Below are 53,103 nucleotides of genomic sequence, written 5' to 3'. Positions count from 1 at the left end.
CTTTTATTGTATGATCTCTATTCTTATCCTTTAGCTTACATAATACCCTTACTACCTCGAGAACTGATTCTGCAGCAATTTTATTGATTTCTTCTTATTATTTTTTTTTCCATGTTTACTCAATTAGCCAAAACTTAAGATACAGGGCACCCAAACCCGTCATCCAATTCAAAGGATTTACATCCATCATGATCTGATTATATATGATTCTTATAATGGAACTTGTATCCTCTCCAGGATACCCAAGCCAACTACTCTCTACCACACTCTATAGTCCCATCTGGGGCACTATTTTATTGGTCACCATTATTAGTAATAAACCCCTATCCCTCTTGAAAGAATAAGACCACTTTACATAATAATTGACTGCGAAAAAGGTACTACATCTTTCACCTGGCCAAAATCATGTCAAATTAATGACTCTCTTATCATATCATAGCTCTGTAAATCATCAATTCATAGTTCCGACCTTCTCTAGGTAGTAGGGTTGTACTTTACACCTTACTGATACACACAAAGTATACTATTCTCACTAAGCTCTAAGCAAAACGTCTGTTATACTGCAAAAACCATCCAAAATTCCATATCGAAGACCAGATGGTCTCACTCTATAGTTGTCACCCTTACTTTACAACTAATCCGCAACCTCTGGTATGATGGTAACTCTTGATGTAACTCTAGCTCATGCTAGGGTAACCGAGTAACTGACTCTAGTTATCACCCAACTGTGACCTTTCAATATTCTAACTCTAGACCCCTAACCAGGAGTTCCCAACCCCTTTGCAGATATAAAACTCTGTTATGGCATAATTGTACCAAAACAGAGGCCATCCGCAAACACCCTCATTATGGAGCACCACGGGGATGCACATAGCTCTACACAATAATCTCATGTCGGTACTGTAATCTGCTGCTTACAGAGCAGACATCGAGAACATTGTATAGTTACTACGATACGTCCTGACAGACTCGGTCTCCTAATATCTTATCTCTCTTAAATCTACTATTATCATAAACTTACTATGACTGGGTCATCCACTAACGACTGCTAGCAGTGGTATCCTCACCCTTATCTAGTGTAATTATACTATCAAAACTCACCTTTATATACTCATGCCTAGCACCAGATAGGCACAACACTTAGACCCATACTGATAGAAATATAGTGTTTCTTGGAGAATGTATTTCCATGGCAAACCTCAACATGTCTGCTAACTCTATTTCACACTTCTATGTACTTCAAAAAACTGAGGTGCTAAACTGAAGCACTCTTATATTAACCGAGGAATAACGCAGAATCTAGAAACGAAGAATTACAGAAAAAAGACGAAACAGAATCCTATACTCCGTATGTGACAACTCTAGTGCACACTTTTCCATGAATCTAAAGCCTAAGCTCTGATATCACATTTGTCACGACCCAACCTATGGGCCAGACTGGCACTAGGACCTGAGCCAGCCTAAAGCCCCTGAGGCCCGTAGTGTCACACCCTACCCCTCTGTAAGGCATAACATGATCCCGTAGTATACATAATGAATTACCAACTTCGCCTACTGATAACCCATTAAATACACTACAAGGGATTTTCAAAAACTTTTCTTACTTCTTTTACAGTGGTAAGCATTATTTACAGGTGTTAAAAACCTTTTGGAACAGAGGTGAATTAACTAACACATTTAGACTATTAGTAATTTCTGAAAAAAAAATTTTGGCAGAGTGCCCTCCGTAATTTGGATAAAATAGTTCTTAAAAAACCTGTAAAAAGCATTTCAATATTTTTCTCAATCTCAAACTCTAGCATATTTCAACACAACATATTTCTCAACTCAAATCCATAGTAATTTTTCAAAAACTAAGATACAAAAAATATAATACAATTTTTACAAGTCAAAATAACTCATAATTTATTTTACAACTTTAATGTACAATTTTATTTTACAACTGCTCAAAACCAAGAACACTATATACATACAGTGAACATATATTACAATATAAAATGCAGAATATGGTATACTCAATATACCCGATGATTTCTCGCTGAATGTACTAGCAACCTAGTCTGCTGCCCTGTCAGTCTGTCTACCTGCGATAGCAATGAAAAGCTATCGCTGAGTAAAATTTACTCAGTGGTGCACAATAACAATTTGAAATGTGATATATAAATCTTTTATTGACAGTTCACAAATCAAATGATTCACAATTCCATTTCACAATTTACAAAATTCTTCTAACACAAATTTGATCAAGTAATTGAATAATGCCATTTTGCAAATCAATAACACAATTCGATCAAATAACTGAATAATACCGCTTTGCAAATCAATAACATAATTCGATCAAATAACTGAATAATACAATTTTGCCAATCGATAACACAATTTAGGCCATGACACAATTTTTTCACACATGCCGTGTTGTACACCACGACAAGACACACTCACCCCAATAATCGAAATCAATGAGGGAGGAAGCTAGCTGAATAATGAGTACTTATCCACACTCACCTCAGACTGGCAAGTCAAAGAGGGAGGAACATAATCACACTCACCCCAGACTGATAAGTTAAAGAGGGAGGAATATATCAACAGTGTCATGCCAAATGTGAATCAAAACAATTTCAAATCACAATATTTCATACAAACCATAAATCACATTTTATCTCAAAATTTCCATTTGTAAAGTTGGCAATATAATAAGTTCCAAATAATATTCCCAAAACCAAAGCAATCAAAACTTATTCATAACTCATTTCTCTACATAAATTTGCTAGTAAAAGCAGTGAATATAAAAGTATTGTGCACGGACACAATTTAAAACTATAATGTTGAATTAAATTTTTAAGTAGAAAATGAAAAGTCAAACTTATTGTGCACAAACACAATTTAAAATAATAACATAGAAATAATCATAATTTATTTCAATTGAAAAATTCAGAAGAAATACTTATTATGCACAAACCTCTGATAACTGTCTCTTGGCTCTGACTCAGTGTTTTCTTCCCCTTCCCTGAGTCTTTGCTAACTGAGAAACACAATTTGAAGTGTTTCAGTACTCATTTAAACTGTCTCTAACGATAATGCTTGATAATTAATTCACTGAATTCATTTATTCGCTTAGTCAACCTACTATGTCGACCCTTGGTACATTCTAGGTAATTTAGGTTTTAATGTCATTAATATGTCACATTCGATAGTCTTTAAGGGTTGGTACATGTTACCAAGTTCATTTCCATGTATCTTGCATTTTGCTGGATTCTGGGATACTAGTTTGACCTAGCCGGACGACCTAGTTCCCTCGGTTTTCGGGTTTTGGTCAAAACTACAAACTTGTAGATCTATGTCTTATTGCACGCGGGGCAAAATTTCAGGTCATTCCGAGTTATGTAGACCAAGTTATGGTCATTTTACTATTGCTAGTCAAATTGCACAAAAATTGGTCACTTTAGGTCACTTTTGGTCATTTTAGGTTCGGCCAGTTTTTGGACCCAAACTTGTGCAAGCTATTTGACTTGCTTATGGTCATTTCTGGGCTTTTGTGTCTTCACAAGACTTGTAGATATGGGTCTTAACTATTCATGGTTAAAATTTCAGGTCAATTGGACCTATTTTGAGTGAGTTATAGCCTAAACACTACTGCTACCCAAATGGTCAGTTTTCAGGCCTCAATTGCACTTAATCCGGATTTGGTCATTTTTCAAGCTACCTTGCAAGCAGAATTTTGGTAAGCTTCCTTCAAAAAAGTTGGCACATTTTGTGCCTAGTTTCACCTCCAATTGGTCTCATACCAATTGGAGCCACACACTTAAAGTTATAGGCCTAAAATACAAACTGCCTTATTGCAATTCTTGCATACATATCAAACATCACTTTTAACACTCACCAAACTTAACATTCAAACTAATTCTGGTTGTACCATGACCTAAACATAATTCACAACACATTATAGGTCATTTTGGCAGCTTACAATTACATTCAATGTGCACCAACAAGTACAGAATTTGCCCAACTCAATTTACAACAATTTAACTCCATAACCAAGCTCATTCACATGTCCAACCTTCACACCACTATACATACATTCAAACTGCCATAACAACCAACACATTTTAACATCATTATTCCATAAACCAAGCATGAATTCCAGCAATCTTCAAGAGTTAACAAACTGCCACAATGGTATACTTACATTCCATTACTTTCCAAGCTTTAAATCTCATTTTACATTTACATATAGTAAGTATACATTACCCAAACAATTTCCTACACAATATATATTTAATCAATCATTTAATTCACCATTTACAAGCAAAAATAAACTGCCCTTAAAGAGTTTTCATGGCTGCCAAAAATAAACATCGCCATTAGAACATCAAACTCCAAAATTCTTCTCACAATTCAAGTACCCATAATCTCCTTACTAACTTTAATGAAGCACTAACCAAAACTCAAACTTACCACTTTGGAAACTCTTCAAAACCTCTCCAAAACTTGGTCTTCTTGCTGCCTATCTACTGCACATGGTGTGGTGGTCAAGTTTAATGAAGAAACCTTAACCATTGGGAGCTTGGATCATGGACGCATGGAGGTTGGAGCTTGGACGGCCATGAGAGAATTTGGGAGCTTTTTGGCTTGGCCATGGTAAAGTTTGAGGAAGAAGATGGCTGTGCAGAAGTTAGTGGAAGATGACAGGTTTTTAATTGATTTACAAGGTGTTAGTGGTCCACTAATGTAGAAATAACATTAGTTTAATCAAAGATTTTATTTTCCCACATTAAGCTTCCCATTTTTGCTATTTACATTAGGTACCACTAATTTAATTTTTCATGACATTTTCCAAATATAATATCATGTGTTTTCAATGGAAATTTAGGTAAAAAGACAACTCGGGGTGTCAAATGACCACAATGCCCCTGTTCGGGTTGCATTCTCGATTTTTCGGTAACACCAGGTTTTGTCCGTTTTTCGATTTCTCACTTTTCTTTGTACTAATTATTTAATTTTTATTTAATATTTCTAATGATATTTATACTTCAATAGGTGTCTCTTTAAGTCTTAAAAAATATTTTCTAGGGTTCCCCGGGGTCCGTATTAGTCAACGGTCCACGCCGTGACTTCCTGCATGATCACCCATCGCTAGGGTTCTCGGCTCGCTTAACTTAGTTGCATTTCTTTACTATTATTTTTCCTTTATTTTTCTTGTATTTTCTTTTCTTGTATTTCATTATTTAATGTTTCCTCACTCATATCGAAGTGTAGTTCTAGGCATTCTAGCTGTCCGGACAACACTGGTCACCGGAACAGTAGAACGCACTACCGAACTTAGGGGTGTTACAATTCTCCCCCCCTTAAAATAAATTTCGTCCACGAAATTTTTCCCAATAGCCATCTTACAATAGTCATACGTTTATTTTCTCCTTTCTATATGATCGTATAATCTTCTTTTTCTCGAATTTATATATAAGACTTTTAACAATCTAATACAACGTTTAATTTGTTTTTATAACACCAATCTCCTCTTACTATTGTGCTATCTAATATTTCAGTTCATGTTCTTTCATGAATGACCCTGAGGTCATGTTAGAATGATTTATCTAGTCATTGGTCCTCTGACCATTCTAGTCAATAGTCTTCCTCAAATTCGTTACATTTTTTTTTTTTATATCTGAACCAACTGTTCAAATTTTTACTTCCATAACTCTTTTTATTTGTCAATATTCTATAACTTACTTCCCTTTTGTACTAAACTATAACCTTTCGATATTCTAACTTTTGAGTTTTAACTCCCTAAGTAGGATTTTCAAACTTATTTCTAACAATTAAATTTTGTCCTTGCATAACTATACCAAAACAGATGCCGTTGGCAACTATTCTCATCTTGGTGTATTATCGAGTAGCACGTAGCTCTATACAATAATCTCAAGTCAATACTGTAATCTGCAGCTTACAGTACAAACATCAAGAACATTGCATAATTACTACGATACATCCCAATAGATCAGATTTTTCAATATTTTATCCTTTTCGAATTTACTGATATTCGAATCTTATTCTGATCACAATATCCATCAGCAATTTCTAACAGTAACCTCCTTGCCCTCATCTAGAGCAATTCCATTACTGCATCTTACTTTTACGTCCTCTTGCCTTCCATTAAGTAGCCTCGCCAATTAACTTTATAATTTATGGTGTGTTAGAAAATACTTTTCGCCAATAAACTCTTTCAAAATTAATTTCACTTATTATCACAATCCTTATCTTAAAGGACTAATCACTAATGCATCAAAATTTATTCTCCTATAAAGGAATAACAATAGAATATATAGTACTAACACTAACATAAAATTATGCAAATTCCAGGTCAAACAATACATATATATATCTTAGTTACTATTTGAGAAAGTACCAGCAATAATATCAAAAGTCTAAGTCTCTTCTCTCTGCCGTATAGCGTATACTCCAGCTGGAGCATCACCTGCTCGCCGATTCACAAGATTCGACTTCTAGGTGTACTACCCCTACCTCTACCTTTGCCTCTACTAACTGATGGTGAACTCTTTGGGGTAGAAACTTGGGTTGATCCCTTTGGTGTAGTAAATAATCCAGAACAACCTGGATTTACACAATCCCTAGCAAAATGGCCAGTCTCTTCACAGTTAAAACATGCTCCTACGGCTCTATAACATACCCCACTATGTGGTTTACCACAAGTTTCACAAAGTCGATCTGACAGCGCATTCCTGGGTTTCTGTTGAGTTTGCTGATCGGATCGAGGTGGTTTCTGTCCAGAAGATCTATCTCTACCAGGCTTCTTACTATCTCATTGTATCCCCAAAGTTTTTCCTCTTTCCAAGAAGACCACTAGAACTCGTTCTCTTGACTTTCCCTCTTTTCTGCCTTCTCCGATTTCTTTTTCTCGTCGCTTGATTCAATTCTTTCTAATTCTAGTGCTTGAGAAATAAGTTCAGATAAGTTGTTATGTTTGAATCCGACCACTTGTAATCTGATACTAGGCTTCAAGCCGGTTTCAAACCTCTTACATCTCTCCCTATTGGTAGAAAGTAGACTTACTGCATAATGGCTCAGGCGAAAAAATTCCCTTTCATATTCAGCCACCGATCTACTCCCCTGTTTCAGACTTAGGAACTCTTGCAGTTTCTGATCTACATAAGCATCACGGACATATTTTTTTATGAATTCCCTGAGAAAGTCACTCTGTGTTAGCACGCAGTTCTACTGCATCGTGGGGAATGGTTTTCCACCAGTCATAAGCATCCCCCTGTAGCAAAGATACTGAGTATTCAAATCTGAGCTCCTTCGTGCAATGCAGTTTCTTGAATACCCTATCCATCCTCTCTAACCATTGTTCAGCCTCTAGAGGATCTACTGTCCCCTTGAACTCTGTAGCCCCATATTTCATCAATTTGTCATACTGCCTTACAGAAGATCGTGGTTGTACCACTGGTGTCTGTATTGGGACTTGATGCGTCCCAACCGCAAGTGCACGGGTCGTACAAGTAGTATAGAAAAATATCGATCCCACGAGGAGTTGTGTTAATGATTGAATTTTTGATATAAAAGTTGACTAAATTGAAGTATTTATGAAATTAAAATAATGAATTAATGGGTAATGGAGTATGAAATCTAAATGTGCAAATTTAATATTCTATTCAACAATGTATTAATTAAACTAAGATTTGCATCAAATTGAAATAAGCAAGTTCAAATATGGCAATATTTAAAATGGCAAATGATTAAATTCGATTAGAAATTAACAATGGTAAAAAGGCGATTCCGGAGTTCGGGATTTCATATTCAAGCTATTTTGGGATTTTCCCTAGCTAGCCCAATCCATGAAATTTATGGGTTTAAAGGAGATTAATTCTAAAATCCTTTGAAAACTCTTTCGAGTGAGACAAAGAGTGCCTTAATTAACTTAATCCTACTTTCGTGGAGTTAAAATTAACCAAGACCCATTAGGTTCTTTAATCAATCTATTAAAACCCTCTTAACCCTTAGTCTATTTCTAGATCTAAGTTAATTAAGTCCAATTTCTTGATTAACTATCACTTGGTTTTCTCCTTTCGGTGCTTCAACCAAGGATTAAGAACATAACTTAATGGGGCCCTTCATTAAGCATGTGAATAAGCACACAAGAAATGGATTAAACCTCATAAATTCATTAAATTGGGACTAACCTATTCAAATCCACAAAAATAACTAAAATATTACATCCCTTACTCCAGAATCAAAAGTAAACTACTCACTATCCATAATGCTTACAAGATATGATGAGTTTAAATGGAAATAAAGCTTTAATCTAAGCTAAGAAGTAAGAAATTAAACACTAGAAATGTAGAAAAATGTAAAGGAAGGAAGAAATCTGCAAATCTTGGTTAAAAATGGTGTGGAAGGTGAAAATGACTCCTCAAATTCTGCCTCTCTTCTCCTCTTCTTCTTTTCTCCTTGCCTCCTTCTAAAATGAGAAAATGGGACTATTTATAGCATTTTTCTGACATGGAGCCCTAAAATGGTATGTTCTAGGAGGAATTATTTGAGGGAATCTCCTGACTCATTAATGAACTCTTCATGGATTTGCATAAGTGGATCGCATAAGTTATGCACCCTTATGCGCTACTGGTTCTGGGCCACTTATGCAAAATCGCATGACTTGGTGCATAGGTTATGCACAATTTCGTGAATGTGCATAAGGGAGGCGAGAATGTGCATAAGCTATGCAATTCCTTATGCACATTTCGTTCTCGAACAAATGATCTTTCTCCTTATGCAGATCTGCATAGCTTATGGCAAGTTATGCAGTTTGGTCAATGCATATTTCAGCTTGAAAACTTGTTTTGACATCTTTTGCTGTAGAAGACACTCCTCAATGGCAAAATTCTCTTTAGTCCTTCAAAACACCATTTTTCCTACAAAACAAAGTAAAATTACAAATTAATCCAAAATCGACAATTATGAAAAACTAACTAATTATCTAATAAAATTAGCTAAAATTGACTAATAATCAAATAATAATGGTTATGAAATTAAACCTAAATGATTATGCAAAATGTATGCATCAAATACCCCAAACTCAAGCTTTTGCTTGTCCTCAAGCAAACTTTAAAATGAAATGCAAAAATTTTTAGGGTGCCTTATCCAAAGAACTATGAAAATCACCTATTAAAGTAACTTAACACACCTTCACCATACCAGAATCCATATACCCATCCTTCAAAATGCAAAGAATCTAATGCTTATCCAAGCTTTCACCGCTTAGCCATCAAGTCAATTATCATTCAAAATCCCCAAACCAACAAATCAAAAGAGATAGTCATGCTCAAAAAGAATTCTAGGACAATTGATAACCAAAGTATCTCAACATAGAATGATAGAATTGAATGAATAGATGAATAGTTTTCCAATCCCATAGGCAAATTCCCTACTCCTATCTCCACTAATGTAGCAAGTACTATCAAGAGATCAAAGGTCTTTTTAGGGATGTAATGAGGCCATGGGGTTTAAAATGAGGCTAAGAAGAAAGATGGGTAAAAAGTATTCAAAGCATGAGAATATTTTCAATTTTTAAACATAAGGTACACTTCTTATTTTATTATAATTTTTTTCTTTTTCTTCTTTTTTTTCTTTTTTTTTTGTATATATGGAGGAGAGAAGTACACAATGAGAATTGTCAAGTGCTAGCATAGTTTACAAAACACATAAAAATGGAGGGACATTTTGATACATTTTCTTTTGATGATTGTCCCTAAAAATGCCACCCCCAAACTCATTTCTTTTAATACTTTGGGTGGATTTCTTTCATTTTGAATGGCAATAGTGAAAAGCACATATACTAGCACTTTTACAAGATGACAAGCACTTCTTCTCCCTTTTTTTTGTATATATATTTTTTTATTTGGATTTTTTAGAAAGTGTACCTAATATTCAATATTATTCTCATGAAAAGGGTTGGAGTGTTTGGTTCATTGGCTAGGTAGCAATAAGGATTTCAAGAAAAATTAGGGATAAAAAGGCTCAAAGGGGTTTTCAAAGGTCAATTTTAATTAGGAAAAAGGGTCAAAGGTTTAAAATGAGAAGGTTTAAATCAAAGAATGCCTAATCATCTCTCTTTTCAAGTATAAGCTGATATTTCGCCTTGAAAGGTTTAGAAAATTTGTTCTAGGATTGGTGAGACATCATTTGACTACCTTATATCCAATAACTCCCTCTAAACACTCCAATCTCTAAATGACTAGTTGGGTGGCTTTTTGGCTAAGAAGATATAGGCAAGGGATAGACACTTCAAAACTTTGCACCTCTTAGGAAACTTTCAATCCACAAACCCAACTAAAGGTAAGTCAAATCACTCTCATAGGCAACTTTTCAATACTCAAGGGATTTGGCAAAAGATTTTAATGCATGATGCATGATTCCTAAAAATGAGCAATGCATTAACTAAATGGAAGAAGTCTATTTGTGTGCAAAGTGTATAATTTCTAAGTGATGTATAATGTGTGTGTAGATGTGTTATGTATATATATGTATGGATGTATATGTAAAATATTTACAATATATGTAAATGAAATGGGATGAGATGTTCCTATACTCAAAATGTAAAAAAAATGAAGCAAAAATCAAAATGAATGTGCACCCCCAAACTCAAAATTGGACATTGTCCTCAATGTCTCAAGTAGTGCATTATCAAAATTCAAAGTAAAGAGAAATTACCAGGAATTGTGAAATTTAAGAGCAAAAGGAAAGAGTTACCTGATATAGAGCAGATGAGAATTCAAGGAATAATGGTGATGCATAAGAGGCTGTAAAGGTTATGCAGAGTAAAGTGCTGTCCATAACATGTGCATAAGTATGGTGCATATGCCGTGCTGTTCTGCATGAGTGGCAATATGGGTTGCATAGGCTATGTAAAATATTTGCAAAAAATTTTTTTTTTTTTTTGGTCATGCGGAAGTGCATAAGTTATGCACTCTCCTTATGCAAGTCTCGTGAGTTTTAACTTTTCCGAACATGTGCATAAGTAGGGTGCATAAGCCAGTGCTCGCATGAGTGGCAATAAGGGTTGCATAGGCTATGTAAAATATTTGCAAATTTTCTTTTTTTTTTTTTTTTTTTTTTTGTCATTCGGAATTGCAAAATTTATGCACTCTCCTTATGCAAGTCTCAAGGTTTTAACTTTTCCAGAACATGTGCATAAGTAGGGTGCATAAGCTGTGCAGTTCTGCATGAGTGGCAATAAGGGTTGCATTTTTTTTTTTTTTTTTTTTTTTTTTTGGTCATGCGGAAGTGAAAAATTTAAGCACTCTCCTTATGCACACATAGGTGGGTTTTGAAATTTAGTTTCTTTTGTTATTCAGAATTGCAAAACTTAAGCACCTTCCTTATGCACCCCTCGGAGTTTGAATTTTTGGAGTTTACGGTCATGCGAGTGCATAGGCTATGCACTCGCTTATGCACCCTCGCGACTGGAAATTCAGAGTTTTTGGTTATGCAGAAGTGCATAACTTATGCACCTTCCTTATGCACCCCTCGGCAGAATTGGAAATTCAGAGTTTTTGGTTATGCAGAAGTGCATAACTTATGCACCTTCCTTATGCACCCCTCGGCAAGTTTGATTTTTCTGGGTTTCTGGTCATGCAGAAGTGCATAAGTTATGCACTCTGCTTATGCACCCCTCGGCAGAATTGGAAATTCAGAGTTTTTGGTTATGCAGAAGTGCATAGGTTATGCACTCTGCTTATGCAGACTTCGGCAAAGAGAGAAAATGCAGAATTTGAAGTTGTGCAAATGTGCATAAGTCATGCACTCACCTTATGCAAGTTTTGACAGATATGAAATTTGACAAAATGAGGTTATGCAGAAGTGCATAAGCTATGCACTCTCCTTATGCACTTGCAATAAAGGTGGAAAATGGCAAGAATTGTGGTTATGCAGGATTGCATAAGCTATGCAGTTGCTTATGCACAAGTTAGCAAGATCAAGAATGCAATAGAACATGGATTGCAAGTGTGAAAAATACCCTAGAATGAGGAAATATAATTCCATGAAGCATAAACCATGAGAAGTTTCACCAAAAACACATCAATATATACAAAGTATATCAAAAAGGCATCACACAAGCATGTAAAAATGGATCCTACATAAAAGACCTTTGAGAACTATGCCATTTTAAGACAAATTCTGCAAATCAACATTTAGCACATAAAACTCCATAAAATTTGCATGAAGTTGCATCTAACCACAAATGATGAAATGAAGTCTCCAAGTTTTGCCAAGAAAATGCAGCATTTTTACCTTGAATCCTACAACCCAAAGAAGCTCAAAACTGCAAAAATGACTCACTTACCACCATATTAAGATTAAAATCACACATACTTAAAAGTCTCACACCCAACCTCACCAAAAACACAAGCCATCTGCTGAAACACCCTCTTTGCAGAATTTCTTCTTCCTCTCTGCATAAACCAGTTGCGGCTCAAGGATGAATCTATCTGCTGCAGACTTTTCCTTTTCTGCAGATTGCATTTTTCCTCTGCAATAACCAGATTGACTCCCAATAGTTCACCAGCCTTTCTTCATTGATATACATCTACAAGGGACAAGATTTAATAATGTCAAAAATTGAATTTGAGGAAATTTAAGATAAAAACAAAATTAATGAAAATGAAAGTAAATCAACAAAAGCAAAATAAAAGGACTTGGGATGCCTCCCAAGAGCGCTAATTTATAGTCCTTAGCTAGACTCTTTTCATGTTTCATGGTGGCTGAAATTGGAATTTGTTGCCTCTGTTTCCAATAGGTGCTTCAATGAATCTATACTTCATTTTCTTTCCATCACATGAGAAGATCCTTGTTGCTTTGTCTAAAAATCCGACCATTTCTTTCTTGATAACCTTTGGTGCATCTCTTTTCTTTGAGAGATGGTTGCTTTACTTCACTTTTCTCCATTTGCTCAACTTGAAAGATTGGTGCCATAGGACAAGGTGGATTACTATTCAAATCTTGTGCAAATGCAGCCTCTTTTGGATTTTCATCATTGATACTCCCTTCATGGATAAGACAACTTTCAAGAGAAGCCTTCGGATAGCTCTTTCTAAAGTGCTCTTTACTAACTCATCAACTATATCAATTCTCAAACAAGAGTCTACATCTTCATGTTGCTTCTTCTTATCATTGCCAATATTGAAGACTAACTGATCCTCTCCGATTCTAAGAGTAAGCTTTTCACCTTTCACGTCAATCAAAGCACCAGCTGTAGCCAGGAAAGGCCTCCCCAAAATGATTGGCATATGAGAATCCTCTTCCATGTCCAAAATGACAAAGTCAACTGGGATGTAAAATTTTCCAACCTTCAGTGGTATATTTTCCAAGATCACTTCTCGATATTTAATTGATCCGTCACAATCAAGAGAAATGTGGGTTGGCTTAAGATCTCCCATGTTAAGCTTCTCATAGATGGAGAGGGGCATAAGGCTTACACTAGCCCCTAAATCACATAAAGCTTTTATAGAACATGATTCCCCAATATGGCATGGAATTGAAAAACTCCCTGGATCCTTGAGCTTTGGAGGAAGTTTCCTTTGGAGGATAGCACTGCATTCCTCAGTTAAGGCTACAGTCTCATAATCTTCAAGTCTTCTTTTGTTTGAGAGAATTTCTTTCAAAAACTTAGCATAAGAAGGCATTTGGGAAAGAGCATCGATAAAAGGCACATTTATATATAGCTTCTTCAAAACCTCTAAGAACTTCCCAAATTGCTTATCAAGCTTGGCTTTTTGAAATCTCTGTGGAAAGGGAAGCTGTGGCTTGTAAGGCTCTGGAGGTATATATTTCTCTTCTTTCTCTCCAACCTCCTCTTTACCTTTTCTTGCACTCCCTTTTTCACTCTTTTGTTTTTCATCTCCCTCAAAATCTTCCTCATTTTCTCTCTTTTTAACTTTTTCACTCTTCTCATTATGCACTATTTTACCACTCCTCAGTGTGATGGCATGACATTGCTCCCTTGGATTTTCTGTTTGACTAGGAAGTTTCCCCATAGAATTGGTACTTGATGAGCATGCTTGTTGTGCAACTGATTTTCCAAAGATCCTATTGTGTGTTTGCATTTGTTCCAGCCTTGCTTTCATCTCTCTCAACTCTTCATCACGCTTAATTTGATTAGCAAGAATTTGTTGTAATAAAGCCTCTGTGGTGGAACTTTGTTCTTGCTGTCTTGGTAAAGGTGCAGTATTTGCATTCTTTTGCTGAAAACTAGGTGGTGGTTGCCTAGGTTGTTGGTATTGATGCTCTTGTTGTTGTGATGGAAAGTTCTGAGTTGAAGCTTGATTTTGCTGATTCTCCCATGAAAATTGGGATGATTCCTCCAAGCATATGAAGGATAATCTACTCCACGCTCATTGTTCCTTCCGCATAAGTAACTTGTTGAGAACTTCCAGCATGATGATGAACCGACTAGCATACTTAAATCCTCCATTTTCTTAGCAAGGACATTAGTGAGTGCATCAAATTTGGCATTGATCATGTTGAATGGATCAAGCTCATACATTCCAAAGAACTTGCCTTTTTGAGTTGGAGTTGACCCTCTTGGACTACTCCATAGATGACTGTTCTTTGCTATTTTCTCTAATAACTCATAAGCTTCATCTTCATGCTTAATGATGAATTCCCCTCCAGTTTGAGCATCAATGATTCCTCTGATAGCAGGAGTGACATTTGTGTAAAAATTCTGGTTTATCATCCATTTAGGAATGGCATGATGTGGACATTGTCTCTCCAACTCCTTCCATCTCATCCATGACTCATAAAGAGTCTCATCTTCTCTTGGTCTAAAAGCAATCATTTGATTCCTCAACTCTTGAGTTTTTCCAGGTGGAAAGTATTGGGCAAGAAATACATCAGTGAGCTGCTCCCAATTTGTAATTGAGTTGTGAGGTAAAGAATCAAGCCAATCCAATGCTCTATCTTTCAGAGAGAATGGAAACAATTTTAGCCTTGCTGCATCATCAGATACTCCAGGTTGTTTTTGCATGTCACAAATCATAGCAAACTTCTTCAGATGTGTGTGTGGATTTTCAGAAGGATGTCCTCCAAATTGAGAATTCTGAATCATTTGAAGAACTCCAAAATCCATCTTGTAACTATTTGCATCAATCCTTGGTCTTGCTATGCTCTCTCTCAAATCATCAAAACGTGGAAAAGCATGATCCATCATACTTCCCCTAGGCACGTTTGCATTAACAACTTCTTCTCCTTGGGCTTCATTTTCATTGTTTTGACCATTTCCAGCATTACCAACACCAATTCTAATTCTTTCATCAGCCATATCTGCTTCAATTTCGGTTTCTCTCAAAGCTTCCTTCCTTTTTCTGGTTTCTTTCTTGTTGGCCTTACAAAATTTCTCTATTTCAGGATTAAACAATAAGGATGTATCACTTGAGCTTCTAGCTCTTCTCATAAAAGATTAAAAGTACCTGAAAAAGAACAAACAAACACAAAAATGAAAAGATAACAAAAATAAAACTAAAAACAACTAAAATGATCAAGAATTCAATCTTAAACAAACAACTCCCCGGCAACGGCGCCAAAAACTTGATGCGTCCCAACCGCAAGTGCACGGGTCGTACAAGTAGTATAGAAAAATATCGATCCCACGAGGAGTTGTGTTAATGATTGAATTTTTGATATAAAAGTTGACTAAATTGAAGTATTTATGAAATTAAAATAATGAATTAATGGGTAATGGAGTATGAAATCTAAATGTGCAAATTTAATATTCTATTCAACAATGTATTAATTAAACTAAGATTTGCATCAAATTGAAATAAGCAAGTTCAAATATGGCAATATTTAAAATGGCAAATGATTAAATTCGATTAGAAATTAACAATGGTAAAAAGGCGATTCCGGAGTTCGGGATTTCATATTCAAGCTATTTTGGGATTTTCCCTAGCTAGCCCAATCCATGAAATTTATGGGTTTAAAGGAGATTAATTCTAAAATCCTTTGAAAACTCTTTCGAGTGAGACAAAGAGTGCCTTAATTAACTTAATCCTACTTTCGTGGAGTTAAAATTAACCAAGACCCATTAGGTTCTTTAATCAATCTATTAAAACCCTCTTAACCCTTAGTCTATTTCTAGATCTAAGTTAATTAAGTCCAATTTCTTGATTAACTATCACTTGGTTTTCTCCTTTCGGTGCTTCAACCAAGGATTAAGAACATAACTTAATGGGGCCCTTCATTAAGCATGTGAATAAGCACACAAGAAATGGATTAAACCTCATAAATTCATTAAATTGGGACTAACCCAGTTCAAATCCACAAAAATAACTAAAATATTACATCCCTTACTCCAGAATCAAAAGTAAACTACTCACTATCCATAATGCTTACAAGATATGATGAGTTTAAATGGAAATAAAGCTTTAATCTAAGCTAAGAAGTAAGAAATTAAACACTAGAAATGTAGAAAAATGTAAAGGAAGGAAGAAATCTGCAAATCTTGGTTAAAAATGGTGTGGAAGGTGAAAATGACTCCTCAAATTCTGCCTCTCTTCTCCTCTTCTTCTTTTCTCCTTGCCTCCTTCTAAAATGAGAAAATGGGACTATTTATAGCATTTTTCTGACATGGAGCCCTAAAATGGTATGTTCTAGGAGGAATTATTTGAGGGAATCTCCTGCCAGCTCATTAATGAACTCTTCATGGGATCGCATAAGTGGATCGCATAAGTTATGCATCCCTTATGCGCTACTGTTCTGGGCCACTTATGCAAAAGCGCATGACTTGGTGCATAGGTTATGCACAATTTCGTGAATGTGCATAAGGGAGGCGAGAATGTGCATAAGCTATGCGCTCCTTATGCACATTTCTACGGTTCTGGAACAGTTGATCTTTCTCCTTATGCAGATCTGCATAGCTTATGCGCAAGTTATGCAGTTTGGTCAATGCATATTTCAGCTTGAAAACTTGTTTTTGACATCTTTTTGCTGTAGAAGACACTCCTCAATGGCAAAATTCTCTTTAGTCCTTCAAAAACACCATTTTTCCTACAAAACAAAGTAAAAATTACAAATTAATCCAAAATCGACAATTATGAAAAACTAACTAATTAACTAATAAAATTAGCTAAAAATGACTAATAATCAAATAAAAATGGTTATGAAATTAAACCTAAATGATTATGCAAAATGTATGCATCAGGACTTGAGTAGGCATGTTACCAGCCATTTGTTGGAACATTATCCACCATCTGTGAGCGAAAGCAGTGGAACCGTGGCATCATGGTGTCTTGAACCATTGATATTATGTAGGGCTGGGGCATCCCCTTGCACCTCAGCCTCTATAGATTGATCGACTGAACGATCACCCTCTTCCATAGTCAATGCGAGGATCTTAGACCTCCTGAACAATTAATACAAGGAGATTTCCTCCCATTAGTGCATATTTATAATGTAATGTACTGTATGTATCAAACAATGATATTGAGCAGTTGTACTATGAAGAAAGAATATTCAAATAACATGTGAAAATAGAATTTAAAAACTTTGCTCTGATACCACTAAAACATGTCACGCCCTACCCCTCTGTAAGGCATAACATGATCCCGTAGTATACCTAATGAATTACCAACTTCGCCTACTGATAACCCATTAAATATACTACAAGGGATTTTCAAAAACTTTTCTTACTTCTTTTACAGTGGTGAGCACTATTTACAGGTGTTAAAAACCTTTTTGAATAGAGGTGAATTAATTAACACATTTAGAATATTAGTAATTTCTGAAAAAAAAATTTTGGCAGAGTGCCCTCCGTAATTTGGATAAAACAGTTCTTCAAAAACCTGTAAAAAGCATTTCAATATTTTTCTCAATCTCAAACTCTAGCATAATTCAACACAACATATTTCTCAACTTAAATCCATAGTAATTTTTCAAAAACTGAGATACAAAAAATATAATACAATTTTTACAAGTCAAAATAACTTATAATTTATTTTACAACTTTAATGTACAATTTTATTTTACAACTGCTCAAAACCAAGAACACTATATACATACAGTGAACATACATTACAATATAAAATGCAGAATATGGTATACTCAATATACCCGATGATTTCTCGCTGAATGTACTAGCAGCCTAGTCACTGCCTCGATCTATCTACTGCGCGGAGAATGAAAAGCTATCACTGAGTAAAATTTACTCAGTGGTGCACAATAACAATTTGAAATGCGATATATAAATCTTTTATTGACAGTTCACAAATCAAATGATTCACAATTCCATTTCACAATTTACAAAATTCTTCTAACACAAATTTGATCAAGTAATTGAATAATACCGTTTTGCAAATCAATAACACAATTCGATCAAATAAATGAATAATACCGTTTTGCAAATCAATAACACAATTCGATCAAATAACTGAATAATACAATTTTGCCAATCGATAACACAATTTAGGCCATGACATAATTTTTTCACACATGCCGTGTTGTACACCACGACAAGACACACTCACCCCAATAATCGAAATCAATGAGGGAGGAAGCTAGCTGAATAATGAGTACTTATCCACACTCACCTCAGACTGGCAAGTCAAAGAGGGAGGAACATAATCACACTCACCCCAGACTGATAAGTCAAAGAGGGAGGAATATATCAACAGTGTCATGCCAAATGTGAATCAAAACAATTTCAAATCACAATATTTCATACAAACCATAAATCACATTTTATCTCAAAATTTCCATTTGCAAAGTTGGCAATACAATAAGTTCCAAATCATATTCCCAAAACCAAAGCAATCAAAACTTATTCATAACTCATTTCTCTACATAAATTTGCTAGTAAAAGCAGTGAATATAAAAGTATTGTGCACGGACACAATTTAAAACTATAATGTTGAATTAAATTTTTAAGTAGAAAATGAAAAGTCAAACTTATTGTGCACAAACACAATTTAAAATAATAACATAGAAATAATCATAATTTATTTCAATTGAAAAATTCAGAAGAAATACTTATTATGCACAAACCTCTGATAACTGTCTCTTGGCTCTGACTCAATGTTTTCTTCCCCTTCCCTGAGTCTTTGCTAACTGAGAAACATAATTTGAAGTGTTTCAGTACTCATTTAAACTGTCTCTAACGATAATGCTTGATAATTAATTCACTGAATTCATTTATTCGCTTAGTCAGCCTACTATGTCGACCCTTGGTACATTCTAGGTAATTTAGGTTTTAATGTCATTAATATGTCACATTCGATAGTCTTTTAGGGTTGGTACATGTTACCAAGTTCATTTCCATGTATCTTGCATTTTGCTGGATTCTGGGATACTAGTTTGACCTAGCCGGACGACCTAGTTCCCTCAGTTTTCGGTCAAAACTACAAACTTGTAGATCTATGTCTTATTGTACGCGAGGCAAAATTTCAGATCATTCCCAGTTATGTAGACCAAGTTATGGTCATTTTACTATTGCTGATCAAATTGCACCAAAATTGGTCACTTTAGGTCACTTTAGGTTCGTCCAGTTTTTGGACCCGAACTTGTGCAAGCTGTTTGACTTGCTTATGGTCATTTCTGGGCTTTTGTGTCTTCATAAGACTTGTAGATATGGGTCTTAACTATTCATGGTTAAAATTTCAGGTCAATTGGACCTGTTTTGAGTGAGTTATGGCCTAAATACTAACTGCTGCCCAAATGGTCAGTTTTCAGGCCTCAATTGCACTTAATCCGGATTTGGTCATTTTTCAAGCTACCTTGCAAGCAGAATTTTGGTAAGCTTCCTTCATGAAAGTTGGCACATTTTGTGCCTAGTTTCACCTCCAATTGGTCTCATACCAATTGGAGCCACACACTTAAAGTTATGGCCTAAAATACAAATGCCTTATTGCAATTCTTGCATACATATCAAACATCACTTTTAACACTCACCAAACTTAACATTCAAACTAATTCTGGTTGTACCATGACCTAAACATAATTTATAACACATTATAGGTCATTTTGACAGCTTACAATTACATTCAATGTGCACCAACAAGTGCAGAATTTGCCCAACTCAATTTACAATAATTTAACTCCATAACCAAGCTCATTCACATGTCCAACCTTCACACCACTATACATACATTCAAACTGCCATAACAACCAACACATTTTAACATCATTATTCCATAAACCAAGCATGAATTCCAGCATTCTTTAAGAGTTAACAAACTGCCACAATGATACACTTACATTCCATTACTTTCCAAGCTTTAAATCTCATTTTACATTTACATATAGTAAGTATACATTACCCAAACAATTTCCTACACAATATACATTTAATCAATCATTTAATTCACCATTTACAAGCAAGAATAAACTGCCCTTAAAGAGTTTTCATGGCTGCCAAAAATAAATATCACTATTAGAACATCAAACTCCAAAATTCTTCTCACAATTCAAGTACCCATAATCTCCTTACTAACTTTAATGAAGCACTAACCAAAAACTCAAACTTACCACTTTGGAAACTCTTCAAACCTCTCCAAAACTTGGTCTTCTTGCTGCCTATCTACTGCCCATGGTGTGGTGGTCAAGTTTAATGAAGAAACCTTAACAATTGGGAGCTTGGATCATGGACGCATGGAGGTTGGAGCTTGGACGGCCATGGGAGAATTTGGGAGCTTTTTGGCTTGGCCATGGGAAAGTTTGAGGAAGAAGATGGCTGTGCAGAAGTTAGTGGAAGATGACAAGTTTTTAATTGATTTACAAGGTGTTAGTGGTCCACTAATGTAGAAATAACATTAGTTTAATCAAAGATTTTATTTTCCCACATTAAGCTTCCCATTTTTGCTATTTACATTAGGTACCACTAATTTAATTTTTCATGACATTTTCCAAATATAATATCATGTGTTTTCAATGGAAATTTAGGTAAAAAGACAACTCGGGGTGTCAAATGACCACAATGCCCCTGTTCGGGTTGCATTCCCGATTTTTCGGTAACACCGGGTTTTATCTGTTTTTCGATTTCTCACTTTTCTTTGTACTAATTATTTAATTTTTATTTAATATTTCTAATGATATTTATACTTCAATAGGTGTCTCTTTAAGTTTTAAAAAATATTTTTCAGGGTTCCCCGGGGTCCAGGGCTAGTCAACGGTCCACGCCGTGACTTCCCGGTGCGGTCACCCATCGCTAGGGTTCTCAGCTCGCTTAACTTAGTTGTATTTCTTTACTATTATTTTTCCTTTATTTTTCTTGTATTTTCTTTTCTTGTATTTCATTATTTAATGTCTCCTCACTCATATCAAAGTGTAGTTCTAGGCATTTTAGCTGTCCGGACAACACTGGTCACCGAAACAGTAGAACGCACTACCGAACTTAGGGGTGTTACACATAGTAAGCCTAATTATTCATCAACCCAACTCTAAGGCTCATTTGGGCCCAATTTCAAGAATTCAACCGGACAGAGTTCGACCATAAAATAGACCATTTAATAGGGAGTTTTTGACTCATCCGACCTGTAAACACAATATATAATAAATTGAGCAGCTCAACTCACCCTCCACATAATAAAAATGTCATAACTCAAATGGGAGCTCAGTTCCCTCATCCAATCCCATCATGCATACAATTAATAATCTTACAGGTCCAAATAAAATACGTGCGGAGTCTAAAAATTAAACTCAATTGTACAAAATACATTAATACTATCAATGGACTTGTGAAGAAGAAGAACAGGTTAGCCACAAAAATAATCCTCCTGTAGCCTGGAAAAATAGATGAACATGAGTGAGCGTTCGATTCAGAGAGAAAAATATTAATTTTAACCATAATCTCTATAGCTATCTAAAGCTAATGCACCCTGTGGAGTGAAATGCAACATCATCATAGATTTCATACAAATCACATCAAAAAGGCAATTTGAAACACTCACACACCCAACACTGTCAAACAATACATATATGGGAGCTGATCCCCTATACAACCCTCTTAATCCAATATCTGCCAGCGAGTGTCTCTCAAGCCGGACTTTCGCTTAATAAACCAAATGTGGGGTCCCAGCGAGTGTCTCTCAAGCCGTGTCTACCCCGAAGGACCGGGTCCCAACGAGTGTCTCTCAAGCCGTGTCTATCAGTTCTGTCCATATCCAATACCATACCACACGCACGCCACACACACACACTGCTTCAAATTACCACAAACAATATCCATGACACTTCAACATTTATGAATGCAATATAAAATGTGCCTAGTGTTTAACTACATAGATACATATTTATAAGTGATGCATGGGCATGCTTGAACATATAGTGATATCGAAATTACAATTAAAATTAATATTTTACTCACAGACTTAACTGAAGTCACTATGACGGTTGGGTGGAGGATGAAGGCTGTCCCGGCTCAGCTGACAATTTTTATTACAATTATTTAATATATTTGACTCAATACAAACTAAGGAAAGACCAAAGATGTCCTAAGTCTTACCGAAAATCTGGCAGGGTCTCCCCTATACCTAGAACCTACCCAACCTGTAAAAGGGCTTAAAACGTACTTCTATATCCACAAACCACACAACCACAACTCAATTACATCACATAGCCCCTCCTAGGCCCATCAAAACAGTCAACAATCACAATATCAGACAACTCAATTATAAGACTTCAAAACTAATATTTTTAAAAAACTATCCAAACTAACTTTAAAAATTCTATAAAGCTGCCCCACAGTCCTTAACAATATTATAAGGCTATTGCAATAGGAATCGTAATTTTCTTATCATCCATGAATGTTTTATAAATTTTATTCTAAGCCAGTACAAGGCAAAAATTGAGTAATGTAGAGTTCGAGTTTACCTATGCCAAATCTGACAACTGGAACGCGTCCAGAACGTCTGAAAATGATGGGGTAGCCTATAATCTTGATCCAGTTTTGAAATGGTTCCAGCAGCTTATCTGCTTGGCCCGAAATTGCAGATCCGGGCAAAGATCGAATTTGCACGAAATGAAAGTAAATACGCGAAGTCCACAATACCAGGGTTAGAATAATATATATATATATATATATATATATATATATATATAATTATTTGAAAATTAGGGATGTTACATGCTGATAAGATGTGCTATGTTTTCGTTGCGTTTCTGTGATATACGGAAGAATATGATTAGATATGAGTTGAAAAATCCCGAATAAGGCGGAAAAGACATCATACCCAACCCTATGAATATGGCTCATGACATCTACCAAGATACGCAATCCTATTCTATTATTACTTTTCAGTGTTTGCTTTCTCACCTCACCTCTTTTCTCGTTAAAGGCAATGCCTAGGTAACACTGACCCAAGAATCTTAGAAGGCAACATCAATGTGTTAGTGAACTTATGCAAATTGCTTGCTAAATGATATTAATAGATTGTTACAACAATAAATGCAAGAATAAAAAACATTTTTTATTGAATAGAAAGAAACTAACTGTACAACTTATTGACACAAATACTGATTGATTATGCTATTTATATAGCACTAAAGTTTAACTAAATAAAATAAAATCCCACATAAATCTCAATCACTTAGTTAAAATCAGATCACTATCTTAAAATTGAAATGTAACAATCTTAAAAACTATTATATCTAAAATCTTGTAGAATATTAATGAAAACTAAATCAACCATGTTTGAATTAGGTTCTAACATAGATCAAAATTCTACTGCTGCTAAAATTTTCAATTTTTTGTACTTATGAGATATGATGTTCTAGCAGCCAATACTCTTTAAGTTCATGACTTCAAGGAAAAGGAAAAGGAAAGAATCGAATTGAAGTTAGAGTTTCCAAATGTACAAAACTTAACATGTTATTTGATGCTTTCTTTCTTCAATAAGAGCTATACAATTCACAGACTTAATTGAATCTATGAAGAATGACAAGGATATTCACACTTTTTTTTTTCCATTTTACATGTGGATCACAGTCTAACTGCAGCAGCAAAGTATTGAATGGGCCTTAATGTCAGCATGCTAGAGACTTTACTCAAGATGAAATGATCAGGCACTTGCATAAAATTTTCTAGAATATCATTTCAGCCTTCAGTCATCTGAATCTGTCTCGCGGAATGGTAAGGGAACTGCCTTCACTGCCCTGAACTTGCCAACATTGTTCAGATGCTCGTTCTCCAACCTGTGAAAAAACATTTAGAAACTATTAGGTTTATTCTTTATTTCATTCTACAATTCACAAGGATATTAACCTGTAGAAATTCCAATGGCCTCGCCGCATAACCTCTAAAGAAGCAAAGAAAAAGTCCAACATCCGTGACTCAACAATATTGAAACGGAATCGCATCACAGTCTCCACCCAAACAACTCTCAGAACTATGTTCAATGCCTGCATTCCAATTTTTCAATGTGTTAAAGAACTTCAATGCTTTAATGGTTGAAAGAAGATCAAACAGGATTTACTTGAAAGATGACTCACAATGGAAATGTAGTAGATGCTCTTGTTCTTTAGAATCAAGTCATCTCTTAGCCATAGGTTCTTGGATTTTGGGTTGAGAAGGCCCCAATCCTCGACAAAATCCCAGTACAACTGATAAACTGTAGCAACAGAAGAAGTGACCAACACTATACCAAACCATAGGTGATTCTTCTGCCTAGCATAAGTTAGCCTGGCACCAGCTGCCACCATGGCAGAAACATACTTCCCCATGTTTGCTAAATGTTTCAAGTCACATTCATCAAACCATCGTCTTGCACACTTCCATCGACAACAAAATGAGTTAGCTGCGTAGAAATTTTGTGCAAGAAATTTTCCGATCTGTCGAGTGGTGTTACCTGCATTGCCCGCCAATAGTATGGCAGAAATGAAATGACATAAACTAGATCCCTATATAGCCTTCCATTGTTGCAGGTCTCGTATCTATGCGTTCGGAGACCCCCAGCTAGAAAGTAGCATGCCGTGGATTCCAAGTGCCTCATCATTGGAATCTGGACACGGAAAATCACATAATAATTGAAAATGAGGGAAACAGGCCATTGATTGAAAGGATTAAGCCTTGCAGTTGTATGAGGAGAAATCACCTGGCTGGTAAGTTGGTCTGCCATGAAAAAGTCCACCATCAAAACCTGCAGGAGTAACGTGCGTTTCGAAGGTATTACATTACATTTACATATATGTTGAATGTTGAAGAAGAAACGAAATTAGGAAGTGAATCTACCTTATAAAATGGAGAGCAGATTATGTTGCGAATAACACGAATGAAGCAGTAACGTGTTGGGCGATAGAAGAGATCAAATGGGCAGATGAGCAAGGCCGTGAAAATCTGATAATGTAATTGGAAAGCAATTAGCACAAATATTAGAATTGGATAGAAGTTTGTCAATGTGAGAGGAATCAAACTGGACAAAACTTACAAGGAGGAGAATTCCAGGGATGGCATCAACATGGCTTTGCGGAAAGCCATTTGCTCTTAAGAGAAGATGGATTATCATTGCAGCCACAACAGAGGTCATGAAGGTGGTAGAAATGAGAAAGGCATCTCTGTACTTGAGGGCTGTGCTGGGTTGAAATTCAAAAATGAAATTGTAGTTGATCCTTGTACTCTTCCACATGAATAGGTTGCAGCCATACATGAACAAATGCAAGCTTAACAATGCAAACACACTGCAGGAAATCACACCAACCTTTCAGTGCACCATTTGCATGTCCAGTTCCAGCATTCTTAATTGGTCTAATTACATTTTGCATATGACCTTTATGATATAAATCAATCTTTCTTGTTAATCTCATGAGTAATTTCTCATTCTACATATCTAGAACATCATCAAATTTATCAGCTTTATAATATAAATCCTTCTTGTTAATCATATGAAAACTTGTTTCTTTGGTTACTTGGCCAGGTAAAAGTCATTTAGAAGTCGGACATTATGGTTTAAATCTTATCGGAGACAACTGCACAATGGGCGAAGAATAAATAAGCACCTGAAAACAGGGTAGACAGTCTCCACATATGATCTTCCAGCATTGGGGCTAAAAATGCCAGACATATGTGCCAAGGTTGCATAAATACTAAAGAGGGACACGAAACAACCAGTAAACAAGCCTGCAAATAAGCAGAATATTCCTGAATATAAGCATCACAGCTTGGCCATGGGGGGTCATATCCCTGATATTCAGAATTTTATTATTCAATTACCAACAAAAAAGGTGACCATGTGAGACTCCTTCCGCTGCTGGGGTCTGAGGAACTTCATTGCCTTTTTCCTGTCATTGTCGGCGAAGTGCTTTGTGAATATGGCCTCCACTTCATCCATTAGTCTAACAACCTTATCAACCAAATATAATAATATCACACTTAATGCAAAACCACATTACTCCCTTCTCCGCGTACAAAAAGTATATAAAAGAAATGCAAAACTTTTTGCATAACAAGGCATTTTAAATTGGTATCATGGGAAGATATTATCTTACCTTATCAGAGCTAATGAAGTAGGATCTCTTCACTGCTTTTAGATAACTTGCTGATGCATGCTGGTTTGATACCTGCTAGTTTGGACAGAAAAATACCAATTGTGAATTTTCTTTCTCTCAGCAAAATTTAGTAGAGATATAAATTTTATCAAATTCAAGTACTTCTCATGTTGGTTTTCCATTTGTTTTTTTAACTTACAGCTTTTTAATATATATATATATATATATATATATATATATATATATAATGGTGCAAAAGTTCGAGTTTGAAACTTTAACAAGCTCTTTCCCATTTAAAAGCTTGTGATTTCTTGCAGGATATGCCTTGATTATTACAACCAACTAATATATACCCATTTAATATATACTCTCTCTCTCTCTCTCTCTCTCTCTCTCTCTCTCTCTCTCTCTCTATATATATATATATATATATATATTTTTTTTTTTTTTCCCTCTCTTGTTTTTGCATTGTTTTCCACATGTGGGTGATGTAGCTAGCTGTGATATACTATATATTAATTACCTTATCAAATTTCTTGAGTATTTTGGTAAAAGCCACCATGTTGAGTGAGCTGCATCCCAGAAATAGTAAAATGATTAGAATCTGGTAATAATAATAAGGAAAAACATCTTCAACAGCAACTAGGCGAAACCCCACTGCCTTACAGTCTAAATATCGATTATGTCTAAAAATATTTAATTACCTAACAATATCTCCATTTTTTTTTTTCGGAAATTGGCGAGAAAATTAAGTTTAGAGACTGACTACTAATACAATTAAATTGATACAGTTGTAGGTAATTAATTGCACATGAAATTAATTCTCGTGCTCATTTCTCTCAAAACTAAAATTTTTTCATATTGAAATTGGTATTTATTTAAAAAAAAAAAAAAATTGGACCGAATGAGATTTTTATGGTTAGAAAAGTTATTTAGTATACTATGATATAAACATAAATGGAATTCTAATTAACATAACTAAAAAAAATATTTAAATAGAATAAATTAATAAAAAATAAAAGGTGGTGTGAACTGATGGCATAAAATTCAACAAGTAATATCTGGAATTTTAGGCTTCAATTCCTTTGTCAAAATGGCATAGTTAGGCACAGTGCCATCACCAACCCTTCAATAAATAATTAATGTGAGCCTTTACGTGTGGAATCCTCCATGGACTGCCATGCAGATCACCTTATACTTGTCGTATTAGTTGCCAGCATCATCAACTATACTATCTAATTAATTAAGAAGCATGTTAAAAGTAACCTGTAAGTTTTAAGAAGGCCAAGCCCTCTATAGAGCTCCACAAATGCTCCTCTAATCATCTTCTCAGCACACTGGATCTTCTTCCTGTTAATGAAATCTCCTGGACGACCTGGTTCCTTTTTGGAATTATTAACCAAATCTTCCCAGAGCATTGACGCAATGGCTGAGATTGTTCTTGTTGGTGTGGTAGCAGGAATGTCTATTCTCAGGGCCATTTTAGGCTTCCCAATCTTCGTTTTCGACATTGTCGCTGAATTGATAAAATTAACACCATTTTTCTCTAGTGCTGCGATTATTTCATCGGTTTCTGAGGATTCTCCAGGCTTGTCATTTGATTCATTGGTGGTCTCTGCATTTATTATTGATTATCACAATTAGCTAGCGATGGAAGTAAAAATTCTTTATGTTTTAGGTGTAAATTATCTGTATATCTATATATCTATATAATATACATATACAAATGTATGAAGGAGGGAGAACATTAGAATTAGCTAAAATACCCTAGCAATTTAATATTATTATAATCAAGAACTAAATTTAATTGGCTAGTATAATTTTTCATTAATATTTTTTAACAATGCTAATTCTAAATTATATATATATATATAATTCAAAAAAATAATGAGAGTTCAAATTCTATTTACAACAACTCACATATATAGCTAAATATAGGTTATATTAAACTCTAAGTTACCATGTGCCATATCCTTTTTTTTTTTTTTTCTAATAAATGATTACTTAATAAATTAGCCTTTTATTAAAATTCTTTTTTAACAAACTCTAATTAAAATTTTCTATATCCTTAATTATTATAAAAGTTAATTAATTATTCATAATGATTATTATTATATTTATTTGTTATTTAATATTAATTATTTATAATTATTATTATTATATTTGTTTAATTAAAATTATGTCAAAAAATTATCAATGACAAAAATATCCATATATAAAATTATAATTCTATAACTATAATTATAGTTATAATTATAATATAATTATAATTTTAAATTTTACAAGTTTAAAAATTAATATAACACAATGAAAATAAAAAAAAGTAAATAAATTATGTATATATTATGCATAAAATTATAGTAATGTTAGAATTTGTATTTCTGTTTGATAATTTCTATAAATTGAGATTACATTTTATTATTGGTATTTTTATATATTTATTACATATTAATAATTAAATTTAATTATAACAGATAACTTTTTATAAAAATATAATCTAATTAAAAATGTAATAAATTTTAATTTAATAAATATTTTATAATTTTATAATTTAATAAATATTTTTACTTATAAAATTAATTAAATTAACATTAATATTAAACTATTATTGTTATCATCATGGGATAGAGTTTTTAGTTAAAAATTATATTTAATTTTTATTATAAAATTTATTATTTTAAAATATTATAATCTTAAAAATTTTTATATTTAATGGACTATTTATTTTTTAAATAAGTGATATCAATATGATATAATATATTAAAAATTATTTAAAAAATTATATATAAATAAAATTAAATTATAAATACTAATAACGAAACTAGTCATAATAAATAAACAACTTTCTTTTCATTTCTTAAAAAAATAGAATCAACAGATGATCCATAGCTTATAGCCAATAGCACAGAGAAAAGCATTTCATTTAAAATTAAAAGCAGTCTATCTCAGAAGAAATAATTTCATTCAAGAAATGATATACTAATAAAAAAAATAAATACATATAATTATATATTAAATAATTAATATATATTTAAATTATTTTAATTTATAATAATTACATTGCTTAAGTTTTATTTTTAAATAATTATTTATTTTAATTCTTTCATTTAAACTTTGTTTTAAATAATTATTTATTTTAATTGAAATAATTAAATATTTAAATATTTTTAATTGTTATAATTAAATTATTTAATAAATAATTATTAATAATATTAATAAATACATAAAAATAAATTTAATTATGTTTAGTGAAAAATTAAATTAACGTATATTTTTAAAAAATGTCTCTATAAATTATAAATAAATTATATATTTTAATTAATTTTTATATGATTATGTATTGTAAAAAAATAAATTATATTAAATTACAGAAAAAGTAAGATTATTAATATGTTTTATTTTCTTAAAAAATCACATTAAAAGAATTATGTTTGCTTATTAAAAATATGTTATTCTAAATAAGAAATACGAGAGACATAATTAGCTAAAATTAAAAATAAAATAAAATAAAAATATTTTAATCATTTAGTTTGTATTTGACGATAAAATTAAATGAAAAAGATCATAAAAAAAATTAACTTGTATTTTTTTTTTATTTATATCAGAAACTAATTTATCAATCATTAAATATTTTTTATATCATGCTATTATGTGTTCCATGATAAAGACTTTTCTTAAAAAAGAAAAAAGAAAAAAGTTTACCAGCATTGCAGGGGCAAGATGACCAAGAAGGAGGATTAAAAATTCCGGCAGCATTGGGCTTCCGGCAGCTGTTGTTGAGGACTTGCTTGATATCCAACAAAATCTGTAGCTGCCTGTTAAGAAGCTCTCCTTTCTCAACCAACTCACTTTCTGTAGCCTTGTAAAACTTGTTCACTTTGTTCAGTTCTTCATCTAGTCTCTCAAAAAACACCCTCATCTGAGCCCCAAAAAATTAAAAAATAATAACTAAAAAATAATAAATTCATAATGAATTATTATTATTATTATCATTTAATTAATAAATAAAACCTCATCTTCCTCGAAGAACAACTGAAGAAGCTCAGTTTGGTAGATTTCTTCATTATCATCATTACCATCCTCCATGGTTTTGCATCTCACCTGTAACCAAATGACAAATTATATATATAACTCTCTTCTCCCTTTGATGTTTTTAGGGCATGTATGCTGCCTGATCTTCACGATACTTTCGTGATTTTGGGCATCCATACGTAACCCTTTTCCTTCATTTCGTGATAAATTGAAATAATAATAATAAATACCTTCTCTGAATTAATTAAGCGCTATATTAAGAAAATGAAAAATCCATGTGTGTGTGTATATATATATATGCTCTCGTACGTTAACTGTCATTTCGAAGGAACAAGCGGTGATAGATTGAATAAAAGGTGTGGGACCCTTTTCATCAACGGTGGAAATTAAAGTTTTGGAAGTTGGAAATGGACTGAGAAGCCAGAGATTAGAAACAACCACCTCAAAAGTTTTGTAAAAGAGAAAGATGGAGAGGTGGCATGTAAGCGCAGACCGGACGCCGAAGTGAAAGTGCGAAGGATATCGGCGAGATATCGGAAAATCTTGATATTTATTTTTAATTTTGTTTTTCTTTTTTCGCAACTCCGATAGTTCCATTTATATTTTTTCGCCAGAGAATGATGCCACTTCGCTCTCTTGCTAACAATCTCCGATTTATCGGTGTGAAACCAATCGGCGGGAAAATCAAAATGAGCAGGAACCCAACTTTTATAGATAGATTGAAGAAAATCGAAATATAGAAGACCTGAAGTGTATACATATAGTTTACCTGGATGATCTCAGTTTTGGTATCGGAGCGGAAGAAATTGTTGGAGAATTTGTAAGCGAAGAATCGAATGATTTGGAAAATGGAGAGACCAAAGTCATGGTTAGGTTGTTGGGGTTGTTTTGGTTTCCTTGATAGTTTGATCTTCTTTATCTGTTTCTTGAGTTGCCAGTAGTTAACAAAAGCTTCTTTCCATTCTGGGATGAGTTGAGCTTCAAGCTCCTTCGAGAACTTCACCATTTTCTCCTTCTTCTTCTTCTTCTTCTTCTTCTTCTTCTTCTTTCAGTATAAACAATTAAAGAAAGTGAAGAGATAGAGAGAAAGAGATCAAAGCGAGGAGCTTATTAGAAGTGTGAGAGAGATTAGAGAGGCTTATATACATGAAGAGAGAAATATAGACGTGCGGAGAAACATGAAGTTAGGTTTCTTTTCTTTTTTTTTTTTTTTTAAAGAGAAATATGAATTAATTATTGTTAAAATGATAACATCTTCGTTCAATAGTGACTTGAATATCCCCATTAGCCAGTCAATTAATTTGAGAGAAGCAATCTTCATATACAGCGTCATCTCATAGAGTTTTAGTTGTTTCAATTAATTCCCTTTTTACTCATTTTGACAATTTTTTTTTTTATATAGAGGGTGTAATTAATCACGATTATTAACTTAAAATAAATATCAATCCATACATTTTCAAAGAAAAAGGTGATCTTGTAAAAGAGTTGTAATTTAGAGTTTTTAGGAAAAAACAAAATACAAAAGAGATAACATCTTTAAAAAAGAGCAAAAATATATTACGAATTAATCGAAAATGCTGTCATTCACATTAGAAAAAAGATTTAAAAGGAAATTTATTTTAATGTGAAAGAAAAATAAAAACATGAATAGCGAGATTTTTTTATAATTATAGAAAAATGAAAAATTAAATAGATATCACATTAAAATTTAATGTGAATAGTTTATTAATTTATCAAGCAAAGTATTATGTATAGAAATAATGAAAATGTCTTATAGGCTTATATGGAAAAGAATTATATGGATCACATTTTAAAAGGACAATTTAGTCCAATAATTAAAATTATATTTAAGAAATTGTGGTATTAATCATTATAATTGTGGAAATATGTTTATCTTTTAACAAAAATTTTGAATATATTTCACAAAAGAGTCAGAATAAATGATAAAATTTTTTACCATGAAAATTAATTTGCGAGAAATTAAATATTTAAAATTTTATATATTTATTTATCAAAAAAAAAAAAAAAGAAGGAAACACCCAAAATATTATATCTGCAAAAATGTGAATCTGTATATGTTAAATCATTGTCATTACAGCAATGATTTCACGTAAGCAATTTTATTTAAAATGACTTGGTTTTGTTATCACGTATTAATGACTTTCACAAAGAGAGATTTTGCTAAAATTGAAGTATACAGCTAATTAACCTACTTAAAATGTTAATTAATTGAAACAATATTTATACAATTTCAAACCCTATTTTGATTTATAGAGGCTGCAGCCGTAATTATGTAAACATTTTAGATTAACTACTATAATCCCTAGTTCTACAGAGAGGGGAGCCTAATAATTAATTATTTATTGATTTTAAGAGTAGAAGATGACATAGTTCCCCTCAAGTGGACCCTTTTTTAACAATAGTTATTGGTAATTAAATTCCTTAATCAGAAAAAGGATGCAATCTTGCATAAAAATTTAATTCGATTGATTTTTTTATATTAAAATAAAAGAATTTAATTATTTTTAATTTAAAAAAATTATTTTTAAATAAATAAAAAATTTTAATTATATAAAAATTTAATTAAATTATTTTTTTACAAATAATTTGTTTCAAATAAAGCAATTACGATGTTATTGTGTAATATTAATAAAATTTTATTTGCTTATAAAAAAAATAATATAAACTAATGAATGAAATGCATAAATAACTAAATATATACGTTTAATTATTAATGATTTGGGAATTGACATTATGGTGACTCAACTTGCGTATATACTGACCGATTAAGTTAATATGAAATCGATAAAATGTTTAATTACCATCAAATCTTTATTTTGTTTAGGTAAAGTTCGTATTTTATAATAAAAATTTCCAGATATGCATATCTGAGTTTTTTGGTCTTCAAGTATCCCAGAAAGCTGATTTACCAACAATCTCCCACCATACTTAAGTTGAATTCAATTAGTGATTAAGGCTTAAAGAAATGTTTATGTGTTTAGAATTTAGAGTAAAATTATGAATCCAGCCAGTTGTGATGGTAACATATTGAGATTTAGCTCTTGCAGAGCTTAGAATTATGAACGAACACAATAGAATAAAAAGATTCATCAAGAATTGATGGGTAGCTATACACTTCATTATTCCTTTAATGTTATCGATTTCTATATAAAAAAAAGTAATTAATACAAAAAAGAATATTTTATTTAATTTCTCCATTCATAAAAGTCCCTACCACTATGCATATGGAGAGGTATTAGAACATTATTGATTCACAAATGAAATGAGGGCTAAATGCATCTTATAATATTAAATACTCTTTTATTTTAGAACATTATTGATTCACAAATTGGTTCTACTATTGACTCAAAAGAGCCTATGCTTTAGTATAAGTATCTTCTAAGAGAATATGCCAGATAAGAAATGGAGATTAGTGAAAGGTAAATTGGGTGGGAAAGCACTTTTAACGACATTGGCTATAAAATCATTTTTTTTTAAGTTGATAGCCATGCCCTCATGCAGGGGCCAGGGTCCCCATTATGGCTTCTGCGTTGCTAACTCATCTTCCACAAGCAATAGCTGCCCATTTCTTCCAGTATTGTGCTTACTTTTCATAACCTGATGGAAGAGGTGCCGTGATATAGGAGAAAAAAAAAAAAAAAAAAAGGGATAATCTTGTGCTTCCGTGATTTATCATTTAAGAAACACTATTAGCCACGCGGAGATAATTAGAGTTCAAGGGACTAATACCTAAAATAATTAGCTATTGTTTAAACCTTTTTTTCCATTGTAATTCACATCTGATAGGGTATAAAATTAAACCATAATGGATGGCTCTCTTTCTGTGCGTTCAAACACGTGTATTGATTCTTTGCCAGAATATACACCCAGATCCCACTTTCCAACTGGGAGGAGGAATGATCTACAGGATCGATCTAAGTTCTGTAGAGAAGTTGTTTTGTACAGTTTGGAAGATTAAAACAGTGGCTTTAGTGGGATCTGCTAATGAGATAACTGTGGAGCTAATCATAGAAACACCTTCTTTTCTTGAATATTGATTTCCAATCCTTATGCGAGTGTTACATGACTTTGAAACAATACCCATTGTGTTGATTAGCTTGTTAATGGAATTTGTGTGGTGGGTTTTTTTTCTTGTTGGAAAAACAAAAAGGAATCAAACATGTTTAGGGTATTAAGGCTTAAAGATCATTAGGTTACAAGAGGATTGAAGGGATACTGCTGCTAGCTTTTTTTATGACATCATGGGATTGAAGTTGGATTACACAAACTCTATGAGAATGTCTTGGAGACATTTTGGGTTTTCAAAAGATGCCTTTTCCTTTAGTGGAGATAGAATCAAAATATTATTTCTTATGAGACGACTGCGGCTTGGAGCTTGAAAGCATCCAGATTATAAGGGCAATTTTGGATATCGAAAGTGCCCCTAATGCTGGAAGGCAAATGACCCTGTGCTTGCCTTAAAAGACAGATCTGTCAGTTAGCACCTCCCCCAATCTAAACTGCACAGTAAAGGGGGGAAAAACACAAAATATATGCATGTCTCTTCTATCTTCTGGTCATGGATTGTAATGCTCAGTTTCAAAGATAGGGGAGAGAATAACATCAATTATTCAATTGTACAGGCCGAGGAGCAAACCAAGAAAAAAAAAAAACTTAACCTTTTTTTAGCTCACCTTTAATCCTTAAAAGCGGTATTGTACTAGTAAAAAGGGTTTTTGATCATGAAAGCAGCATTGGATATTAATTGGTGAGCGTGGTATTCAAATTGACAATTACGATTTTTTTTTTTATAAAGTAGTTAAATTATATATCTTGCTATACATAAATTCGTGCATTTTTTTAAAAAAAAATTAGTGCATGCTTATTTTATTTTAATAAAGATTTATAAAATAAAAAAAGTTAATGTTTATCCATCATAAATATAATCAATGTTTAGATAAGAATGTTTGAATTGAAAATTCAATACTTTTTTTTTTATATAGTTTTAAAAAATATGAGAACACCAAATATATTAAATTTTGATAGATGTACGTGTTTCTATATATTAAAAATATTGATTTATTTATATATTAGAATGTAAATTAAGTTTCAACTCTTATGGAGGATTAACTTACACATTATTTTATAAAAGAATAAAAAAAATTATTTGATGATCGATATGTTAATTAGGTAACATTCGATTTTGGTAGGTTTTAAGATTGCAAAACTCCTGGAATCACACATTGGATAAAATATGAAATAAAAGGGTGGTTGGATTGTAACATTAAATTAGTTAATTATTTTGATGTGTAAAGTAATTTAATTACTTATATAAGCTTGAATTAAAGTGAATTAAATACATAATTTGACCAACACTCTCTCTAAATTTAATATGGTTGTGCGTTTTAACCGCACATAAAGCTGTACAATTGTAAAGGAGCAAACATGTAATTGCACTTGAAGGTAGTATTAGGAATTTCACATTGAAAAAATACGAAATAAAAGGAGTAATATATAAATAGTTGAGTGACAACATTAAATTAACTAGTCATTTTAATGTGTAAAATAATCTAATTATTTATATAAATTTGAATTAAGGTGAATTAAATATGTAATTTCACCAATAATCTCCCAAAATTATATATATAAAAAAAACCATTGTTTTATATTGTTGATTGGCGTTCACCAACTGAGAATTAATATATCATGCATAGATGCCTATTGATAATGCCATTTAAATCCGTGTATGGTGCATTACACGCCATGCTAAACTCATCATTAAGGCATTCAGTGATCTATAATGCCCTTTTTTTTATTTGGAAAAAATTAAATTTAATGACAATTGTAAAATAAAAGCCTATTGATGATATTATTAATTATAAATCTCATAAAAATTATCAATTATTTAACTATATTAGCTTTTCAGTCTCTTCTTATAATATAACAGTAAAACTCATAAACAAAATGTTATCCATAAATCTATCTAATCAAAAAATTCATCAAAAAAAATTTATATCGGAAATCCTCAATGGAAATTACCACTAAGTTTATTAATTAGCTTTTTATATATATCATCTAACAATAAAACTCATCATAAAAAAAAAAAAATTATCTCAATTAATATCTCTAACTCTAAGGAGATGATGCTGGGAACGACGGAGGAATAATGTCAAATGGTAGGAAATGTATGTATGAATATACTAATGATGATGATTAAAAAAAAAAAAAAAAAACAATGATCAATGTTGAGTATAGTGGTAAGATTTTGAGAATTCAAATTTAATTTTTAGAGAAAATATTGGTGATAATTTTTTATAGACCTTAAAATAAATATAAAGGCATACTCTAAAAAAAAAAAAAAAAAAAAAAAAAAAAAAAAAAAAAAAAAACAATTTAGCGGGTAAATCTTTGGCCATGAATAAGTCTTCAACTAAATGATCATATGAGACTCCCTAGTGGATGCAAGAAAAAAAATTTTAGTGTGACAGTAACCAATCAGTGATGATGAGTTCTACAATTATTTCATTCTCTTATGCTAACCCAATAATTTTGGAAAAGAAAAAATAAAATTTCTCTTCGGGGATGAAAAAAAAAAGAAAGAAATAATTGAACTACTTCTAGTGGTAATCAAAACAAAATCCACTTAATGAAGATTCGTTTTCTTGGTGCAAAAAGAAAAAGTTAGGGAGTTCTTTAATTTCAATTAAAGAAAGATTTAATTATGTTGCATATATCGTTTTTATTATTTTTTTAGAGCTAAATGTTGTTATGTTTCACAGAAAATAATAATTTATTGAATCTTGATTATTATTGACACCAAAATAATCTTATCATATTACAGTATTTAAACTGCAAAGGAAGAGCAAGGATTCTCTTCTTTTAAAACCTATTAGAGAAGCTCATAATTAGGGTTTGTGACACAATGGTACTCATTCTTTTAGTAACTTCATTCCATCTCCAACTACTTTGCAAAACTTCTAACAAAATGGTATAAATGCATGTGTATGAAATTCTTTACTAATTAATACAAACAAACGAGAAAAAAAATAAAAAAATAAAAAAATAAAAATAAAATAGTAAATTAGCTAATTTGCATGTAAAAGTAAAAATATCATATTTATCAGATTTTTTACTTAGCATGTATCGTCCTAAGTGGGGCAGACTAAATTTTTCTTAATATTTATTTTATTTAATAAAATTTCTTTCTTTTATATATATATATATATATATATATATATATATATATATATATATATATATATATATATATATATATATAAAGGTCGATACATTGGACATGGTAAGGGCTGCTAGCTAGTAGTACTTGAAGTTGAACGGCACAGTGGAAACCACTTGCACATAACTGCATAAGGGTTTGTTGTTCGTTAGTGTGGGGAATAGTGGGAACCCAATTGCATACTTTTCCCTTTTGGGTGCTTAACCCTAACAGGTCTCATTCAGATATCTCTTTCTTTTCCCATGGATGACAAATATTCCACCATTATTGATTATTAAATATCTATTTATTAACTCCTCATTGGAAGACAGTAGTAATTAATTAATTGGATATATAAATAGCTAAGCTAGCTATGAGCAGAGGCTCATGGAGACACATTCAATCCAACCAAAATCCATGTCAAGCCGACTCTTTGACAGTAATTGACACTATCAGATTTGATTTTCATATATCAAACACTATTTACTCGATTATAGCTTTCACAATATAATCTAGAAGAAAATTATATATTGCTTAAAGTTTGAAAATGATGGAGTCAAATTATATAGACATTTAAGGTTAACATTCATTGTATTTTGTTGGCATTTAGTCTCTTTTCATATTTATTTTTATATGTTTTTAGTATTATTTTAGAAAACACGTTAATCCAACTCAATTTATTGATTTTTATATTTCATCAGGTGTTTTTATATAGTTCTAGAAAAATAAAAAACGAGTTGTGAAGAGATTTAGATGTTAAAACGTGAAGAATATAGGGTCAAAAGCATTACACGGCCCGTGTAAACAACCCCGTGTTCTTTCCTGCACCCCGTGTAACATTCTGGATGAAAGAATGCTAAAAAATTAAAGTGGCAGAAAGTTACACGAGGTGGGGCATATAACACTACACGGCCTGTGTAAAGTGTCCTAACAGCAATTCTGACTCGACTTTTCTTGCTTTCAACCTGACCCGGATAGACTTCTAAGGCTTCTAGTACTCTGAAATTAGGGTTTTTATACTAGATATAAATATAATAAGTCAAAAATTGAGAGGGGAGAGGAGAATTTACATTCAAGAATGCACATCAACTTCAACAAAGGCAAAGGAGAAATAAGATTTGCAAGATCGCTAGAAATGATTTTCAGCTGAAGTTCCAAAAGTCCAAGACTGCAATTCTTCATCTGGGTTCTTCCATTTTTTTTCTTCATATGTCTTTTCTTTATTTTATAACCTTGATTTTAAAACTCACAATGTGTGAGTAGTCTCTTTATTCTATGGTTAGGGATGTAGCACTCTCAATTTAATTATGGATCTTATTTGATTTTATTTAATATATTAGGAGTTTTGTTCTTTGATTCAATTTCTTGTCTTCTTAATACATGCTATGTGTTGGTACCCACCTACCTATGATCTAAGATACTAAATGAAGAACTAAAAGGTGAATATTAGTATTAGAAAATTAGGATTTTGAACTTAGAAAATTTAATCTAGAGGTAGGCTGATGACCTTTGTGGAGTTCCAAAATTAATAAAAGATCTTAAAAGGTTTTAATTAATTTAATTACTATGAAAGTAGGGTTTAGGTTAATTAAAATACACATTGAATGCCTTGAGAGAAGACTGAAGATAACTTAAGATTAATTTCCATCAAAGTAATAATCTCTCATTTATTGAATGAATTATATTGATTCTATAATTGATTGAAGTGTGAACCCGTAGCTCTAGAATACCTTTATCCATTAATATTCAAGTTTAGTTAATTGTTTTAGATTTTATTTCTTTTAATTTAGATTTAATTACTATTTTTATACAATTCGATCGTCTAGATAATTAAAATCATTATAATTTGGTACTCAATACGGTCCTCATGGGAACGATACTCTACTCATCACTTTATTACTTATTAGCGATCCTTACACTTGCGATGATTAGAAAACCAGCAAACAGAAAAGTATATATAGGTAGGTGGGTAATGGGGAGAACATTGAAATACATTAATTAATGTTTTAGGACTAATAAGGTAAAGCCAAGACCACTGAGTTTATTATAGTTGATTCTTTTTTAAAAATACTGAAAGAGACTGATCTGGCACTAAATCAAGTGAGCAAAAGAAGAAACAAAGTTTTGGTGGGTCTTAATTTTCTTCTGGGTTCTTTGAAAATATTAGCTCCCACAGTAACACCCTAGCTCAACTGCTAAAACAGGTGATTTCTTCACATTACAGGCTTTGCAGATTTCTTCACAGTACTACCACTCCAGGAAAAATCAGATCATAAAAGGAATGGTATTATGCCATTTGCAAGTTTTGGTGTCCAAAAATGGGCATTGGATTGCTCAATATATACATATTTTAAGGTCAAAGGAATGCATATTTTTGGTCGTGATAGTAGTTGCATTGTAATATTGAATAAGAAATTAAAGGCATATTATGTGGGAGAGAGTGGGTGGCATGTATTTTTGGTGTTGGTTTTGGTGATGTTTATGATGCTGGGAAGTGAACGGATGAAAGACCCTTTTAATCGTGTGAAGTTGATTGCATGTGTTTATAGAAGTCCTTTCAAACAAAGGAAAAGGGTGCGGCCAGATTCTATTTTCGAGAAAATTTTATAAAGTAATGTGAGTTTAATTCATAAATTTGTGTTTAAGAGAATTGTAATTTTTTTTAAATTTTATTTTTAACCCATCAAATCGATGAGCTGAGTTTTTTTTTTATTTTAATTTTAATATTTTTTATCAATAGATAATTCATTGCATTAGAAAAGATCTATGACCCATTACTTATAGAGGGTCTAACTAGGAACTCTAGGTTACAGATTAGAATCTAAGCCTATAATTTTAAACAAGTTTCTCATAAAAAAAGATCACATGAACCCAATCTTATGTTTTTCACGCGATGCCTTACGTCTATAGATCATATTACCCAAACAACACCAGAATAGAGCCCATCGAGTTAACAACGTCAACCATGCAAGGTGAAGCAGTGAAACAAAATTCAAAGGAACTCCTCTTCCAGACACTTCCTAAGACATCTAGCAGTGCCACCAAGGTTAGAGCTTCATCACTTCCGGTGGCCACAGAAAGACAATAAGCACAAAACTCAAAACAGCGATGGCGTTCTTCAGTGTCCAATTCGCGCCTCTTGGATCAACTTTCTAGCTTACACTCCGTGATCTACCATCGTTGTTCCTCCTCCAAACAGCACCATCAAATCTCTGTAAACCTGTAAGCAACTCACACAACAACCCAAAGAGGGCAACCATAAAAACACGGCTCAAGTAGAAGAGACCCCAGAACTAAAAACATGCATAATCAAAACACCCTCAACCATTGAATTTTTATCACTTAAAGAAACTAATTAAACCTTAGATGCAGTTAAAGATAATATAATCAAATAAGCACTTATATCTTAAGTAGAAGGTTAAATAAATTTAAAATTAAGTCTTGAATTAAACAAATTCTTATATTTTTTAATAAAGTAGATAAATTTGCATTTAATAAAATATTTTTAAAAATATTATTTTTCTTAATTTTAAATATTAAAAATTATTTATTAATTTTAATTAAAATAAAATTTTACAAAACAAAATTTTTTAATATTAAAATAATTATTTTTAATATTTTAAAAAGTAAAAAATAAAAATATTTTATTATTATAAAAATAATATTTATTAAATATAGATTTATTTGATTTTAATTAGAAAATACATGTGCTTATTTACCCTTAACTGAAAATACAAAAACTTATTTAATGTTTTTTTTCCTTATATTTTCATTGATGGAGTCAAACAGGTTTCCAACTGGGAGAAAATTTTTGATACTATTAAATTAAAAAAATAAAATTAATAAAAAAATTACCCCATTGGCAATGCATGATAATGACATATTTAGTTATCTATTTTTTCAAGTAAATAAAAAAATACTTCTTTAATGAAAAATAAAATAAAAAATATTTCTTTAATTAAAAATAAAATGAAAAATATACCCAAGCTTCGAGCAAAGTCATTTGATGCGAAGAAACTCGTATCTGATATGTTGGTTTTGCTTTCTAACAAGGAAAGAGATGATGCTTTAAAAGTGATCGAAAACTGCGACAAAAACAAAAAGAAAGTCAGACAACCAATAATTGACTACTTGCATCCATTAGCCTTGTCTAAGAAAGCAAGCAAAGATGAATTTGCTTGCAAGAGTTGCTCAAAGCTCCTTTCTGGCCCTTCCTATCAATGTGTTGACTGTGAAGACTTCAACCTTCACAAATTCTGTACAGAGTCTGCCCCAAACTTAGACAAGTGCCCTCCTTTCTTGAGAACAGTAAAGCCTGATCAATATGCCTTCCGACGAACACATAAATGCGGTAATTGTGAAGAATTCTTAGATGATTGTTGTGATTGCCTCCCCCAAACCCATCTCAACCATGGATTCTTACCAACAATTCTCCATTCTAGTCGACACAAACATTTCCTAAATTTCATTATCATGCCATTCAAGTATAATTATCAGTATAAATGTTGCATTTGTGATCAACTTGGCAGCTCTGTTAGTTACAAATACAATGACTGCTTCTATGATGTTCATGTCAATTGCGTTTTACCAAGCATCATTAAGACCAAAAATAGTGAGCATTATTTCATCCTTAGATGCAATTCTTCGAGTGATGGTAAGCCTGCAAGCAAGTATCGGTGTGATATTTGCAACGAAGAAATGAATTTGGGCCAACCTTTCTATCGTTGTTCTGTATTAGATTTACAGTTTCACTTGAGGTGCATGGCTGACGAAAGGCAAGTGGATGTTCTGATCAGCAACAAAAAGCTAGCGAGAGTTTATGAGGATTTTGAACCCACATCGGATTGGGAGGAGCTTATCCCCTTTTATTTATTTATTTATTTTCATAATTTTAAGACCAAGTATATGAATTTCTGATCTACAAACCTTTGTTAGCTGATCCCATATCAAGGGCTATTACTAGCTAATTTAGTTCTTGTTTCATGTTTGTAAAACTACAAAATCAATCATATTATTATTGAAGTTTCATGATCCGAGATTGTCCGGCAAAGATATCATTGTTGTACTTCACTCACTCACATAATTTGTGGGTCCCACATGATGCATGCGTGCTTGATTTTGATGCATGTGGATTATTTATCAAGTTCAAATTGGTCAGTTTCAGATCCATCTGAGAAAACTCACATGTCAGAAAGAAAAGTCTCTTACTAAGACGTAACAAGCAGGAACAGACTCTAACGGCAATCAACCTAACAAACATTAAAACAGAGTTTGTTACTACAATTATTGAAAGGTTATAGTATCATTAGTTAACCTGTCAGGAACTGTGTATCAACTCATTTGTGCACTTGAACTTGTTTGCAAGATTAATAACAAATTATCATTTCTCTTCTTTGTCTTCTCTACATTTTCCATGTCCACTGTGGATTCCTACAAAATCCACTTGTATAAGGTTTTATTCTAGTTATCTTTACTGGTATGATAAGAGAGAGTCGTGTCTTGTATTTATATATTATTTTACCTAAATTTTGCTGACAAGTGGAATTCTTTTTGCTGGAAAGGGAGGGATCACCTCAACCCTTTGAATAGAAAACGAAGAAAGTCTTAATGGTAGATGCATGTTACTGTTACTTGCCAACTAAAGGATCAAGTAAAATTTTTTTTTGGTGAAAAGTAAAATTTTATTAATTGAAATAGTACTGCATTCTTAGAAAAGAGAAGAAAGACTATAAAGTCTATGTTAGTTTCTTAGAACTCTCAAGTCCTAATCCTTGTGCGTTTCATAAGAGCAAAATAATACAATATTTATACTATTCCCTGTGGTCCGTGCCCTCTGCTACTATAACTAACCTCACTTTTTATTCTAATTGGGTCGCAATGTGAAACTTTGGGGATAGGTCACAATTTCGGTGATATATCCAAATATTCAATCCTTGAAAAATTTTGGCTATTGTCGCCCCTGAAAAGAAAGATTGAATGAGAAAATTGACTCGTGTTTCTCTTTGAGATTGCAAAGCTATAGATACAGCTAGCGTATTAAATCAAATCCTAAAACTATGCTAATTACAATCAATTGAGATTATACCAAAACAATCGAATCTGTAACGATCGAGCTACAACCACTAGAGGAATTGTTCGTTTTGGCCTTAAGCCTCATGGTTTTGTCCCACAGGTGGAGTGGAGAACTTCCCAGGAGGTCACCCATCCTAGGATTTCTCTCAAGCGAGCATGTTTAACCCTGAAGTTCTTCAAACTCTCCAAACCATTCCACTAAAAGGCGCCTCTAGTGATTAGTTCCCCTATTTTATATCATTACTTTTTGAACCCAAGACCATCTTCGTACTTTGTCGATGTGGGATTTGCCTAAGGGACCTTTCTCCCCCCCTTTTGGGACTCAGCGTCCTCGCTGAGGTTTGCCCCACCATCGCCCAAGAGGACACGCGAGTGGCTCTGATACCAATTGTAATAGTCGAGCTCCAACCACTAACGAAATTGTCTGCTTTAGCAGTAAGCCTCACGGTTTTGTCCCATAGGTGGAGTGGAGAACTTCCCAGGAGGTCACCCATCCTAGGATTTCTCTCAAGTGAGCACGCTTAACCCTAGAGTTCTTCCAACTCTCCAGACCATTCCACCAAAAGGCGCCTCTAGTGATTAGTTCTCCCATTTTATATCATTACTTTTTGAACCCAAGACCATCTCCGTGCTTTGCCGATGTGGGATTTGCCTAAGGGACCTTTTCTCCCTCGAAAGGGGAGGAGAAAGGTCTTCCACCAATCATACACATCCCCTTGAAGTAGCGACACTGAATACTCAAATTTCAGTTCATCCGGACAGTGCAATTTCTTGAATACTCTATCCATTCTTTTCAGCCATTGCTCTGGCTCTAGAGGGTCTACTTTACTCTTAAATTCTATCACCCCATATTTTAATAACTTATTATATTGTCTGACTAGAGCCTGAGGCTGCACCACAGGAGTCTGGGGTGGAGCTTGAGCAGGCATACCCCCAGCCATCTGTTGAAACATAGCAGCCATCTGCTGGGTGAATTATGTCGAAAATTATGGCATTTGTGGGGCTGGTGCCACTAACCCACTAACATTTTGCAGAGCTGGGGCTTCTCCTTGGGCCTCAGCCTCTACCGACTGCTCAATCGAGTGATCCCCTTCTTCCATTTCAAATTGGAATTAAGATATCTCCTGAACAAATAACACAAGGAGATTTTCCTCCATTAGTTCATATTTATAAAAGTCCCTTAGGCAAATCCCACATTGGCAAAGCACGGAGATGGTCTTGGGTTCAAAAAGTAATGATATAAAATCGGGAAACTAAGGACTACAAGCTCCTTTTAGTGGAATGGTCTGGAGAGTTGGAAGAACTCCAGGGTTAAGCGTGCTCACTTGAGAGAAATCCTAGGATGGGTGACTTCCTGTGAAGTTCTCCACTCCACCTATGGGATAAAACTGTGAGGCTCACGGCCAAAGCGGACAATTCCTCCAGTGGTTGGAGCCCGATCATTACAGAATCAACAAACTAAGGTAAGTCTATAGAAGATCAGCAAACTAAGGTAAGTCTTTAAAGTATACATTCATTACTCCCCCTCAAGTTGGAGCATGCAGTTGCGAAATACCCAACTTGACTAGCAACTGATGAAAACGATCTCGCCCAAGCGCTTTGGTAAAGATGTCCTCTAACTGATGAGTGGATGAGATTGTTGTTGGAGTCATGACTTTGGTCTGAATGTGTTGACAGATAAAGTGGCAATCGATTTTAATATGTTTCGTGCGTTCATGAAATACTAGATTGGCAGCAATGTGAATTACAACGCAATTGTCGCAAAACAAAGGGATTGATGAAATGTGTGAAACATGGAGATCTTGTAACAAGCTTTTAAGCAAGATAATTTCACTGGTGGTAGTAGCCATTACTCAATATTCTGCCTCAGCCGAGGAGCATGAAACTACTGTTTGCTTTTTCTAGCACCATGAGATAGGTGAGGAACCAAGAACAATGATGTAACTAGTGGTGGATTTTCAAGTTGTCGGACACTCTGCCCAATCAGCATCACAATATGCTTGTAATTCTAATGAACTATTGGAAGGGAGCAGTATTCCTTGGCCAATAATCCTTTCAAATATCATAACACATGATATGCTGCTACTAAGTGTGGTTTCCTTGGAGCATGCATAAACTGACTTAGAATGTGCACTGCATAATTGATATCTGGACGAGTAATGGTGAGGTAGAGCAATCGACCAACAAGTTGACGATATTGTTCTAGACTGGCACAAATATCTCTTGTTTCAAGAGAAAGCTTATGTTGCTGCTCCATGAGAGAAGAAACGGGTTTGCAACTTGTGAGTCCACTTTCGGCCAACATGTGAAAAGCGTACTTGCATTGACTCAAAGCAATTCCTTTTGAAAAATGAGCCACTTCAATGCCAAGAAAATACTTAAGTTTGCCTGGATTCTTAATATGAAATTTATCATCCAAATAGCATTTTAATTTTACAATTCAATCTCAGTCAGTGCCCGTGACCATGACGTCATCAATATAGATCAGTATAGCAACATAAGAGGATCCACGAGAAAAAATAAATAAGGAATGATCAGCTGTAGATTGTTGGAACCCAATAGCAAGTAAAGCAGTGGTGAACTTTTGATATCAATTTTTGGATGCTTATCGTAGACTGTATAAAGACTTTCGTAAGCGACAAACACGATGCTCCCCCTTTTTGGCAAACCCTTGAGGTATTTTCATGTATACTTCCTCCTCCAAGTCGCCATGTAAAAAGGCGTTATTGACGTCTAGTTGATGTAACTCCCATTGTTTGATCGAAGCAATGGCTAACAAGCACCGTACAGTGACTAGTTTTGCAACGGGAGCAAAACTAGTCTCATGAAAATAAACTCCCTCAATTTGAGTGTATTCTTTCACAACCAAATGCACCTTATAGCGCTCAATGCTTCCATTTGGCCGATATTTGATTTTATAGACCCACTTGGAATCAATTGCTCTCTTTCCTGGTGGCAATGATTGCAAGGTCTAAGTGCGATTAGCTTCTAAAGCAGAAATTTCTCTTGTCATAGCGTCCCTCCAATGTTGATGTTTGACTGCTTGCTGATATGTTTTTGGCTCATCATTTAACGAGATGGCCGATAAGAAAGTAGCATAAGTGGGTGAAAACATGGAATAAGAAATAAAGTGAGAGAGAGGATATACCGTCGAGTTGGCTGAAGGAGTGAGAGAGGTAGTTTGGTCATCCAAAGGAGTGAGAGAGGGAGGCAAAGTATAATGATATCCTGATAGTAAATGAGAGACTTTTCTCTGCCTTTTACCCAATGGATTCTTAGCATTATCATTTGAATTTTCTAATATGTGAGTAGCCGAAGATGGTATTGCTGTGGACATAGATGACATATGAGAATCTGATTCAGCATGTGAAATGGACATTGATTCACTTGGAGCAACAGATTTAATATTAGTTGATTCAACTCCATCCAATGATTGACAGACCCTAGTTATGTCATCTGCATTGGATACACTACCACTAGAATTATATGGTTCCAACTCACTAAAAGGAGTATCAGCAACAATGGAAGAATTCATATTAATTGGAGAATCAATGGCTGTTGTTGAAATATGCGCAAATGGGTAATTTTCTTCTAACAAATCAACATCTCTAGAGACATGAATCATCTTGTTCTCTAAGTCAAAGATTTTGTATCCCTTTTTATCATATGGATATCCAACAAAGATACCTGATCTGGCCTGAGGAGCAAATTTATCATGCATTTGATCATTCACATGCGCATAACAAAGGCAACCAAAGCTCCTTAGGTGCATACATTGGCTTCTTTCCATGCAACATCTCATATGGCGTTTTGTTCTGCAAAACACTTAATGGCATGCGATTGATCAAATATGCAGCAGTTGGTACACACTCAACCAAAACGTCTTAGGTAGGCTTGCTTGAAACATCAGTGCATGTGCTACCTCCAAGAGATGTCTATGTTTGCGTTCAACTATGCCATTTTGCTGTGGTGTATATGTGCAACTAGTCTGATGCTCCATTCCATTATCAGAATAAAATTTTAGCAAATCTCCATGAGTAAACTCCAAGCCATTATCTGTTCACAAAATTTTAATTTTTGCATTGAACTGGGTTACAACCCAATTGAAAAATTGTAGCAAATATCCCTTGGTTTCTGATTTGTGCTTCATAAGAAACACCCATGTTGCTTGACTAAAATCATCCACTAATGTCAGAAAATAATATGAACCAGAATGTGACCTGATTCTATTTGGTCCCCAAATATCACAGTGGAGTAAATCAAAAGCATGCATCGCTTTATTCGTAGTAATAGGAAAAGGTAATCTCATTTGTTTTGCTTTGTAACAAGCTTCACAAACTAAATTGTCCTCACTATCAAAAAAGAAAATGTAAATCTGGAACTAGAGATAATTTATTCATTGGTAGATGTCCCAAGCGACGATGCCATAAACTTGCAGTAGTAGTGTGCCTCGCCACTAATGCCTTCCCTCCTCTCAATGGCTCCAAGTAATAAAGACTGTTTTGTTCTCTACCCACTCCAATCAGCCTCTTCGAGTGTAAGTCCTGTATGAAAAAAGAATTTGACCAAAAAGTTAATGAACAATTTAAAGCTTTTGTCAATTTGCTGACAGATAATATATTGAAGCAAAAATTAGGCACTCCGAGTACTCGTCCAAGAACCAATTCTTTATTAATAGCAACTTGTCCTAAGGCTTCTACTGTTACCATTTCTCCATTAGGAATTTGAATTGGAGGTATACTTAGAGCCAAGAATCATATTTGACAAAGAGTCAATTTTATTTGTTATATGATGTGTGGCTCCAGTATCAATTATCCATGCGTCTTTTTTCTTACCAGAAAAGCTTGATGAAGTGGTCATGTTTACTAATGGTTTGTTGAGTGCTGCATTTTGCCCACTTAATAGAGCCAATAATTGTTGGTGTTGTGCAGAAGTAAGCCCTGGAATTGGAGACTCACACTCATCTACGACAGCGGTAAAAGCTGCTCCTGAGGGGATTGTCTTATTCATTGTACTGCTGTCCCTTTGTTGCCAGGTATATCCATGATTTCCTTGCTTTCCTTGTCTGTTATTTATTGCTTTCCAGGTTGGCGCCAATCCGAAGGATATCCAATCACCTTGTAACAGAAATCCCTACTGTGATTTATTTTTCCACAGTGCACACAAGGTGGGAATTGATTGCGATTCTCATCTTCAACTTTCTTGGATCGAGTATCGCTTCTCTTAAATAATAAGATTGCCGCTTCAATAACAGGAGCCCGATTTGCAGCAACGAAACGTTGTTTCTCTTCTTGTACAGTAATAGCATATGCCCTTCCAAGATTAGGCAATGGATCAATGCTTAATATTTGAGATCGCACTGTGGTATATTCTTCATCAAGTCCCATAAGAAAATCAAAGACCTTTTCTTCTTCCCACATGTCCTGCATCTATTTTGCAGCTCCACATGTACAACCACAAGTGCAGACAGGTACTGGACTAAGTCCTTGCAACTCTCCCCAAACAGCTTTCAATTTTCCGTAATAGGAGGAAATAGATAATTTTTCTTGCTGCAATAGCACTATAGCACGTCTCAACTCATAGACTCTTGGAGCTATTCCTTACGTGAATCTTTCTTCTAAATTTTGCCATAGCTCCCTTGCCGTTTCTGCATGGACAACATCTCCTTGAAGCTCTTTCGCTAAAGCATTAGTGAGCCAAGAGAGAATAATAGCATTGCACTGGATCCATGACTGCAAATCTAGTGAATCATCATCTGGTTTCTTGAATTTTCCATTCACAAAGCCTCCTTTGTTTTTGGAATAGAGTGCATTCAAAAAGCTGCGTCTCCATGTAAAATAATTATCCCCATTTTCACTAAGGGGTTGAGTGACGAAAATCAATCCTGGATGATCAGATGGATGTAGGTAGTATGGAGAAGTGATATCAGGTGCTTTCTTTTGATTGACACTCGTGACCAACTCTCTAGTATCTCCTGTATTTTCATTGTTCAAATCATCTCCTACCATGGTTCAACAAGCTAAGATTTTACAACCTGCTCTGATACCATGAAAAGAAAGATTGAATGAGAAAATTGATTTGTGTTTCTCCTTGAGATTACAAAGCTATATATACAGCTAGTGTATCAAATCAAATCCTAAAATTATGCTAATTACAATCAATTGAGATTATACCAAAATAACCGAATCAGCAAACTAAGGTAAGTCTATACAAGATCAGCAAACTAAGGTAAGTCTTTAAAGTATACATTCATTAGCTCCATCATTGACTTGACGAGGGGTGTTAAGGATATATGTATTTTGCATGTATCTCAATTATCTATTTTCTTTGTGTTTGTTATGTATAGTTATTTCTCTCTTTGTTGCGTATACTTACTTACCTCATGTATATTTTATAACAATTTAATTCAATTAATAGAGAATTCCTTGAGTGTCTACATGGTCTATTTGTCAAGGGAAATTTCAACAGTTTTGTAGGATGATAATACTCCATGTATAAACCAGTTAGAGGAAACGTGACAAAGTATATTAACTTTATCAAAGTATATTTTGAATAAATTCGCTCAATTAATAATTTTACAGATTTATTCACTAAACTTCTTACTGCAAGTTTTAAAAATTTTTGTACATAATATTGAAATGTATCGTACTAAATATTTTAAGTGATATCATTATGAAAACGAGTAAATACACACTATATTTTTTTTCTCCGGTAAAATATTTAATTTAGCTCCCATATTTATTAAAGAAGTTTAATTTAATTTATTTTTGACCTTTTGGTCAAATTAACTTGCAAGTTTTAATTTAAGTTCAATTTCATTCAAGAAAGAAAACAAGACAAAGTATATTAATTTCACCAAAGTTCTTCACTCATGATTTTTAAAAAAATGGTGATTTGATTTTGAACAAATTTGCTCAAGTGATAATGTTATAGATTTGTTCACTAAAGCACTTGTTACTGCAAATTTCGAATGCTTGTACATGAGATTGGAATAAGCCATCTCAAAGAATTCAAGTGATGTCATTATCGAGGATAAATATGCATTGTACTATTTTTCTGTTAACTAAGGTTTTTGCCTATTGAGTTTTCTCTGGTAAAATTTTTAATGAAACAGTACTTTATTATATATTTTACAAAAGAGTAATATATTATTTTTCTTTCACTAAGATTTTTTTTCAATGAATTTTTCATAATAAAATTTTAATGAGACATATTCTAAATGCATGATCATTAAAGGAGGAATATGATAAATAAATTAATTGTGGGTGTCCATTTATATTCTCCGACTCCCAAATCTCTTCATATATTTAATTAGCTCTCTAACCTCTTCATATTTTTTAATTCTCAAATGCAATCAATTCTAATTTTGTATATGTTTATTTCACTGTCTCTATGTATACCTACAAATAAAGGTACTCTGATTAATGCTTTACATACTAAAAAAAATTAATTATAAAAATTTTAATTACTTCTCTCTCAACATTTTTATTTCTAATGTTAATGGGGTGTTTGGTACAAGATTATCAAGGTGTATTTATTACCCTTATAAGTAATTATTACCATTAAAACTCTTAACTCCCTTGTTAATATTGTTTGAATGCTTAAAAAGTTTAAATTAATTTTTAACCTAATTAATTTTTTCTCTCTTTAGAGGTTAAATGTTAACCTTGGCAAGCTAAAATAATAATTACTCTTTTTAAAGTTAAAAGTAATACTTAACTCTCAATTTTTTTAACAACTTAAAACACAATTATACTCCAATATTTATTTAAAAAGTTCAATTTAAGCTTAATTTAACCCAAAAATAAGAAAATTAAGAAATTAAACTTCTTAATTTTTACGCTTAAATCAAGAAATTAAGAAATTTAGTCCCCAAAATCAAGAAATTGAACTTTTTGAATTTTGATTTAAATCAAGAAATTTAGCTTATAAATTTTAATTTTTGAGCTAAAGTAAGCTTAAATTGTATAATAAAATTAAAAATAGACTAAATTAAATTTTCCTAATAAGTATAGGAGCTAAATTAAATATTTTACCTTTTTTAAACCTATACCAAATGCATCTTAATAAGTTATTCTTTTAACACTTTTTTATTTTCAAAAAATTATATTGTTTTAGATAGAGAACTGCAACAAACAATTCAATGTTTACCCTATAAATTGATCTTAATTAGCAATCATATTTTATAATTTTTTTCCTCTTTCTTTTTTCTTGTGTGAATTTCGGAGCTATATGTCTTCAAGGAAAAATCTTTAGAAATTGCTGTGCTATAGATTTTAGTGACTTTATGTGACAATATGAAAGTAGAGGTGGCAAACAAATTAGAATTACTAGATTTAAATTATGAATTATTTTAGATTTTTTTTTTTATATTTCTAATAATTTCAATTTGATGGCAATTTAGAATTAATTCGTGAATTATGTATATAATTTTATATCAAAATATTTATTTTTTAGGCTTAATCTGTTTTGATCAAGTGGCTAAGAGTATATCATTTACCTAAGAGTATATCATTGTTCAATGGATACAAAATACCCATATTTTAGCACCTGGTGCAACAGCAAGCACCAATTTAATTTGTTGGTGGCGATTTAGTGATAGCTGGTGGTAAGGTTACTTTGTTATTGATTCTATTAGGAACTACGGATTTTTTGGTACATCATATTCATGCATTTACGATTCGTATGAGGGTATTGATATTTCAATTTCATTGTTGCCAAGAGTTTTTTTTTAGTAGGAAATTATGAAAGTGAAAATTCGAACCTAAGTCTGCCAAATGAGTATCAAGCCAAGCTAGGTATTGTTGCCAAGAGATTAATCACTTCCTTAAAATAAAAGAATCTAATTCTTTTCCTGTGATAAATTATACCCTTTAATACAAATCTTATATTTTACACACAAATTGTAGAACTTTTGTTTAGGAATAAATTAAGCAAACTTTATTTGCCTTGGAATTAAAGGTGGTACAACATGCTTTCTTCTATTCCTTGCTTAACCATTAGGATATATACTGATTCCTTAATTTGATTCCAAGTTTGGAATTATAGGGTCTAAATTCGAAGGATTTTTTATTCTTTATTATTATTATTTTTTTTATGAATCTCTTTGATTTTTTGGATTCATAAATTTATATTTCCCTGTTTAGAAACTAAAATTTTGTAAGAATTCAATTTAATTAATCACTTTTTGGTTAATTTTCATGTTTAGAATTAAAAAAAAATTCAATTCTTTCTAACTTAAAAAAATTTATTTTAAAAGAAATAAAAATTAAATATAATTTATGAGAATTTAATTAAATTTTTTT

The 53,103-nt window shown here is 32.9% G+C and overlaps 1 protein-coding gene and 1 non-coding gene across 3 annotated transcripts; one reads left to right on the top strand and one right to left on the bottom strand.

Moving 5' to 3' along the window:
* The first annotated feature begins 14,756 nt into the window (after nt 1–14,756).
* On the top strand, nt 14,757–14,864 carry LOC131174284 (small nucleolar RNA R71). Its single transcript, XR_009144532.1, has one exon. It is a non-coding gene; the product is annotated as a small nucleolar RNA R71 (small nucleolar RNA).
* Nucleotides 14,865–23,840: 8,976 nt separating this feature from the next.
* Nucleotides 23,841–31,787, bottom strand: LOC110655522 (phosphate transporter PHO1). 2 transcript variants are annotated; one of them, XM_021811837.2, is made up of 15 exons: nt 31,256–31,787; nt 30,490–30,558; nt 30,181–30,397; nt 27,745–28,093; nt 27,002–27,050; nt 26,479–26,550; nt 26,204–26,333; nt 25,990–26,110; nt 25,422–25,671; nt 25,226–25,330; nt 25,089–25,133; nt 24,843–24,995; nt 24,487–24,765; nt 24,260–24,396; nt 23,841–24,189 (listed from the first exon to the last, which is right to left on the bottom strand). In XM_021811837.2, exons 1-15 carry the CDS (start codon nt 31,514–31,516, stop codon nt 24,099–24,101), a joined length of 2,328 nt encoding a protein of 775 aa, XP_021667529.2. In that variant the 5' UTR covers nt 31,517–31,787; the 3' UTR covers nt 23,841–24,098. The 2 variants fall into 2 exon arrangements, with proteins under 2 accessions (XP_021667529.2, XP_021667527.2); XM_021811835.2 differs by having other exon boundaries at nt 30,490–30,579; nt 31,280–31,782.
* Nucleotides 31,788–53,103: the final 21,316 nt, after the last annotated feature.

Source organism: Hevea brasiliensis, chromosome 15, assembly GCF_030052815.1.
Source record: "Hevea brasiliensis isolate MT/VB/25A 57/8 chromosome 15, ASM3005281v1, whole genome shotgun sequence".
In the NCBI taxonomy this organism is placed as follows: Eukaryota; Viridiplantae; Streptophyta; class Magnoliopsida; order Malpighiales; family Euphorbiaceae; genus Hevea; species Hevea brasiliensis.
The sequence above is the reverse complement of the archived record's forward strand: the minus strand, read 5'-3'. Positions and strand labels throughout refer to the sequence as shown.

Coding starts and splice junctions, on each gene's coding strand:
- LOC110655522 (XM_021811837.2), bottom strand. CDS start 31,516: ATGGTGAAGTTCTCGAAGGAGCTTGAAGCTCAACTCATCCCAGAATGG. Junction 30,398..30,489: donor TGTTCTTCGAGGAAGATGAG/GTTTTATTTATT, acceptor TTTGGGGCTCAG/ATGAGGGTGTTTTTTGAGAG. Junction 26,334..26,478: donor ACTTCATTAGCTCTGATAAG/GTAAGATAATAT, acceptor TTGGTTGATAAG/GTTGTTAGACTAATGGATGA.